This window comes from Sceloporus occidentalis, unplaced genomic scaffold (genome assembly GCF_023333645.1).
Source record: "Sceloporus occidentalis isolate IW3139 unplaced genomic scaffold, rSceOcc1.0.p SCAF_2, whole genome shotgun sequence".
Classification (NCBI taxonomy): Eukaryota; Metazoa; Chordata; class Lepidosauria; order Squamata; family Phrynosomatidae; genus Sceloporus; species Sceloporus occidentalis.
Window position 1 is genome coordinate 106,877,350 of NW_028316982.1, and position 72,089 is coordinate 106,949,438.

General features: G+C 44.3%; 1 protein-coding gene and 1 long non-coding RNA gene across 2 annotated transcripts in view; one reads left to right on the forward strand and one right to left on the reverse strand.

Annotated features, from left to right (window-relative positions):
• Positions 1-7,179: 7,179 nt before the first annotated feature.
• Positions 7,180-39,541, reverse strand: LOC149318839 (maestro heat-like repeat family member 5). The gene is made up of 19 exons (XM_089508363.1): positions 39,518-39,541; positions 39,143-39,325; positions 35,517-35,633; positions 31,236-31,346; positions 28,779-28,901; positions 27,692-27,771; positions 27,104-27,215; positions 22,356-22,475; positions 21,996-22,100; positions 20,126-20,261; positions 19,493-19,590; positions 18,911-19,060; positions 17,560-17,717; positions 17,307-17,442; positions 14,155-14,315; positions 13,495-13,632; positions 13,048-13,165; positions 10,866-11,024; positions 7,180-7,338 (listed from the first exon to the last, which is right to left on the reverse strand). Exons 1-19 carry the CDS (start codon positions 39,539-39,541, stop codon positions 7,180-7,182), a joined length of 2,388 nt encoding a protein of 795 aa, XP_089364489.1.
• A 30,761-nt stretch (positions 39,542-70,302) lies between these two features.
• The window catches only part of LOC149318840 (uncharacterized), a 2,665-nt gene continuing 878 nt past the window's right edge, over positions 70,303-72,089 (forward strand). Inside the window, exons 1-2 of the long non-coding RNA XR_016279829.1 lie at positions 70,303-70,415; positions 71,897-72,084. This is a non-coding gene — a long non-coding RNA (uncharacterized LOC149318840). The remainder of the gene's footprint in view (positions 70,416-71,896; positions 72,085-72,089) is intronic.

Genomic DNA, 72,089 nt, shown 5'->3' on the forward strand with positions numbered 1-72,089 from the left:
ACTAATATAATCCCCCCCTCCATACTTTAGGTACAGATGGTTTTAATATCAAGGCATTAACACACTCTCCCTTTCTAAGTGAAAGGACATTGACCCTTACATCATGCAGAAAATGTCATAAACCTCAAAGCAGTAAAATTCAGCTGAAGCATTTAATTCTTAATATGTATAGTAGTGCTTTGGAAATTGCTTTTAAAAATCCGTAGCATTAGCAAGGCTCATCACTTCCAAGAAGGTTTGAGGATTCTAGTTAAATGATAATAAAGAAGAGTCATCCCAACTCTCCCCTCGCCCCTCTCTTATTCTGCATTCTATGCAGACTACAAAATATTCTGACCAAAGTACTGAGATGAACTTTCAAAGTGTACTAGAGTGTGAGAAAGATGAGAGGCAATGTAAAGTGCTGCTTTGACACAGTAAGCAGGGCCATCATTTAGGAAGGCCAGAGAAGAGAGCGATTTGCCAAAATAGGTTCAGTGCCTTGAATAGCTCCTTGCTGCCCATGACCATTAGACAGGGTGAGATGCTCACAAACCACAAACAGTTGGTTTTGTGTGACATGAAAGGGCAGCAGTTGTTTGATTGATTATTATTGGATTGAAAGTCTCAGAGGGAAGCATTTGAAGAATGTAATTTCCCCCTTAGGAAGCAAAGTGATTTGGCTTGTTTTGGGTGCAGAGTACTGTGGTTTGGTAGGTGTGTGTGTGTTTGTGGAGGGGTTGTTCCAACTCAAGAAGAAAAATCACTTGAGGCAGCTCCGAATGACCCAGCCCTTCCTGCTATCCAACAATCCTTTCCACAAAAGCAGAGGGGGCCTTGAGGAATATCTGTCCTCTGAAGCAGACTCAACAGCACATGTTTAACCCCAAGCAGTGGTATAACAGTGATTTTTTAAGTGCAGGCACTCCTCTTGACAATTCCCATAACTAGGCCCCAAAGGAGAATAGAAAAATCCAGATAGCTACATGTTTCCATCTCTTCCAGGTGTGAGAGAGCTAATAGGCCTGGATTGCCCATCAAGACCAACTAATCCTAAAATACAGAGACATAACCATGTCAGCCTGGAATATCGGTATGCAAAGAAGATACATCTAGGAAAGCTTGTGATACAATTTCTTTTGCGCAGTTAGTCTCAAACGTGCTACAAAATCCCTTTGAATACTGATAATCCTAAAATAATTTGCATAACAAGAGGAGTTTTTCATAATACCCTGTTGCTGTGAAAACGTATTTTTCCTCAACTGTTGAGGCTAAGCTGCCTTTGGAGCAGAGGTGGCAGATGATGCTATCATTCCCAGTTGCCAAGAAAGCCTGATGCTTAGACTCTGTGAGCTCTGATATATCAATGACCCTTGGTTCATCCTTTGTCCCCACTGGAAGAGTCAATTCTTTGGATGTGAAACTCCATTGATCCTAGGCAATGGATTCTTTTCCCATCTAAGAATACACTCTTTGGATCATTTCAGTCTCCTCAAACCATGATGTCTTGGTTTCCTGGCATTCAGGAACCATTCAGAGCAGGTGGATCACAAGAGTCAGCAAAAACAAGAGGCGACCTGGTCATTGGGGACCGATAGTCCACAATAAATTAAAAACTGGAAGAAATGAAGTGTGGCAAAGGTGGAGGAATACATTTAAGTGAGGACGCCAGAATAAACCTAATTTGGCTCCATGCTGTGGTTTGTAATAATTGAACATGTGTTTCCCACACATACACACTGATGGCTACAGATGGCCCATATACTAGACTGTGAAGAAGATATGTTTACTATAGGGTAAGCTGAGTTTATAAAATGTGTCTCTTGGCAGCTGAGACTGAAAAACATGATAAAGCTCTTAGCCAAGGATTTTCTCTGAAGGCTGCAAGGTCACCAATTGCTCTCTTATCCCAGAGCTGATGAGTGGGGATCTTTCTTCCCACAAGGCAGACATAATCACAGTTTGTCTTCCCATGTGATGAGTCATGACCACATCTTCCATCCTTCCTTTAACTCTTGATGAGTCACATTTCTCAGGAAAAGCTTCTGCACTTTGCCCTACTACTCATAGCTGAAATTCTCAATGGAACTTTAGCACTTAGAGATGGGAAAGAATTTTTATTTAGACTATCAAGTTGATAGTCTATTAATCTTTTAACAAAAATGTTCACACATTGTTTGGTCTCTTGTTATCAGAAGAAACATGTGCATGGTTTTTTAAAATTATAAGCAAGTAAAGGCACACAACACAAAAAGTAATATATTTAATAAATGTATGTAAACATACATAGTCAATAAGGAAAATGTGTAAAAATGCATAGATTTTAAAATTGGTATGGTGGGAAGTGTATATTAAAATATAGGTGAATTTCTATGTGGGAAGGGAAGTATTGTAATTCAGTATGAAACTTAGACAGGAGAAGAATGGTCGTGGGGTTTTGAGAAATGCACAAAAAACAACTATCAGACTTTCAGACCTTATCCCAGTCTTCTTTCAGGGGGTGTAAGCAGTGGCATCGCTAGGGTTGGTATCACCCAGTGCATCAACTCATAGTATCACACACACACACACACACCATTGGCCTCCTCCCACTTCACACCAGAGTGTGTGACATGCCCAAGATCACCAAGAGGGTTTCCATGGCTGAGCAGGTATTTGAACCCTGGCCTCCAGAGTCGTAATCCAGTGCTTAAATCATTATGCCACACTGGCTCCTATGTCCAGGCCATTCACAACTATACTGTGCCTACCTGCTGCTCCAATATGGATTCCTCTGATGTGGTGAACAGATAGTCACATCTTCCACTCTGGAATTGTGATCTATTTCATTAAATAATATTCTGTTTCTGTTTCAAACTGGAATCGAATAGATTATATTTATCCATCAGAATTGAGAAAAGGTCTTCTCTCTCTTTTTTTTAGGAAAGTGGCTATATTTAATAATAAAAAAAGAAATTTTTAAAAAAAGAAATGCTGGCTTGGACATTGTAGTCCAAAACTATATTTCCCAAACTCTATCCACACTCTGTCAGGCCACAACACATAACTGGAGGGTTGCATTCTGCTATATCTATCATACATTTCAAGCTGCCGTTATGATGTGCTTTGTTTTAGTCGTATTTGGCAGCATTTGGTTTTAACTTCTATCCCAGTTCTAACATATTCTTATTTCATATATTTTAAATATGGAGAGATGTTATTTCAAATAATTAATTTTGTAGAAAAATTGTTCCAAGAGCCCTTTGGGGCTGCAGAGCAGGGCAGAAATCAGTTACTCAATCAGTTAGTGTCATCGTTCAAATCCGCATTATTAGAATAATCTATTCCTGCCCTGACAGTGAATTTGGTAGTATGGGCATCAGGAATATGATTTTTCTGGACATTGGCTGAGCTGAAAATCTCCATCAAATAATTCCTTTTTGGAGCAGTGATTGTTTCAGTGCCATTAAGTGATGAGATCACAGCCCTATAACTTCTGAGTTACCTCATACATTTCTAAATGAAGAGTGTTAGAAACAAAATGCTGCAAATGTCAATCGCTCAGTGATTCTTTAAGATCCTTATCACACTACACTGTTACAGTGCTGTATTCCACTTTAACTGTCATGGCAACATCCTGTGGGATCCTGGGATATGCAGTTGTTTTTGGTGGTGGTGGTGGTGTGTACCTTGAAGTCATTTCCTACTTATGACAACCTAAGGTGGAACCAATTACGGGGTTTCTGGGCTGTGAGTGTGAAACTTGCCAAAGGCCACCCAATGGGTTTCCTGGGCAAGCTGGGAATTAAAGAGTGATAGTTCAGCATTTATGGAGGGACATTTAGAATTTTCATCCAAAGAACTCTTGGGCCTCACTAAACTACAGAATTGTAGTTGACAGAATTCCACAGAATGTTGCCATGGCACAAAGTGACCAGATGTCATAACTGCAAAGGAGGACTAGATACTACAAAATGTAGAACATTCAAGAAAAATGTAGGACATTAGAAAATAAACAACTAAAAACACTTATATAAATTCAATTTATATGGCTTATTTATACCTATATTACATATACTGTATGATATTATGTACTCAGCTGTATTTTTCTGATGAACTTTGTTAAAATGCCTTGTTGGTTAGCAATACACTTATGGAACTCTGAGCAAAACAAATGCTTAAAATTGTGTTTTACTAGCAACAAGCCCTTTCATTTGTAGTTTTCTGATTTGCTTTCTCATCCCTCCTACTTCTTCCTCAACCCAAACCACACTTTTACTGCCCCCCCCCCTTCCCCTTGGTGTCACTGCTCTCCTTCATAATCCTCAGTGGAGGAAGGAGTAAGAGACAACTAATGTTCTGGAAACCATTTCTGTTCTAAATCATCTGTTTGTGCTTCTAGCTTGCTGAAATGCTTTTACTTTGCTTCGACTTGACCCTTCATGAGCCTCTTCCTCTTCTGTCCTTTGCTTTCATCCATTATCAGTTGCACCACCTACAACCTGGCTGGCTCATGAGCCTTGACACCCTTGGACATTTTCCTCTGGCACCATGCTAGCTTTTTCTTCCGGATTTCAAATCTCTTTGGATTCAGAGTCTTCTCTGCCCTTATCTGGTTTGTGATGCCAAAGTACTGAAGCAAGTCAATTCCCGAGAAGATAAATGACTTGTGTCTCTGTGATCCTCTTCTTGAGTCTGCCAATCTTTCAAAACCATGCTTCATATCACTGTCACATTGACATGTTTTACTTTTATATTTGGCAAGTGGCAAACTATTTTCTCATAGAAATAACAACCTGACAGATCCCTCTAAGATGCCAGCAGTAAATCTTCATGTGGACTCCTGCAGAATGAAAAACTATCATTTTGCCCATTCATCCTTCCACCTTTGCACCAAGTTTATGAAATCTTTTGAAAATGGTGTTGAAAATGTACACTGACGCTGACTGAGTAACAAAGGTGAAGATAAGAAAGAGGTCAGCTCACCACTGATTTTCTTTCTTGAAGAGTCAGACTGGATGACTGAACCCTAATTACTGAAAATGTTTTCATACTTGTGTATTTCATGGCTTGGGGAGGAAAATGCATTTTATATCAAAATATATAGGACGCTCCACTGGTTATTAGGAGCACTATGTGATATTTAAGCACTGTGACCCAGGCGCAGCACATTTTTTTCCACAAAATTATGTTTTGACTACAACTCCCAGAATCGACTAGGGGATCTAGTTGTTGTCCAAAGAACAAACTTTTCCATGATCTCTGGTCTAGTTAGCAAAGGCATGATATCCATGTGTGAATTCAGGGACTCCCCCTGAGATAAGATACAATATCACCTTCTATGTAAACTGGTCATTCCAACACTGAAATTGTATCATGGGAGTCTGTTGTGTGATATTCAGAGATGGCAAATAACTTTGTTTGGTTGGAAAATTGGTACAAATTGGTATTGAGACAATATGCAGATCAGAATGCAGTTCTCCTTTGGTAGTCACAGTTCTTCAAATTTTTCAGTGCATTTCTCTGAACCAGAAATGCCCACAAAATTATGTATCAAGTAGTGAATTACACATATTAGGCAAATTATCATGTTATAGAGGTTTGAGTATGGAACTCTTCTGATTGTCTGCAGCGTCATGTGAAAAGCAGCTGCGAATTTGTCCCTAAGCCCTGGATGGCACTGCCTTGTCCCCACTTTAAACTTCCGTGTGATAATGTGCTAGGATTCTATGATTCTATGACCTTCGAGTCCCTGGGATCAAACTCACACAACTTTGTGGCTGTCAATGGCTGCAGTGCCACTGTGACACCAGGGCTCCCTCGCAAGGCTACAAATGGGCAGCCCAGACTGTGTTGCGTGGCTTTGGCTGGCCACATCGCCATTGAGGGTGAGTAGGCTAGAGGCCAAGCTGAGCCTCCAGGTTCTCGGGGGGTAGGGAGGCATGCCAGGTCTGCCAGCAGTGTTGCCTGCTCTGCATGTGCGAATCTGGGGCAAGAGGGTCCTGTGGCCCTGTGATGTTAGAATCCTAGCATTGGAAGAGACCTCAAGGGCCATCCAACCCACCCCCTTTGTGCTGTGCAAGAACACAGAATCAAAGCACCAGCAAAAGATGGCTATTCAGCCACTGTTTAAAAACCTCCAAAGAAGGGGACTCCGTCGCCCTCCGAGGCTGTGTCCTCCAACGTCAAACAGCTTTGACCATCCTCTATTTAAAAACCTCCAAAGAAGGAGACTCTGTCACCCTCCGAGGCTGTGTCCTCCAACTTCGAACAGCTCTGACCATCAGGAAGTCCCCTGAGATTTCGGTGGAATAATTTCTCCTGTAGTTTGTATCTGTTGCTCCTTGTCCTCTGGAGCTGTGGGAAACAAGCCTCTTCCCTCTTTGACATGACATCCCTTTAGATATTTAAACATGACGATCATGTCCCCTCTAGACCTTCTTGTCATCAGGCTAAACACATGGATGGACTCTAACGAGCATGGCGCAGGGATTTCTGGGAGTCACAGTCTTCCTCTGAGGCATGGATAGCTGGGGCACTCACTTCAGAACAGAATGGAAAGGCACTCAGGGAGGGGGGCATGGAGGAAAAAATGCCCTCTATAATAGTAAATAGTAAAAGGATTTGGGGGGATGAGGTCATTGGAAACAGAAGATCCATCTGGGCAATGACTCCCTCCCTCCTGGTAGGTTATGGGTATGAGCAACATGGCCCCTGAGAGACGTTCCTTCAATGCCATTTGATCCATGGTGGGTTTTCCCCACATCTGTGTGACTCTAGGGCCAGAACACAAACACATGTAGGAATACTCTGAACTTAGTTACTGTGATACACTTATCAATCAGGTAGCCTTGCATTAGAACAAGAACTGTTTTTACTGCAAATTTATTACAATCTTGTCAGAGGATATGCAACAAAACAATAAAATAATAATGTAATTTTAATATTTCCATAAACAAATATTTGAGTATAAATTAGTGGAGGGACACACAGACAAAAGCAAGCCACCCCAAAGCCAATACACATGGATGGTATCTGCCAAACATCAAGATATCTGCCATTCCTGAGAGTCTTTGGCGCACCTGAATGAGGGCCACAGCTATGAGGGAGGGATCTCCAGTGAGTATGGGGCAAAAAGGAGAGTGTAACCAGGTGGGGAGGACAGGGAGGCTTGCTGGAGGAGAGGAAGAAGGACCAGATGAAGAGGAGTGTGTGGACGGGCTAACGAAAAGAGCCAGAAGATGGGAAACAGCCAAAAAGCAACCAGAAGGGGGAGGAAGGGACGAGGCCCGAGGAGGGTGGGGTGAAGAGGTTATAAGGAGAAAGGGAAAGGTGGCCAGGGAGAGGTGTGGCGGACGTCGGGAGCGTGGAGAGGTGGACCTGAGAGGGGCAGCACAGGTGGTTTGAAGGAGGGCTGGGCCACAGCCCTGCAACACGGACACGGCTGGAGCCCAGGAAGTCACGGGCCCATCCACAGAGAGAAAGAAGGCCTTTTGAGCAAGGGCAAGGAGGGTAAATCCTTCCTCCATTCCTCCCCAAAAAGGGGCTCTCAGGGCTCTTCTCCAGGAGGATGTTTGGGAACCTCTCTGGCTGCCACCTTCTTCTGGACCCTCTGGCCACCCAGGGAAAGAGGGCGCCTTCTGCCTCTGGGAGCCCAGACCAGGCCCAGCCTTGAGGAACCTGGAGTCCTTTGGTGGACTGACCCAGCCACACGGGCAGAAGCCGGCCGCCCGGAGCCAGCACACGCGAGCAGGATCCGCTGAAAGTCTCTTTGCTCAGCAATGCCACCTGAACGATGGGCAGCCTCTTCCCCTGGCCATGGCCACATGAGAGGAAACCCCTGGCTGCAATCCAAAGACAAAAGAAAGCAAGCCTTGTGAAGCAGGACAAGGAGGTGCAACCAGCTGTTCCCACTGCTGGGCGTGTTGGCAAATCCTTCTTCGACGCCAGGGAGCCTCCCATGCTTTCAGGGCTCTTCTCCACCAGGATGTTTAGGAATTTCTGTGGCTGCCATCTTCTTCTGGTTTTCTGAGGATGCTCTGGCCATGCAGCGAAGAGGACTTCTCCAGAAGCCAAGGCCATGGCCAGCCTTAGAGTCATTGAATGGGAAGAGACCCAATTCCCTGCCATGTAGGAAGACACAAAAAGCACCCTCAGGAATTTCTCCCTAATGTTTTCCTGGAGTCTAAATCCGTTGTCCTGGGTCCTGTTTTCTGGAGCTATGGAGAATACACTCGGTCCATCTTCAACGTGGCATCCTTTCAAATATTTAAACAGGGCTATCAAATCATATACTCTGCATTCCATCTTCTAAGTCGCAGATAAAGATGTTGAATAGCACTGGGCCCAGGACAGAGCCCTGTGGGATCCCACTGGTCACTTCTCTCCTCGATGAAGAGGAGCCATTGCTGAGCACCCTTTGGATTTGGCCGGTCAACCAATTACGAATCCATGTAACCGTTACCTTGTCTAGCCCACATTTTACTAATTTGTTTCAAAGAATATCGTGGGGAATTGAGATAGGCTACATCCGCAGCATTCCTTTCTTCTACTAAGCTGGTAATTTTATCCAAAAAAGAGAGAGCTAAGACTAGTCTGGCATGACCTGTATGTGAGAAATCCATGTTGACATTCCTTTTGAAATGCTTGCAGGTAGTCTGTTCAATGAGCTGCTCCCAAATCTTTCTTGGTCCTGATGTCATGATAACCGGGCGGCAACTGGATCCTTTTTGAAGATGGGGACAACATCTGCCCTCCTCCATTCTGCTGGGACTTTTCCTGTTCTCCAGAAATTCTCAAAGATTATTGACAGTCGCTCTGAGGTTACTTCTGCCGGTCCTTTAATACTTTTTAAACTAATTCTTTTGATATGAATACTTTTAATGTTAATAACTCGAGTTCATCTAGCCCTGGAGACTTGCATTCATTTTGAGTAGCCAGGTATTCCTCTACTATTTCTCTGCTTCTTCTGTGCTGCATTTCCTCTATTGCGTCCTTTGCTCCATTTTGCGCTTTCGCTTTTCTGACTTTACCCCGACACATGCTAGCTATTTGTCTGAATTCCTCTTTGGTGATTTCCCACCTTTTCTATTTGAAAGTTCAGGTGAAAGTTCTTTAAATAGCCATCCTGGTTACTTTAGATGCCTGTATTTTTTTCCTTCTCGTTGGAACTGTTTGAAATTGTTCCTTCAGTATTTGGTCATCTGTTCCAGAAAGGCATCATTCAGTTCCTCGGTCTGTAGAATTCCACAGTAACAATTCCTGTTGCTTCGCTCTCTAATTTTTTTATCCAGGAGCTCTCCACTTGCCTTCCAGGATTTAAGTCCTGGGTTTCTTCACATCCTTGACATATAATGCTGCTCCTCCTAACATTTAGTTTGGCCTATTTCTTTTTAAAACGTTACACCTCTCTATTACTACATTCCAATCATGGGACTAATTCCATCAGGCTTCAGTGAGGCCTATTATAACGCATTTGCTGTGCTGTACTAGGAGTTCAAGTTCTCCTTATTTATCTCCCATGCTCTGTGCCTTAGTTTAGAGACTAATGCAACATAGAACTTTCTCCTTAGCTGCCTGTGTAAAGATTTTCTCTCCCATTGTTGGATCCTTGCACTATCGCCTTGTTCTCTCTATAACACTTTGACTGTTATCTGTTGATGAACTTGCGTCCTACAGAATACTGTCTCTGTTCCCCTCGTAACTCAGTTTAAAGTCCTCCTAATCACATTTTTGAGACGGTTGGCACAAACAGTTCTGGTAACTGGTGTGAGGTGCAACCCATCCCTTGCCAGAGGTCCCCACATCTGAAACTGCAAGCCATGGTCCAGGGATCAAAATTGTTCTCCGTGGTATCATCTGCGGAGCCAGTTATTCACTTCCCTATTTTGCTTTCCTTTCCTGGATCATGCCCTTCAACGGATTATCTGTGCATCCAACTTTTTCAGCTTCCTACCCAGAGCCTCACAATCCCTTCTGAAGGCTGTGTCTTGCAGTACCATTGGTTCCCACGTGGACCAAAAGGAAGGGGTAATGGTCAGTAGGCTTGACAAGTCTTGTCAGCCTCTCTGTCACATCATGGACCTTTGCCCCATGGAGACAACACACTTCCCGAGACATCTTCTCAGGCCTACAAACCACTGCTTCTGTACCCTTCAGAAAGTCCACCACCACCACTGCCATGCACCACCTTCCATGCTTGGCAATGGTCATTCCTTCTGCCGATTTTATCAAGGTCTCCATATTCCCGGAAGATTGGATCTGCTGCTCTTCTCATTATAAAATCATAGAGTTGAAAGAAACCTCAGTGGCCACCAAGTCCAACTTCTTGCCATGCAGGAATACACACTCAGCGCACCCCTGACAAATGGCCATCCAGCCTATGTTTAAAAAACTCCAAAGTAGAAGACTCCACCACAGTCCCAGACAAAAATTCCACAATTGAATAGCTCTTCTATCAGGGCATTCTTCCTAACGTCAAGGTAGAATCTGCTTTCCTGTAGTTTGTATCCATTGCACCGTGTCCTATTCTCTGGAACAGCAGAAAACAAACGTCTTCAGTATGGCATCCTTTTAAACAGGGCTAGTTTATCTCCAGGATAAACATACCCAGCTACCAGAGTCACTCCTCATAAGGCATGGTTTCCAGACCTTTCACATTTTGGTCATCATCTTCTGGACATCACTGATAAAGGAGAGAGCTTCAAATCAATTCTATAGCTGCAGGCTCACAAGCAGATCCCTGGTCTTGCTAGTTCAGTGTGTCAAATTTCTGAAAGTGTTTACCACCTGTGTATGAAAAATGTCCTCCTCTCCAGAAAATTCTCCGGTGTGTGCCCCATCCAGGACAGTCCATTCCTCTCTGCCCAGGAAACCTCTTACTTCCTAATGTCCCGAAGCATACATACCCAGGCCTCCAGCTGCTGGACCTTCTCTTCCAACAGGGCTACCAACTTCAACTTGAAGCACGCATAGCTAACTGTATCCTCTGACAGGAAGACAAACATGGCACAGCAGTTCCAGCAGGTGTCTGCAGCAACTCTCTCGCTAATCGAAGCAGTAATGGACTATATGAGGAAAAACAAATTAAAACTAAATCCAGACAAAACAGAGGTACCCACAGTAGGGGCCCCTAATCCAGGTATTGTGATACAACCACCGGTCCTGAATAGGGTCACACTCCCCTATAAGCACTGTGTTCACAGTCTGGGGGTCTTCCTTGACTCGTTGCTCCAGATGACAAATCAGGTAAATGCGACGGTCAGGAGTGCTTGTTATCAGCTTCGGCTGATACGCCAGCTGCGTCCGTTTCTGGATACGGGGGACCTGGCAACTGTGGTAAACACTCTGGTAACCTCATGACTCGACTTCTGCAATGTGCTCTACATAGGGCTACCATTGTGCTAACTTCGGAAACTTCAGCTAGTGCAGAATATGGCAGCCAGGCTGGTCACAGGAAAATCTAGAAGTGACCACATTATGCCAGTCTTAAAATCACTCCACTGACTGCCTATTGGTTTCTGGGTGCAATACAAGGTGTTGGTTATGACCTTTAAAACCCTACATGGCTTGGCTCCAACCTATTTAAGGGACCGCCTCCTTCTATACAATCCACCCTGCACCCTTAGGTCCTTGGGGGGAAAGTATTGCAACCTATAAAGACCAGATTGGCTGCAACCACCCAGAGGACCTTTTCTTCTGCCGCTCCCAGACTATGGAATGGCCTGCTGGAGGAGATCCATCTTATTACTAGCTTATACAGCTTTAAAAAGATGGATCTCTTCTGGCAGGCCTTCCCCGAATAGCAATCCTGGCCACACACACACCTAATATGTTTACCCCATCAACTGCCCTGTGCCTAATCCCTCGTTGTTTATTTTAATTGGACTATCTTATGTTGGATTATTTAAATGTCTCATTGTTTAATTTTGTTTTAGGGAAGGGAGAGTAGGGGATACTGGGATTTGTACGGAGTATTAATATGTAAGCCACTTCGATTATCTCTGATAGAGTGGCGGGATACAAATTTAAAATATATATATTATTTATTATTATTTCTCATTTTAATCATGCTCGGTAGTCTTAAGAACGCACTGAAGAGAACTCTGGACCACCCCTACAAGCTCCATGGACTGGGGCTGCAGGTGAAGAGAGATTGAGAGAGAGAGAGAGAGAGAGAGTAGCTGCTGTGTGTGAGCTAGGGGGGCATCAAAAGGGCAGGGGGCTTGCCTGGGAGGGCCATCACCAGGCAAGTGAAAGGAGCATACCCTGGTGCTGAGCTAGAAGCCAGGAACATCACAGCCTCTCTACACCCCAACAGGACCCCAACCTGAGAACCCACAGCAGGGAGCTGCATGAGGCAGCTCTCCTGGCCCCCCAGAAGCAAACAAACAGGATGGAACACCGCCTCTGGGGATGTGGGTGTAATCTCAGTGCCCATCATTATTTTCCCCAATGGCTGGCAATGTGGGATGGGCCCGCTCTCCAGTAAGGGGTCAAAAGGCCCACCCTACAGGGAGTCCCTTTGGCAGTATTCCCAACCATGCACTCTGTGAGGACCTCCCTTCCTTCCCTCTCTGCTAGATGTCCTACCACTCAGCCTCATTGGTGCTCCACATGGCTAGATACTGTGCAGCGTGCTCACTTTTGCAGCACATATACTAAAATTGGAACGATACTGTGCAGCAGGGACAGAATGACACCCATCCCCACATTCTCCATAGCCTACTGAAACAACCCCCAAGCTTGGTGCCTTCTCTTCATCCTGCTTTGAAATCCTTTTGGGTTTTCACCCTTTGCAACCACCCAGGGTCACCTAGCCTCTCTTCTCACTTCAGAGATGGCCCACAGCTGTCAATCCTCCAGAGGGAGAAGGTCCCCCGAAGCCTCCCCTGGCTCTGCTTTCTGTGAGTGCCAGCCTTTGCCCAAGAGGGAGGCCATGCCAACTGCATCCGCAGCCTGGCTGAAGGAGACCCGTGGGGAATCTGTGTGTGGGCCAGCTCCTTTCTGCGCATGGCAGAAGCCCACCTGGGGTCACTGAGGCAGTCTCTGGCTCCCATGGCTCCCTCAGCCCCCTGAAGGGTGTCTTACCTCGGCCATGAGGGGCATGGCCATCCTCTCTTTCTTCTTATCTTTGTCACAGTTGAGGATGAGCACAGCCTGGGAACGGACCCCCAGCATCTGGGGACTATCACATTCTTTCATAGCCCTGAAGGTGGCAGAAAATCACAGGAGGTCCCACTTTGTCATCCTGCTGACCCTTGGCAGCAGAAAGACTGGACAGTGGGGATGACAAGAAGGCCACATAGAGCTCCCTGGGCAGCTGGGATGGAGAGACCCCCCAGCCTCCTTTTCCTTTGAAGGCACAAGGGGCCACCAGCTGCTCTCATTCCAGTCATGGAGGATGAGGGGAAAACACACCCAAAATACAAATGTCTCTCTCCCATGCTCTTGTTTGCTGGCTGCATGCAGAGCTTTCTGGACAAGGGGGCTTATGCCATGCCTGAGGAGCAGGATCCAGGTTGAGGCTATACATACCTGGCCAGCAGGTGAGTGCTCTGGAAGAACTTCCCCAGAGTGCCCAGCATCATCCAGCCTTCCTGCACCTGGACGCGGGCGAAGACGGCCCAATCCTTGGCCACCAAGAAGAGGCCCTTCACAATCTCCACCGATTTGCTGGAGACAGAGAAGGAGGAGACCATCAAGGTTGCATCAGGCCAGCAGATGCCCCACCAGCCTGCTTGACCCTCAAGGCGCTTCCAACCCCAGGGAGATGTGTGTGTCTCTGTGTGTGTGTCAGCAGAGGCAGGACCATCTACAAGGAGCTGTGCACTCTGGGGAAGTGAAGGCGCATGATGAGGCAGAGGGCCCAGAGCCCCAGCCCAGTGTTTGAGCCTGGCACTGCTCCTGAGCATGGGCTCTCCTCCTGGATGAGTGTCTCTCTGCTCTCTCTCTGCTCCTCCCATCTCTTTTTCTGACCCCCCCACCACCACCACCACCATCAACCCAACAAAGGAACCAATTTAAGGTGAGGGGGCGCAGCAGGTGCCTGGCGTCCAGCTGAGCCGCTGCCCTGGCTCTGCTCATGCCTGGGGGACTGTGGCTGTGGCCGTGGCTGGTTTCCAGAAGGGTCCTCAACCTTCCTTCCTTCCACCCCTTGGTTGGCACCTCCAGAAAGTGAAAGCAATGGGGTCCTACCTCATAAACTCTTTCTTCCTTGCTCCTAAGGCTTTAGGCAAAGCCAGCTGTTGTACATACTCCACCTGCCTCAGCACTGGGATGAAGAATTGGTGGTGCATCTCCATCATGGCTGCATCGTAGTTTGAAATCGCAAAGGATTCGTAGATGACATTCATGGCCTGGAGTTGAGGAGGAGGAAAGGAGAGATGTGGCTCTTGTGCAAGGAGCACTTGCACACTCATTCTCAGGCCATTCCACAACTGAGCCACCAGCAACAGTCTGCCAATGAATACAGTCAACTGCATGGATGGCCAGCCATGATTTCCAAAGGAAACCATGAATGGAGAGCACCAACAGAAGAGTGCAGCCAATCTCTGTTGACAGCAGAAAAAGATGCCAGCTCTTCTGCCATAAATATAGAAAAAACAAATGTACTTACAGAAAATACAACAAGAAAGGAGGAAATTGAGATAAAAGAAATGACTGGTTTCAATGAAAAGGGAAATTTTGGTACAAAAAACTAGGAGAAACTTTATGATTTTATGAGAGAAAAATGGCCAAACGTACAAAACAAAATTTAAACGATACTTAAGAAAGTAGGTAATAAATGAATAAAAGGAGGTAATAATTGGATAAATGAATTCGTAGCAGTTAAGAATATATGTAAATAATACTGAAAAGAGGTTGAAGAAGATGGAAAACAGTGAAGAAATCAAAATCAAAAGAAATATTATATCAGATAAGCAGAACGAACTGGAAAATGAAACGGGAAAAGGTTTGATTGAAGGAAGTCATGTTTGTTAAGTGTTAGAAAATGTGAAGAATGAATGAGATATATGAATTTTTAGTTGTCATTGTGTGTTGTGATGTATGTTATCCATCCAGCCTCTGTAATGCTCCTGTTATGACTGCGTGATCATGCAAAGATTTTCACATAATGCCACACTCATCTGGTACTTCTCCTGTGAATAAAGCGGAAGGCTCCTGAACTATCTTATTAATGCTAAACTCCCGTTAATAGCTTGCTAATAGCACAAATGGAACACCATTGCAAAGTATGTAGAATCCCATAACTATTCAATAATGCTTCATTCGCCTTATTTGCGGAGGTGCCATTCACCTTTTTCTTCTTCTTTTGAATCCCAGCTTGCTGTTGGGCAAATTAGCTTCCTATGGGTCACCTGCCCATTTGGAGAGCATTACCTGAGTGTATGTGAGCTGTTCTAATTTTATTTTATTATATTATTATTTATTTTAATTTTTTGTAATAATATGTTTATTTCACCCTTACTCCCTTTACTTTATCCTCATATATTTCTTAAGTGTATTGAACCCCTTATTTAATGGAATCATAAAATCATAGAGTTGGAAGAGACCACAAGGGTCATCCAGTCCAACCCCATTCTGCCAAGCAGGAACTCTCAATCAAAGCATTCCTAACAGATGGCCATCTGTTTAAAGACTTCCAAAGAAGGAAACTGTGCCACACTCCAAGGCAGTATCTTCCACTGTCTAACAGCTCTTACTGTCAGGAATTCGTGTTGAGGAAGAATCACTTTTCAGGTTTGTATTGAGTCTCTGGAGCTGCAGAAAATAAGTTTGCTCCATCCTCAGTATGACATCCCTTCAAATATTTAAAAAGGCTCTCATATCACCTCTTAATCTTCTCTTCCCCAGGCTAAACATCCCCAGCTCCCTAAATGTCCCTTCATAGGGCTTGGTGGTTTCCAGACCTCTCAGCATTTTGGTCGCCCCCCCCCCCCGCCCCCCTCTGGACACAGGTCCAGCTTCTCAACATCCTTCTTAAATTGTGATGCCTAGAACTGGACTCAGGATTTTTCCAGATGAGGCATGACTAAAATAGAATAGAATGGCACTATTACTTCCCTTGATCTAGACCAGTGATTCCCAAACTCTGGCCTTCCAGATATTTTGGACTGCCATTCTCAGAATCCCAAACCATTGGCCAAGATGGCTGAGGCTTCTGGGAGCTGCAGTCCAAAAACACCTGGAGCACCAGAGCTTGGGATCACTGGTCTAGACACTGTCATTCTACTGATGCAACCTAGAATGGCATTGGCTGTTTTTAGGTGCCACTGAGTCACTGCTGACTCAGTTTCAACATGTGTCTACTGAGATGCCTAAATCCCTTTCGCATGTACAGTTGTCAAGACAGGTGTCCCCATGCTGTATCTGTGCATTTCATTTTTACTGCCTAAATGTACTTTGCATTTCTCCCTGTTGAAGTCATTTTCTAGTTCACATCATTTTGAATTGTGATCCTTTCCTCTGGGGTATCAGCTACTCCTAATTTGGTCTCATCTGCAAATATGATTAAGCATGCCTTCTATTCTGTCACCCAAGTCATTGATACAGATGTTGAATAGCAAACTGTGCCCAGGACAGACTCTTGTGTTACCCCACTGGTCACTTCTTTCCCAGATGAAGAAGAGCCACTGCTGAGCAACCTTTGAGTTTGGTCAGTTAACAAACTACAAATCCACCTGAACCATTGCATTGTCTAGCCCACGTTTTACAAGCTTGTTTGCAAGGATATAATGGGGAACCTCGTTGTCGGCCTTATGGAGATCAAGATACACCACATCCACAACATTCCCTACATTAACCAAACTTGTGACCCTATTCAAAAAAGGATTTTGGATTAGATTGGCACATCTTATTTTGAGAAACCTACACTAATTTCTAATAATAATGATAATAATAACAACAACAACAGGATTTTTTTTCTCTGCACGCACAGATGGCCTGTTTAATGATCTGCTCTAGAAGGGTGGCAGATGGGGGAATGATGGGAGTTGGACACTTAAGTTGTGAATCCTCACAATGGAAAATGGCCAAAGGGCACTCCCAACAGATCTGGCCCCCACATGACAGCAATCTGATGGGGCTTGTAGTACCTCAGGACCACCATCCCCTCAATTTGAATGCACCACCATCCTCCTCCAATGTTGCCCCCCTGGCCAGAGACATGGAAGGCATGTGGGAGGTTCCTTTTATCCATATAAAAGGAACCTCCCACATGCCTTTCATGTCTCTGGGCAGTGAGGGAGCACCCCAAGCAGGTTGTGAGCCCCAAACCCCAGAGCCTGGACAATCGGCAAACAGTCGCTCAGGCTCGACCAGAACCAGGCTGATGCCCGGCCACTTACTGCCAGGGATGTGATGATGACATCCTCGTTGCTCTTGCAGGGGTCCTTGACCTGGAGACTCTTCAACAAGATCTGCAAAACTTGCTTGGCCACCTGGGGACCAGAAGCCATCGCTGTCCAGAGTTCCCTGGCCTGCCTACAAAGTCAAAAAAAGGCAGCTAGAAGTCGCCAGGGTTCAGTAGCGAGTCTTACCTCCAGCCACTGCCCCCAAGAGTGGCCTAAAGACCTCAGGAGGACAGTCTGGCACCCATACCTGTTCACAGGTAAGGAGAAGGAGAGGCAGCTGTGCACAATTTTCTCCAAGTGGTGGGGCAGCAGGTATCTCAAGGCCTTCAGCGCCAGCTTCCGGACCCAGTGGGTGTTTGGGTGGACCTGGAGGCAGGTGTAGATGGCAACGACCACCTCCTTAATCTGGGCAGGAGAGAAGGAATGGAGGCAGTGAAGGACCTGGAGATAGAGGGGAGGATGCTGGGGCCTGGGGGGGCGGGCTCTGACTGACTTTACAACACTCACACTTTCTGGCTTGCTCTAACCTGCAGCCATTTACTAGTCCCCTCTCGTTCTTCCATTAAACCATGTACTGAACATGTGCAGTTCATGGCAAGTAAAGCTACACTAATGCTTTACAATAAAAAGCTAGTTTATTTCATTGCTAGACCGTAAGAAAGGGCAGGTGGGCATGGGACAGGCTGTTGTTCAGCACCTCCTTGGCAGAAGGATCATGGTGTCTTCTCTCACCCGAGGGCTGTTTTCAAATCCAGAGGCAATACAGAATCAGTGTGTGGGAAATAAATAGTATAGGACACAGCACACCAAATCAACCAGTCGGGCCAGTGCTGCCGCATGATCTCAGGCCAGGCAAGAGTTGCTGATATTCCCCTGTGTCGAATGGCCACAACCTCTTTGGGCAATGGGAGCTCAGCTGTGTAGAGGGCTAACCCAGTGGCACTTGTCGGCCATAGAGACACTTTGGGAGCCCAAACAGACCTTTCCACACCAGTCTGCCAACCCATCCGAAGCAAACCAAGAGTTGGGCTCATCTCTTCCCTTTCTTCCCTAGGTCGGCTCCAATAGACACCCTCTGGACCAGCCACTCCCACTCTCTCTGCCCCTCAACCCCTTGTCTGCCCAGTATTGTCATTTGGAGTGGGCTGGCACTCTGCCCTCAGGGAAACCTTTGCCAAGCAGACTGGCTGCACTGGCCCCTGTGAGATGGAGAGGAAGCATGGAGGGCAGGCCAGATGGGGCTATGGCTGATTCTCCTGTGGAGGCTCAGGGACCCCCTTGGCTCTCACCACTTGCTCAGTTTGGCAGAGGAGGCCAAGGGTTGGGGCATAAGGACCCTCTGTACCTTTGGCACTCCCTCCTTGGTGGAGGTCCTGTCATTTGAAACATGGCTGGGTGGGTAGAATGGGGTGGGGTGGGGTGGTTGGAAATAAATGTCTCCTCCTGTGCTGAGAGAGCCAAGGTCTTTCTTTGCACCTTTGGCCATGGAGGCTGGCCCAGGAGGCTGAGAAGGAAATCTAGTTCCTCCTCAGAGGGGTCCCAACCCACCAAGGCAGGCAAGAGTTTGGGGCTGAAGGCAGCAGTTGAAAAGCTCTCACCCGTTCGACCTTCCTGGAATGGTTCTGGAGGATGGCCTGGAGGATCTCCTCAAAGTCACCCTGCATGCCTGCATTGGAGCCTAGGAGGCCGTTCAGAATAGCAAGCAAGAGGCTGGTGAGCTGCATGGAGAATAGGGGAGCCTCTGGGCCCTGCAGCAACAAAGATCAGGTGCAATGGTTAGACATGACGGCTGTTTCTGCTGCTCAGAGGGCAGGTCCCGAAAGGGCGAAGCCCCTCAGTCCCAGTGGGAAGGAAGGAGTTGTCCAGGAGCTAATGGAGACAGGAGACCAGTAGGAGAAGGGGAGACCAGAGACACATGGCCCACACAGTGCCAGGAAGGATCCCTTCTCCCTCCTTTGGGGAACCAAGGGAGGAGACCCTGGCTTGTTGGAGAAGGAGGAGGTCTGAGGGTCCAGCGAGGGCCACAGGGCCAGCCCACAATGGCCAGGAAGAGGCTGGACCTTCCCTGCTCCCAGGAACATCCTGCTCCTGCCAACACTCCCAAACCCACCCTACACCCTGACAGTGCTGGTCCTGGCAGGCCTCAGCCACCCTCCCTCCATCCTGGCCAGCCTAAGTACCTCAACGATGCACCAATGGCTGTCCTCCCCCTTGTCTTTCTGGGGTCTCCTCTTGGCAGCCCACCTCAAGCGCTTCCTCTTCCTCTTTGGAGGCTCTGCTGCAAGGAGAGAAATGGAGCAAGGGTCAACGGCAATAGCAGTTTCATTTATATACCGCTTCATATCGCCTAAGCAGACTCTAAGCAGTTTGCAACTGTAAGCTAATTGCCCCCAACAAGCTGGTCCTCATTTGAGTGCCCTCCTCACAAGGATGCAACCCTGAGTCGATCCTGAGTCCCTAGCTGGTACTGAACTTGCAACCTTATGGTTTGTGAGTGGCTGCAATACAGGTATTTAACCACTGCACCACCAGGGCTTCTGCCCATTTTTTGGGATCGGGGAAAGGGACCCCAGCCGTGAAAGGCAGCATGCTGTGCAAAGGGCCTTTGACAGGGGCAGAGGTGTCTGGAGGCAGATGAGGTTAGGCTGGGCTAGTGAGAGGAGCCGTGAAGTAGATGTTCTGATGAGGGGATCATGTCATGGGCACCAGGGCACAGAAAAAGGCAACTCGTGGGAGGGCATGGCTTGGCTGCCCAAAGTCATTATTCTGGCTTCTCTCACAAAAAGAGAGTCCCCTGGTTCCCTTGCACTCACCCTTCTGGCTGAACATGAGTTTGTAGAGGCAGCTGACTGCCTGGGCGGCTGAGGTACAAATGGTCTCTTCTGGATCCATGGCCCGAGCAAGCAGAAGGGCGATGAGGTGAGCCAGCTGGCCAAACTCCAGAGAGAACTGAAGAAATCCAAACGGAAGAGAGGGATTGTTTCTCTCGGCCCCGCATCACCCCCACAGACCCCCATGTGGCCCTTGAACACTCAGCAAACGGCACAGATGGATCTTGTTTGTTATATATTTATACCCTTTTCTAAATGCCATTTTTCTCTCAAAAAAGGAACCAAGGTGGCTGACAAATGTAAACTTGAAAAAAATACAATAATTTTTAAAAAACAATTAAGAGCATCAAATTAAGAAGTACACTCAGCCCTCCACATCCAAGGCATATAAACAGCAAAGTCAAGGTTTGATTTTTCGAATTTACAGATATTTTAAAATGTTTTCAAACTGTGGGTGGTTGAATCCTTATTTGTGGCTTATTCAACCATCCTCAGTTTGAAAACATTTAAATGCAACACACGTACACACATATGAATTCCAAAAATCAAACCTTGATTTTTCCATTTGATATAAAGAATATGCAGATTATCAGGCAGAGGAGAGAGATGGGAGTAAAAGGCATATTCCTGGCATAATTGCGGGGTTACACTGAAGATTTTCAGATGATGTCGTGCTTATCCAGTATAACCGTGAATATCCAGGAGTGCTGCAGCAACAAACCACTCCCGGGACTTCCCCGTGAATGATTTCTTGGTGGAGCATTCCTGGATCTTCACGGGATAAGTCCTGGATGAGCGCGCTATGTCTGAAAAGCTTCAACACAATCGCACAATTATGCCAGGAGTATGCCTTTTACTCCCGGCTTTCCCCCCCATGTCTGTTAATGTCCTATGTCATTCTGTGTAAGGGGATTTCAGCATCCACAGATTATGGTAGCCACAGGAGATTCTGGAACCAAATGCCAACAGATAACCCAGGGCTCACTGTATAAAAATTACTGTCTGAATAAAACCATTTTTGCTTGCTAGTGGAAGGAAAAGCAAAGAAGGAACCAGCCTGGCTTCCCACAGAAGAGTGTTCTCAGGGGTGGGAGCAGTCACCGAGAAAGCCCCATCTCCCCTGTCCTCACCAAGTGAGACTGCAATGGCAGTGGGACTTAGAGGTAGTCTTCCTGTGAAGAACTTAGGGCTCTGCTGAAACTTGGGCATCCAGGCTCAGAGTTGAGTCCAGGAGGAAAACAAGCTGCAAGCCTAAGATTTCAGTGGGAGCGTGACCTCATCCAGCACAAGTGAGTCCTTGTTTCTTCCACAGGGAAGCCTGGGGAAGCCCAGGTGAGGCTGTGAGGGTGGGCAGGGCCAGGACGTGCCAAAGGTCTCCAAGGGGCCAGATCCAGGGAGGAATGGCTCCCAGGGAGATCCCCACATGGCCCTGCGGCCCAGGCCTCCTTGACAGCAGAAACGCCTGAGTCTCAAAAGGTGAGGCAGCCCCTAATGCTCCAGCTCTGCTCCTCCTGCCTCCCCTTGAGTCAGAAAAACCACACCCATGGGCCTGGCTCCCTACGTAATGGGAGAAGAATAAAAGGAGACAACGTTTCTTAAAAAGCCCAACATTTTCCAACCTTGTCACTGACACTGTCACTTCTTCAGGGGCTATCATAAAATGAATAACGGTGAATTTATTATAGTTGTATTATTGGGACAAGACATAAGTAAGCATTATAAAAATATAAAATAAAAATAGTTTTAAGGCTTGGCTGGATGCTCTGATAGTGCTGCTCTGTTGGATTGGGTTCAGTGAGCCAGGGCTGCTCAAGGGAAGAGAAGGCCCATGGGGGCCCCAGGGGCTACTCACCTCCAAGTTGAAGTTGCTGACCAGAAATTTAAGCAGCGTTGTGGCTGACTCAACTGCATTCTCCCGCACATGATTTACCTCTGATTCTATCCATGGTTCCATTAGCTATAAAACAAAGAGCAAATCTGTCTGGACAGTCAGAAACTAGTTGCCCGGGGAGGCCCCAAGCTCACATGTCTCCACATGGATGTGGTTTACATCCAAATGAAAGAGCAGCTGAGACGTTCCTCTGCAAGTCATGGAAGTGGCTGATGAAGCACCCTGGATCAACAAGATAGGGGCTGGCATGCATGGGACCTCTTTCTGCCCCCAGATCCCTTCAACTACCCTTTCCCTTTTGCAGTTTCCAGAAAGGAATACCTTCCGCCCCTTCTTCATGCATACCTCCAACATAAGCACCAGGTCAGACTTGTTTAGATCTTCTAACAACAATCTCTGAAGCATGCATTTGAACGCATCCATAGTCTGGCAGTATAGGGCCTGAAAAAGAAAGAGGCAGCCAGGCTCAGCAACCGTCAGCCAGAAGAGGGGCTGGAGAGTTTGGGCCAGGTGAGGTCAAGAGGAAGGTAGCAGCCAAGGCTCGGCCAGGTCCCACTCACCTGCCCAATCCCCAGCCCTTATGCTAGTGCACAGCACACAGCCCCATAGCCGACATATGGCTGAGTGAGAGTCCAGGAGGAGGAGGAGGAGGAGGAGGGTACATCATCGCTGGAGATCTGAGGGATGATGCCTCCCATTCTCCTGGCTGTGAAATTGGAGCCAGATGATGCCGAGGCATCTCTCCCTCTCTCCACTTCTGGCTACAAATTGTCCTTATGGAGTGTGGAATGGTTGTGAAGTTGAATGGTTGTTTGCATCCTGTCTCAACAAAGGACGCTGTAGCTGATGGCACCAAAAGCCACTGACACCCTCCCTCTCTCCACTTCCTGGTACAGACCATGTGCCAAAGGGGCCAAATACATCTCTGTCCCATAACTGGCCGACAAACCCAAGACCTTTATATCCATAAACATAGCCCAGTGTGATCAAGCCATTGCCCACACAGGGGGGAAAGAAAATCCATGGCCACAAATAGGTATCAATGGTTCCATGATCCAAAAGACTTGAGACCAAGGATAGAAGCAGATATTCATGCATATATTATTTTCCCTATGATAATCATGGATCATTCTGTCTCTACACAGCCACAGCTTTACTTACTAGCAGGTCACATTTGTGGAGCATGCATGCTAAACAGGTCACATACTACCATCTCATAATGCTCCTGTATTCATAGAATCATAGAATCGTAGAGTTGGAAGAGACCACAAGGGCCATCCAGTCCAACCCCCTGCCATGCAGGAAATCCCAGTCAAAGCATCCCCGACAGATGGCCATCCAGCCTCGGCTTAAAGACCTCCAAAGACAGAGACCCCACTACACTCTGAGGAAGGAGTGTTTTCCACTGTCGAACAGCCCTTACTGTCAGGAAGTTCTTCCTAATGTTGAGGTGGAATCTCTATTCCTGTAGCATGCATCCATTGTTCCAAGTCCTGTTCTTTGGAGCAGCAGGAAGCAAGCTTGCTCCATCCTCAATATGACATCCCTTCAAATATTTAAACAGGGCTATCATATCACCTCTTAGCCTTCTTTTCTCCAGACTAAACATCCCCAGCTCCCTAAGTCGTTCCTCATAAGGCATGGTTTCCAGACCCTTCACCATTTTAGTCATCCTCCTTTGGACACGCTCCAGTTTTTCAACATCCTTTTTGAATTGTGGTGCCCAGAACTGGGCACAATGTTCCAGGTGGGACCTGAACAGACCAGAATAGAATGGCACTATTACTTCCCTTGATTTAGACACTATACTTCTATTGATGCAGCCTAAATTGCATTGGCCTTGTTAGCTGCCGCATCGCACTGTTGACTCATGTTCAACTTGTGGTCTATTTGGACTCCTCCATCCCTTTCACATGTAGTTTCATTCAGCCAGGTGTCCTCCATCCTATATCTGTGCATTTTATTTTTCTGCCCTAAGTGCAGTACCTTACTTTTCTCCATGTTGAATTTCATTTTGTTAGCTTTGGCCCAGCTTTCAAGTCTATTCAGATCATTTTGAATTTTGATCCTGTCCTCTGAAGTATTAGCTATTCCTCCTAATTTGATGTCATCTGCCAGTTTGATAAGTATGCCCCCAATTTTGTCCTCCAAGTCATTGATAAAGATGTTGAATAGCACTGGGCCCAGGACAGAGCCCTGTGGGACCCCACTGGTCACTTCTCTCCAGGCTGAAAAAGAGCCATTGTTGAGCACCCTTTGGGTTTGGCCGGTCAACCAATTACAAATCCATGTAACAGTTACTTTGTCTAGCCCACATTTTACAAGCTTGTTTGCAAGAATATTGTGGGAAACCTTGTCAAGGGCCTTACTGAAATCAAGATATACTATATCCACAGCATTCCTTTCATCTACCAAGCTGGTAATTTTATCAAAGAAAGAGATAAGATTTGTCTGGCATGACTTCTTTCTCTGAAACCCATGCTGACTTTTTGTGATTATGGCATTGCTTTCTAGATGTTCACAGACTCTCTGTTTAATGATCTGCTCCAGAATCTTTCCTGGTATTGATGTCAGACTAACTGGACGATAACTGTTGGGATCCTCTTTTTTCCCCTTTTTGAAGATGGGGAGAACGTTTGCCCTCCTCCAGTCTGCTGGGATTTCTCCTGTTTTCCAGGAGTTTTCAAAGATTATTCCCAATGGCTCCGATATTACATTTGCCAGGTCTTTTAATATCCTTAGATGTAGTTCATCTGGTCCTGGAGACTTAAATTTATTTAGATTAACAAGGTATTCCTCTACTATCTCTTTACTTATCCTGTGCTGAAATTCCCCTATTCTGCTCCATTATCTTAAGGTTGAGCACCCTTTGACTTTTCTGAAAAGACTGAGGCAAAGAAGGTGTTGAGTAATTCTGCCTTTTCTCTGTCTTCTGTTAGCATTTTGCCATCTTCTCCACACATTGCCCCTACCATTTCCTTCTTCTTCCTTTTAATGCGGACATATCCAAAAAAGCCCTTTTTATTGTTTTTAACCTCTCTAGCAAGCCTGAGTTCATTCTGCACTTTAGCTTTTCTGACTTTACCCCTACACTTGCTCGCTATTTATTTGAATTCCCCTTTGGTGATTTCCCCCTTTTTTCATTTCTTACACATGTTCCGTTTCAAACTTAGTTCAGTTGAAAGGTCCTTAGTCATCCATCCTGGTTTCTTGAGACATCTCCCGTTTTTCTTTCTCACTGGAACTGTTTGAAATTGTGCCTTCAGTATCTCCCCTTTGAGAAACTTCCATCCATCCTGAACTCCCTTCTCTTTTAGTATTTCTGACCACAGGATCGCCCTCAATACTTCTCTAAGTTTACTAAAATCTGCTTTCCCAAAGTCTAGAATGCATGTCTGACTATACCTGGCTTTTCCTTTCCATTGTATAACAAACTCCAGGAGAACATGGTCACTTCCACCTAAGGATCCCACCACTTGCACCCCATTAACCAATTCATCATTGTTGGTTAGGCTCAGATCTAAAATAGCTGATCCCCTTGTTACCTCTTCCACCTTTTGGACCATGAAATTGTCTTCCAGGCAAGTGAGGAATTTGCTAGGCCTTGAGGATTTTGCTGAGTTTGACTTCCAGCAAATATCAGGATAGTTGAAGTCGCCCATCACTACTACATCTCTCCTTTCTGAGTGTGTGGTCATCTGTATTACCTAGCAACTCAGACATTGTGGAGGGTACCTTTCGGCAGAGAGGTGTGTTTTAGGGCTTAGGGTGCGACAGCTCAGAATTTATTCATTCTGAGAGGAGGGACAATTGCAGAGAGGTGTTTACCATCCCTGTCCAGAGATGTCACACACACACCCAGTGCTGCCTTTTTATTTGGGGTGCTTTTATTAAATAAATAAAAGTGATAAATAAAACAATAGATTTGTCAAGCAACTACTTGTGAAGACAGGTAGTTGCTAAACCGTTCTATTGATTTTTTAAAAAAAATCTCGGGCTCCCTTCCCCAGCTTGTCCCAGCGTCCTCAGTCTCTGCCTTCCTTCCCCAGTCTCTACCCCATGGCTTGCCCTCCTCTCCCTTCTTCAAGACCCAAAGAAGCCCTAATGTCACCATTCCCCTTTATTCAACTTGCTTCAGAATTGATTCTTCTGAAAAGAACCACTTTGAAACTACTGTCAAGAAAACCCGGTTTTTGTGTGTGTTAGTCCCTCTTTATTGCCACTGAAATTGATCAAATAAGGATTGGAATCGATTTCAAGTGGGAATGAGGGTCATATACCCCAATCTGCGATTCAGTGCAAATTGTAGTGGGAATGAGCCCCAAGTAGACCATAAGTTGAACATGAGTCAACAGTGTGATGAGGCAGCTAAAAAGGCCAATGCGATTTAGGCTCTATCAATAAAAGTGTAGTGTCTAGATCAAGAGAAGTAATAGTGCCACAGTATTCTGCTTTGGTCAGGCCCCACCTGGAATATTGTGTCCAGTTCTGGGCGCACCAATTCAAAAAGGACATTGAGAAACTGGAGTGTGTCCAAAGGAGGGTGACTAAAATGGTGAAGGGCCTGGAAACCAGGAGGCCCTATGAAGAACGACTCAGGGAGCTGGGGATGTTTAGTCTGGAGAAGAGATGGTTAAGAGGTGATATTATAGTCCTGTTTAAATATTTGAAGGGATGTCATCTTGAGGATGGAGTAAGCTTGTTTTCTGCTGCTCCAGAGAACAGGACATGGAGCAATGGACGCAAGCTCCAGGAAAAGAGATTCCACCTCAACATTAGGAAGAACTTCCTGACAGTAAGAGCTGTTCGACAGTGGAACATACTCCTTCCTCGGAGTGTAGTGGGGTCTCTTTCCTTGGAGGTCTTTAAACAGAGGCTGGATGGCCATTGTAGGGTATGCTTTGATTGAGAGTTCCTGCATGGCAGAACGGGTTGGACTAGATGACCCTTGTGGCTGCTTCCAACTCTGCGATTCTATAATTCTATGAACTATGAAGATGCTTTTTACAAAACTATGTTGTGAAAGACAACTCTGGCCTTGGTAGGGATGCCTGAGGCGAAGGGCTCACTTTGGCGCTGTCCTCATTCAAGCTGTCAAGCAGGTCCAGATTAAAGATGCTGCGGATGGCGGCATGGAGGAAGCGGGACTTTCTCCCTGGCTCCAGGGGAGGCTTCAGTTTGCTGCCAAAAGAGGAGAAGCCCACCAGGGTGGGGAAGGGGTGACTGGGGGAAGTCAGCCATGGCAGCAGCAGCGAAACCCCTATGTCACCAGCCTGCCACCCGGGCTAGAAGAGACCTTTCCTTCCCTTGCCTCTTCTTACATGTGACACAGGCAAATCCATTCTGGTTCTGCTTTAGGACTTCTCCAGAGTCCCTTCAGAATAAACTGTTCTTGTTCCCCTGGTCATCTGTTCATCTTGCCCTCCTGTGCCTTTGGCCATTTTTGTCCCCTCAGCCCCTCTCAGGGGAGATGGCAAAAGATGGCTGTGCTCCCCACTTTGGGATGCTTGTAGCCCTTGGCTCCGGCTGTTTGTTGTGTGGAGCATGCATGCAGGACTCCAGGAAGCAGCCCCAACTGATCTCTCCCCAAGAGGATCCCACCCATCCGGAGCAGGCCTTTTTGCCTCCCTCCCAGAGACCACCATCATGCGCAGTACCTGAGCTCTGCCATGATGAGCATTGAGTCCTGGCACATCCTGTCATCCAGTGTGCAGGTGGGCTCTTCTTCTAGCACAAACTGTCAGGCAACACAGAAACAGAGGAGACGTGAGCAGGGCCCATGGGTCACCATCTTGTGCCTGCCATGGGCACCCTGGCACCAGGTGAGCCTGGGCAGGTGCTCCCACCAGCCTCTAAGTGGCAGGTGCTGGAAGGTGCTGGAAGGTTCACTCCAAAGGAGGAATGGGCTCCCCCAGCCCCCTCAATGTCCATCTGTATGCACCTCACTGGCAGACTACATGGCCTCCAAGATAGGCATTGCTGCTCCTTCCTTCCTTCCTTCCTTCCTTCCTTCCTTCCTGTATCTTAAGGAGATTCTGTTTCTGAGGACATGCACTTCCTTCCCACCCTCAGACCCAAAAGTGGGCAAGGGGTCTGTAGTTTAGTATTAGCAGCAGAGCTGAGCTTGTGAAAGATAGGTCAAAAGGAATGTTTGGAGGCCAGGTGGGGGGCATCATAGTTGCCCTCTTCACCCCCCAAGATTCATCTGTCTGTCCGTCCATCTTTGCTTTCTTCCTTCCTGTCTGCCACTGCCTCAGGTTGGTCAGGAATTTTCTCAGAGAGAAGACAGAGCCCACCTGGGCCACAGACAGAGGAACGCTGGAGGTGTTTGGAAAAGTAAAGTCCCTTCTCCCGTGGGCACGTTTGTGCTGGAAGGGGTTCCATCGCCCTACTCTGATGGCTCCCAAGGAGGGCTTTCTAGTTCTCTCTTGGCCTAAGAGGTGCTTTACCCTGGAAGGCAGCCTAAGGGGGAGTCAGCCTCACGGGGGCAGCCTTGGAAGCTTTTCCTTCCATAAACTCACCCAGCTGTCTACCCGTCCGCCCTGTGAGGTGGCTCAGAGACCATCCAAGATACTCTGGAAGAGCTGTGGCTGAGCTTGTTGGGCCAAGCGGTGGGAATGGCCAGCTCTTCCCGCCTCCTTGATGCCAACCCTTGGTCACCCAATCCCAGCCGGACAGCCTGCCACTTGAACCTCTCCTCTCCAGTCCCCCCCTGTATGCCCAGCACAAGCAGAGACAACTTACGATCAGGCACTCCACCAGCAGCCCTTTCATGAGTAGCTCAAGGCTTTGCGCTTTGCCTGTGACAACAATAGCCTCCAGAAGCATCAGGACAACCACCAGGAAGGTCCTCTTCAGGTTCTTGTCCTAAACCCAACCCAGAGGAAAGGAGGAGTCGTGAGAACAACCCCTGTGCCCCGGACCCAGCTTGTCCTCAACCGCCTCTTTCCGCGGACCTGCCTTGGGTCAGCTGTCTCTCATTAACAGTAGCCAAGGATAGCTTAAAAAATACTGGCCAGAGTAAATCCCGGTGGGACTGGGGATGGAGGGGCAGTGGGGAGGGAGCCACTCATGCTCAAGGTTCACACCGGGAGGCAAAAGTATTCCAGCCAAGTCTTTTGTCTTTCCAAAGTCTACCCATATACACCCCTCTTGTTCCCGCTGAGAAAGAAATAAACCCTGGCAGCTTTAGGGTATGGGTCCTCTTTGAGAGCAAGGAAGATCTGGGGTTCAACTACAGGGGTCCCTCAGGGCAAAGGCCCAAAGGCTGAACATACCAGTGGACTGGTCCCGAGGATTGTAATCATTTTGGATGCGATTGCATCTGTTACTGGCAGCACCTGTTCTCCGATAGTCATGGCTACATGTCCATAACAAAAGAGTAGCGTGCCCAATAGTAGGCCGTGGGAAATATATAATAATAATAATAATAATAATAATAATAATAATAATAATAATTTTTTATTTATATACCGCCCTGTGGCGAACCAATCCGGGCGGTTTACAACATTAAAATAACATACAGCATAAAAACAATATATTTCCCTCCCCCATTAAAAAGTTATTAAACAACATATCTAATTTAAAACCACAATAACTAGTTAAAATAACAATAAATTAAACAAAATAATACCAACCAAAGACAGACCATGTAGCTGAGAGCCTGCAGGAGCCAACAAAGCACTGAGGCCTATTCCTCTGTTTGTAGCTTGATGCTGCCTACTCATTCCTGTACTAGCTCTTTACTTCTTCTGTGCTGCATTTCCCCTATCTTGTTCTCTGCTCCATTATTTAAAGGTTGAGCACCATTTGCCTTTTCTGAGAAGACTGAGGCAATAAAGGTGTTGAGTAGTTCTGCCTTTTCTCTGTCCCCTATTATTAGCATTTTGCCATCTTCTCTGCGCAGTGGCCCTGCCATTTCATTCTTCTTCCTTTTGCTAAGCCCTTTTTATTGTTCTTAACCTCTCTAGCAAGCCTGAGTTCATGCTGCACTTTAGCTTTTCTGACTTTACCCCTACACGTGCTCGCTATTTATTTGAATTCCCCTTTGGTGATTTCCCCCTTTTTCCATTTCTTATACATGTTCTGTTTCAAACTTAGCTCAGTTGAAAGTTCCTTAGTCATCCATCCTGGTTTCTTGAGACATCTCCCATTTTTCTTCTTCACTGTAACTGTTTGAAATTGTGCCTTCAGTATCTCCCTTTTGAGAAACTCCTATCCATCTTGAACTCACTTCTCCTTTAGTATTCTTGACCATGGGATCACCCTCAAAACTTCTCTAAGTTTACTGAACTCCGGACTCCTAAAGTCTGGAATGCGTGTCTGACTATGCTTGGCTTTTCCTTTCCACTGTATTACAAACTCCAGGAGAACATGGTCACTCCCAGTAAGGATCCCATCACTTGCACCCCATTAACCAAGTCATCCCTGTTGGTTAGGATTAGATCTAAAGTAGCTGACCTCCTTGTTGCCTCTTCCACCTTTTGGACAATGAAATTGTCTTTGAGGCAAGTGAAGAATTTGCTAGACGTTGAGGATTTGGCAAAGTCTGACTTCCAGCAAACAGTATCAGGATAGTTGAATTCGCTCATCACTACTACATCTCTCCTTTCTGAGTGTGTGGTCATGTGTTCCAGAAAGGCATCATCCAATTCCTCCATCTGACTTGGGGGTCTGTAGTAGACTCCCACAATAACATCCCTGTTGTTTCTGTCCCCTTTAATTCAGCTTAACTGGGTCTATAGTTATCTAGAGAGCTCCTGGCTACTAGCTCCTTCCAGAGGCAAGTCTCTGACTCACTTCCTCTGAGCAAAAGTCCCCACAAGCCCTTTAAGGAAAAAAGTGAAAAGAAAAAGTGAAAAATTAAAGGAGAGCCCCTCCAACACTGTTCCCAGGTCACCTTCTCCTCTGCACTCCAAAACCTCCTTGACTATAAAAATTAAAAAGTTTTTTTTTTAAAATCAGTGCGTGCCTCTGCCAGCAATTATACAGAATTAGGTTTTTAGCACTTCCAACTCAATGATTCTATAGATCTTTTTCACTAATACAAAGTTGTGCAAATTAAATCTACAATTTTAATCAAAGGAGAAGAGCAATGGCTAGGAGTTAAGGTGATGGAGGTGAAAAGAGGAGGATCTGAGAAGCAAATCCAGCAAAGTGATTGCTTCAGAGGGAGGGAAGGATGCATTTCCAAAATCATACCTGGTTGTCATCCTCATTGTTTTCCAGTGCTTTCTCATTGAAGTTCTCCAATACTTTGAGAACATCTTGAAGGTGCCGAGTGGCTGCAAGTCCAAGAGCAGACGCTATCCCCTAGGAAGAACCAGGAAAATGAAAGACGTGAGGCTCAACTCTGTTTCCCTCTGGTTAAAGGTTAAGGGCATGATACCCATTTGGAGAAAGGGACCCATATCTTTCACCTAGGGATGGGACAGCCTCTCCCTCCAGTAACATCTCATCTGGATCATCTCATCCTTGAAAAGAAAATAATTGAAGGAACTCCTTTGGACAGAGAAAAAGCAGAACTGAGAAACCGAAGGCTTTCATGGCCGGTGTCTGTAGTTTTCAGTGGGTTTTCTGGGCTGTGTGGTTGTGTTTTGGAAGAATTTATTCCCGATATTTCACCTGCATCTGTGGCTGGCATCTTCAGAGCCAGCTGTGGGCAGGTCTATATAGGGACTACAAAACGCAGCATCCAAACACAAATCAAAGAATATGAGAGACACTGCATACTGAGCCATCAGCAGTAGCAGAACACATAATGAACTAACCTGGGCCCAGAATGCTATTTGGAAACCCTGAAATTCTGGACCATGCCAAGAACTACCAGGTCAGAATGCATAGAGAGGCCATTGAAAACCACAAACACCTGGACAACTTCAACAGGAGAGAAGAAACACTGAAAATAAGCAAAGTCTGGCTACCAGTCCTGAAGAACACCAAAATCAAGACTCAGCCTAGGCAAATGAACACCATCCAGGGCCAAGAGGGTCTCCTTGCAGACAGTGGATTGCTCCTTAAAGAGACGCACATCCATCATGCATATCCTCCCACCGTGAGGCTTGGCCAGTCATAACAAACCAACACACAGATTAACATGGAAATCACTGCCACCCAAACAGGGGGTCACACAAGTATATATACCCCAGACACTTCCATGCCACCCCCCTCTGAAGGTGCCAGCCGCAGATGCAGGCGAAACATCACTAATAAACTTCTCCAGAATGTGGCCACAGAGCCCAGAAAACCCACAGAAAAGAAAAAACAAAACTACTCAACACCTACTTTGCCTCGGTCTCCTCACAAAAGGAAAAGGGGGCGCCACCTGAGGAAAATGGAGAAGAGTACACAATAGGGGGAATACAGCACAAAATAAGTAAAGAGGTAGTACAGCAATAGCTGGTTAATCTAAAGGAATTCAAGCCTCCAGGGCCAGCTGAACTGCCTCCATCTGAACTACCTCCAATGTAGTAGAATCATAGAATCATATGAATTATAAGAACTGGCAGAAGTAATCTCAGAGCCACTGGAAATACTCTTTGAGAACTCCAGGAGAACAGGAGAAGTCGCAGTGAACTGGAGGAAGACAAACGTTTTCAAAATGGGGGATCAAAAGGACCCAAACAATTACTGCCATATTGAGGAATTACATCAATACCAGGAAAGATTCAAGAGCTGATCATTAAAAAGAGAATCTGTGAGCATTTGGAAAGGAATGCCACAAATGCAAAAAGTCAACATTGGTTTCTGAAAAAACAAGCCATCTCAGAGTGATCTGATCCCTTTTAAAAAATAAAATTGCCAGCATGGTAGATGAAGGAAATGATGTGGATGTCTTGATTTCCATATGACTTGTGACAAGGTCTATTATGATATTCTTGCAAACAAGCTAGTAAGATGTGGGCTAGGCTGTACAATGCTAGCTAGATGGATTTATCATTGGCTGACTGGCCGAACCCAAAGGTTGCTCAGCACTGGCTCTTCTTCATCTGGGAGAGGGTTGTGTTCTGGGCCCAGTGCTATTCAACATCTTTCTCAATGACTTGGATGAAGGAATAGAGGGCATGATTATCAAATTTGCAGATGCATCAAATTAGGAGGAGTAGCTAATACCCCAGAGGAGAGGATCAAAATTCAAAATGACCATAACAGATTAGAGAGCTGGGTCAGAACTAACAAAATGAATTTCAACAGGGAGAAATGTAAGGCACTACACTGGGGTGGGAGGATGAAATGCACAGATATAGGATGGGGGAGACCTGACTTGAAATCGTACATGTGAAAGGGATCTAGGATTCCTAGTAGACCACAAGTTAAACATGAGGAAACAGTGTGATGCAGCAGCTGAAAAAGCCAATGCAATTCATGGTTGCATCAATTGGGATATAGTGTCTAAATCAAGGGAAGCAATAGTACCACTCTATCCTGCTTTGGTCAGACCTTACCTGGAATACTATGTCTAGTACTGGGCACCACAATTCAAGAAGAGAATTGACAAGCTGGAATGTGTCCAGAGGAGGGCATGAAAAATGGTAAAAGGTCTGAAAAACATGTCCTGTGAGGAGAGGTTTACAGAGTTGGGTTTGTTTAGCTTAAATAAGGGAAAGATAAGCGAGGGTCATGATAGCCATATTTGAAGGGGTGTGATATCTGCTGCTCTAGAGAATAGGACCTGGAGTAATGGATGCAAGCTACAGGGAAAGAGATTCTGCCTCAACATTAGGAAGAATTTCCCAACAGTAAGAGCTGTTCAACAGTGGAATACACTCCCTTGGAGTAGATGGGAGTCTCCTTCTTTGGAGGTTTTTAAACAGAGGCTGGATGGCCATCTGTAGGGGTGCTTTGATTCTGTGTTCCTGCATGGCAGAATAGGGTTAGACTGGATGGCATTTGGGGTCTCTTCCAACACTTGTAATTCTATTATCCCCATGGATAAATATTCCCTATCAGCAAGTATGGTTTCTCTGTGGCCAAGTACTGGCATTTGTCTTACTACGTCCATCCTTCACGTCTTGTTGGTTTTGTTTCCCAGCCACGGCGGTGGTGGAAGGAGGCGGAGAGAGAAGCAAACTCTCATTTCTGAGGCTCTGGTGCATAGGTCCTGGAGTAATAGATTCAAACAACTGGAAAAGATATTCCACCTAAAACAGTATGAAGAAGCTTCTGAGAATAAGAGCGGTTTGACAGTGGAAGATGCTGCTCCTTTGGAAGTGGAAGACGCTGCTGGCTTGGAGAGTGGTGGTTTCTCCTTCTTTGGAGGTTTTTAAACAAAGGTGGATGGCCAGCTTCCCAGGCAAGGCATGGACTGTCTATCCTGCATGGCAAAATGGAGTTGGACTGAGTAGGGCTCTTTTTGGATTCTTGGGCCTGTTACAGACGGGCCATTTTGTGCATGCGGCGTGCGTCCTAGGGTTAGGAAGGGGCGGTGCTTCCGCAGTCCCCTAACCCTAGTGTGCGCTCTGCGCACACAGAATGGCGGCGGCCATTCCACATGGCCGCCGCCATGACGTCACGACCGCACCGCCTTTATACGGGGCAGCACGGATGTGACGTCGTCGCTCCACGCCAGGGTGCTTAGTGCGCCCTGAGCGCGGAACAGGAAGGAGCCTTCGCACGGCTGCGCCCAGCGGACCAAAGGAGAAAGGGGCCAAGCGGCCCCTTTCTCCTCCTCCCCGCCGTCGCGGGGTGTCCTTGGGGCTTGAAGCCCCAAGGACACCCCTTTCCAGGCTGCAGGGAAGCGGCCTTTTGCCGCTTCCCCGCAGCCCTGAAAGCGGCGGATTGGGGCCTCAGCGGCTGCCAGTCTAGCCACTGAGGCCCCTATACCCCGGGGAAAGGGGCGGGTGCAGACCGCCCCAAACGGGCAGTCTGTAACCCACCTTGGATTCTATGATCTATCATTCTCTGCCAAAGGCATCATGACTTCTTGACTGAAGCAGAGGCAAGCAGGAGAATGTGGGGTTTCCCTGTCTTCTTGAAGATGTCTCCTTCCACACCATGTGCCTGGCAAAGTGATTCTGACCCATGAAGATACCACCGACAGGTGGAGTTGTTGTTCATTTTGATACCACATGACTCCCTGCTGGGTCTCGCGAAGGGGAAAACACAACCCCTCTCGTTCAAGCCTCCTCCATTTCTTGAAAGGTGCTTTGAACATAGTACCGCAAAGTACAGAGGGGGGGGGGGGGGGCAGACAGACAGACAGACATAAAGACATCCCTATCCCTCCCCTTACCATGTACCCCTCCTAGAACCTGGGACTCCCTGGAACATGGCCAGCTCCTCTCCTCTGGATCCTTCCGCTTGTTCCTTTCCCACAGACCCCCTCCCAGGTCATGATTCCAGGCCCCATTATCCCTGAGAGCCCTCTTTCCCCTCCTCCTCTGAACCCCATTCTGAGAGCCCAGATGGGGAAGGGGTGGCTTGGAGATAAAGAGGAACAGCCACACCTCCTCACTCTAGAGAAACATGGCCGTGTTGACGCACCTTTACTTCCCAAGGCCCCTTGTGAGCCAAGGACAGGATGGTATGGAGATGCTCCTGGACCAGCTGAGAATCATTTGAAGCACGGAGGATGGACCCATAGTATTCGTAGAGGGAGACCTGGGGAGAATGAGAGGAAGGACTGCCTGAGGCAAAGAGACAGTGGTGATGTGGACCCAAAGGTTTGACTGGATGCCTGCGGTTGGTTTCCATCCAACAGGTGCTGCTCCAACATGGCAGGCAAGCCAATGGGTGGAGAGACACCCTCCACATTTCCAAGGCCAGGCAGAGGTTCACCACTGGCTGTACCTCCATCTCCCATGCCCCACTGTGCCATACTGTGACGTGACGGGCAAGGTAAGATAGCTCTGGGGCAGAAATACAGAAACAGAACGCTGATCTTTCCAGGGCTATACACAGTATCGCTTCTAAGTGTCCTTTCCGGCCCGCTTCCCATAAGAAAGCCTGGTACACTGAAGATCTTCGGGAAATGAAGCGGGCAACGCAACGACTAGACACCAGCGCTTATCTGACAAGACACTCCATCAGGCTCTTTTGGAATCTTATGGAGTGGCAATAAGTGCAGCAAAGAATTCTTTCTATGCTGCACGTATTGCATCTGCAGAGTCACGTCCAGCAGAGCTGTTCAGGGTGGTGAGGGAGCTGACTCAGCTTCCTTCTACTCTGAACCCTATTTTAGAAGCAACCAAGGCCTGCTGTGACGATTTTAACAACTTTTTCACAGATAAAATCTCTCAGATAAGGGCTGATCTTGACACCGGCATTATAACAGATACAATAGGAGTGGTGTTCAGAGCTTCCGTGGACTCTATTAAACTGGATCACTTTGGTGATCGGTTCATACCGATGAAGTGGACAAGGTAAAGTCGAAGGCTTTCATGGCTGGCATCCATAGTTTTTTGTGGGTTTTTTGGGGCTATGTGGTCATTTTCTAGCAGAGTTTCTTTCTGACGTTTTACCAGCATCTGTGGCTGGCATCTTCAGAGAATATTCTCTGAAGATGCCAGCCACAGATGCTGGCGAAATGTCAGAAAGAAACTCTGCTAGAACATGGCCCCATAGCCCGAAAAACCTACAAGAAGTGGACAAGCTTCTTGGAAGTGTTAAGAAGACGACGTGCTCTCTCGATCCCTGTCCTTCTTGGTTGACCGCCCAGGGTGGTGATGCAGTAACATCATTATTACAACTCATAATTAATGCATCCTTCAGGGAGGGTAAGTTTCCATCGAACTTGAAACTAGCAATAGTTAAACCTTTACTCAAGAAACTCTCCCTGGACCCCCTGGTGAGAAATAACTATAGACCAGTCTCCTTGTTGCCATTCTTAGGTAAGGTGATCGAGAGAGCGGTCGCCTTCCAACTCCAAGCAGTTTTGGATGAAACCAATTATCTGGACCCATTTCAAACTGGCTTCAGAGCGGGGTATGGAGTGGAGACAGCCATGGTCGCCTTAGTCGATGATCTCCATCTGGGCATCGACAGGGGAAGTGTGACCTTGTTGGTGCTTTTGGACATCTCAGCGACTTTCGATACCATTGACCACGGTATCCTTCTGCAACGCCTGAGGGAGTTGGGCATCGTGGGCAGTGCACTCCAGTGGTTCCGTTCCTATCTCTCGGGCAGATTCCAGATGGTGCAATTGGGGGACAGTTGCTCATCTAAGAGGGAACTGACATCTGGTGTCCCTCAGTGAGCTATTTTATCCCCCACTTTGTTTAACATTTACATGAAACCGCTGGGAGAGATCATCCGGAGACACGGGGTGCGGTGTTATCAGTACGCTGATGACACCCAAATATGTTTCTCTATGTCTCTGATTGATGCAGTGACTAAGGATGGCGTCTCTCCTCTGAATGCCTCTCTGGAGTCGGTAATGGGCTGGATGAGGGAAAACAAACTCAGTCTGAATCCAGAGAAAACAGAAGTACTTGTGATAGGTTCCCCAGGCCCGGGAAGGAAATTTATCCACCTGTCCTGAGTGGGGTCACACTTCCCCTAAAGGACGAAGTTCGCAGTTTAGGAGTACTTCTGGACTTGTCCCTGCAGTTGACATCTCAGGTAGATGCGACGGTCAGAAGTGCTTGCTATCAACTTCGGTTGATACGGCAGTTGCTATGTATTTTATATGTATTATCCTACTAGAGAGGCAGGCTAGCTCCAACAGACCTTCCTGGTAGAAGATTAATCATCCATTAGGAAGCCAAGCCCTCACTCCAGTCCATCTCCCTTGGTCCAGACCTCGGAGGTAGAGAAGAACTTCATCCCCTTCCCCGCCACCACTCCCTCCTTCTTTTTTATCATGTCTTTTTAGATTGTAAGCCTGAGGGCAGGAACCGTCTAATTATACAGATTGTATGTACAGCGCTGTGTAAATTTACAGCGCTTTATAAATAAAGGTTAATAATAATAATAATAATAATAATAATAATAATAATAATAATAATAATACCTGGGCCAAAGAGACCTTGAAACAGTGGTACATGCTCTGGTAACCTCTCGTTTAGATTTCTGTAATGTGCTCTACATGGGGCTACCCTTGTATCAAGTCCGGAAACTTCAGTTAATACAAAATATGGCAGCCAGACTGGTCACCGGTGTATCTAGATTTGACCATATAACACCTATGCTGAAAGCCCTTCACTGGCTGCCTATTCATTTCTGGGCACAATACAAGGTGTTGGTTATTACCTATAAAGCCCTACATGGCTTGGGTCCGAGTTACTTGAGGGACCGCATCTCCCCCTATGAGCCGCCCCGCACACTCAGAGCATCTGGTAAGAACTTATTAGAAATACCATTTTCCAAATATGTTTCCTCATCCCAGAAGGCCTTTTCAATAGTGGCCCCATGGATCTGGAATAGTCTTCCTGAGGAGCTCCGTCTCACAACCCCCTTGGAAACATTTAAAAAGAGACTGAAAACTGTTCTCTTTTGCCAAGCTTTTCCCGCTAAAGAGTGAAGATAGACATGCTTGTTGACAACGAAATTCTGCCTTGCCCTTGGATATGGATGTTTGATATGTTTGTTCTATTATTGATGTAACTATTTTTATGTTTTTATAAGTGTTATATGTATTTGTTTTTAACAGTCTGTAACCCCGCTTCGATCCATCAGGCGAGGCGGGGACACATAAATAAATAAATATTATTATTATCATCATCATCATCATCATCATCATCATCATCATCTATGGGGAAGGAATTCCTAGATGAAGAAAGCTGAGGGAAGAGCAGTCCCTCCCAGGATCCTGACAGGCTGGCCTTCATCCCATTGGTCAGTTTCAGTGGACATTGGCCTAACAATGGAGACTCAATGCAGTGATCAATACCATCCATACAATGAGACTACCCTGGCTGGAAGAGCCAGAGTGCCACTATGGGGAGAGTGTGGGACTAGGACTCTGGAGACCAGGGTCTGAATCCCCGCTCGGCCATGGAAATGGCTGACTTTGGGTAAGTTGCACTCTCTCAGTCTCAAGGGAAGGCAAAGGAAAATCTCTTTGAAATAAATTGGGCTAGAATAGGGTCACTATATTAGAAGCAGCATGATGGAGTGGTCCAGATGCTGGACCGGCACTCCCCACTCAGCCATGGAACTCCCTAGCAGACCCCAGGCACGTTGCCCTCTCTCAGCCTCAGAGGAAAGCTGTGCTCGCCCTCCCCAATGAGCATCCAGCCGCTTCCACTGATCACCTTTTCCAGGTCCCGGCTGTTGTTCTCCTCTGCCAGTTCCTCTTGGCCTCCTCTCCTCTGGGTCTCCTCAATGATGCCTATGAGTCGTCTCTTCACAGCCTGTAAGGAAAGACAGGAGGATACTGGTGGGCCAATGGCAGAGACGGCCAGCCCCAGCAGAAGTAAATGAAGCCCAGAGCACCAAGGGGACACATGGCCCTCAGAGGGTGGCTCAGCACAAGGAAAGGCAGCCAGGCTGAATTGGGAAGAGGGACTCCTGGAGCAGAACCACATGTGTGCAGATTCCCTGACTGGACCCCACTCCCTTTCTTTCATGGTGGGGTCAGGCTTTGGTGGGGCATCCAGACCAAGCCCTCCCACCCACCAGACACACTCTGCTGGCAGGACCAAGGCCAGGGTGCCAGAGGCAGAGATCTGACCCTTTTCTCACACCTTGGCCAGGGATCAGGGACACCCCCCACCCCACCCCCAGCAACCTTTGGGGATAGCATGGGGTGATCTAGACCTCCACATCTCCCCTGGAGCATCTCTCTCTCCTGGCAGCAGGACAACACAAGAAGCATGTGGGTGAAAGAGCAGGAAGACATTTGCTGGAACCACATTCTGAGCTGGATGTGAAGTAGTCCTCTCCTTACCTTCACCTGTTTTCGCTCCCAGGTGCCACTCTTTACTGCATCATTCTCAGAAAAGGCTGCGGACGAGAGGAGGTCAAAGCAAACACTCAGTAGCCACCAGGCACCTCAGTGGCCAAAAAGGCCAGCTGCCAGAACAATTCTGGGCTGCATCAACAGGACCACAGTGTCTGGGTTGAAGTGGTGCCACTCTACTCTGTCTGGGGCAGACCTCACCTGGCCCTGTGCCCAATTCTGAACAATTCAAGAAAGATATTGACAAGATGGCACTTGTCTAGAGATGGGTGACCAAAGAGATCAAATTTCCAGAAACTACCAAGCCTTATAGGCAGCTGTGGATGTTTGGTTCTGAGAAAAGAGGTCTGAAAGCGATGAGATGACACCAATCCTCATAAAACATTGCTGCCACCCTCCCTCCACCACCAGAGCCGCTTGCTTCCCCAGAAAAGACTTTGAGGATGGGGGAGGAAGTCTGGCTGCTTTCTGCTCCATTATTCCAAATGTGCCCAACTTCAGCAGCACATGGGGAGGCAGACAACAAGTCCAGGAAGCAACTGCAAGCTTGTGGGCACTTGAGTGATGCCCCTGAACCCACATAGGGGCCCACTCTTGAATCCTAACCCTAACCCTTAGCCTAACCATAACAATAACCCTAACCCTTACTGTAATTCTAGCCCCATCATCAATCATCATCATCAACATCATATTATTATTATACTTGTCCCTCCATATTCGCTAGGGTTAGGGGTACAAGACCCCTGTGAATATGGAAAAACCACAAATAACAAAAACACCATGTCCTCCAGTGCAACTCTGTGGTCAACGTCCAACAGACACTGACCATAGAACTGCCCTGGAGGTGCTACAAATGCCTAGTACAGTATTTTCTCTAGGAATCTCTAGGTCATTCAGTATGATTTTTGGTTAAAGTTGACCATAGAGTTGCACTGGAGGACCTAGATATTCCTAGAGAGAACATATAAATCAAATCCATGAATCCATCCCAACCATTTACTTCCAAAGCTGGGCCCTTTCCCCTTCCCTCCTCTGCCCTAAACCCCAGTACTCCTCTTTCTCCTCCTTTTCCTCACCAGCTGTATTCAGATCTTCTTCCAGCCCTGCTTTCTTCTTTCGCCTTCTATTCCTCTTATCAATGGTTGTTCTCTTGAAGATGGAACCATTCCTGTAACAAAAGTAAAATACAAAATGGGCCTTTTCAAACCAGACTCTCGTGTCACCCATGTAACCTTCTCTTCTAACACATTCAGCTCCTTCGGCCCAGCTTGGTGGTTTCCAGACTCCAACATTTTGATCTGCCTCCTCTGGACACGCTCCATCTTCCCAACATCCTTTTTGAACAGTGGTGCCCAGAACTGGAGACAGCATTATTCAAGGTGAGGCCTGACTAAAGCAGGATGGAGTGGTCTCACGTCCCTTGCAAACCCTTGTTGAGCACCTGCACATGACACTGGAACATGCCCAGAGCTCTCCACCCCAAAACTGTCCTCCACATTGACCCACAAATTACCACCCACAAAAGAAAGCCATCTTCTCTCACGGATGTGGTAAGATAAATGGCAGTTACCCTTTGTAGAATGTTGACTCATGTCGCCTATGGCAGCGATAATAGAATCATGGAATGATAGAATCATCAACCAATGCAGAAATGGCCAGTGGACCACAGGGCAGATGTGGGAATGGAGAGTGGTTACAAAGGAGGAAGGGAGGTCTGGCTGGCAGGAGAACGCCAGTCCTGTCCAGCCAAGACCCTTCTCCATTCGCTGGTTCTGCCATGCAGCCGCACTGGACCCTTCTTCTCCATTTGGGGTTCATTCTTGGGAGGGCATCATCCCGAGAGAAGGTCCACCAACCTCCACTGGCCCTTGAGCCATCCTTTCATAAAGATTGGGTTGCTGTCAGAATATTTTCATCCCATTTATCTCTGCATTATTTTACTCTCTCACACTGTTGGATGATAAGTCTCACAGCATCACCATTTTTTAAAACGTGAGGGCCTTCAGATGCTTCTCCTACTATTGATTCCTGGGACATCTAGGAGTGATCATATCACACCAATATTAAAATCACTCCGCTGCCAGTTGACCAATTTCCAGGCAAGGTACAAAGAGTTGGTTATTACCCTTAAAGCCTTACATGGGTTGAGTCCAGGTTACCTACAGGATCTCTTCCACTTATGCTTAGGTCTTCTGGCAGACATTTATTCCTGTCAGCCAGAGGATTTTTTCTTCAGCCACCCCTAGACTGTGGAGTGACCTGTCGGAAGAGATTCAACATGCGTTGTCTGAATCCAAAACAGCATTAAAAACCAGTCTCTTCCGACAGGCTTGCCCAGATGATTTTTAATTTGTGAATTCTAAATGATGAATTTTAAATATGGATTGTTGCCTTAGAAACCAAGACAGCATGATATATTAAAATATGGACAAGTTTGTAAGGGAGAAGCGGGCCCTTCAAATAACAGTGTCGTGCTGTAGCCAAACCAAGTTAGCAATCTGGATTAAGTTCTTTGGATTTAGGGTTTACAGTGGTTAGCCAACCAAGGATGAAAGCTGGGCCTAAATACCCCAAAGGCACCAGATCCCATCTGATCTTGGATGTTAAGCAGGATCAGCACTAGTTGGTACTTGGACTACCAGGTGCTGGAGGCTCTATTTCAGAGGCAGGAAGTGGCAAAACCGCCTCTGAGTAGTCCTTGTCTAAGAAAATCCCATAAAATTCATAGGCTCGCTATAAGTCAACAGGCAAGTTGAAACCCAACACACACACAGGCCAAGTGCAGAACCTCCACAGTTCCAAAATTTCACATGTCAAGGTTTGTATATTGTTTTTAATATATGTAATTTAAAGCAAAATCTACATTGTGAGATTCTACATGTTGCATGTTTCTCTAAAAAGAAAGGTCTCCCTCTTTCCCTCCTGCGAATGAAACCCAAACACAAATACTCACACACACACACACACACACACCTGAAATCCAAGAATAACCCTACATTGCCTCCTCAGTCCTGCAGGAGCACAAGGTGGGGGGGAGGCATATATGGGATGGACTTTATAAACTTTCTACAAGAATTATAGGACTCTAGAGTTCAAAGGGACTCCAAAGGGCCATCCAATCAAGCCCCCTTCTGTCATGCAGCAATACATAGAACCCTAGAGTTGAAAGAGACCTTAAGGGGCCATCTAATCCAACCCATTTCTGCCATGCAGGAAGGCACCATCTAAGCACCCTTGACAGACGGCCATCCAGCCTCTGCTCCACGGAGGCAGCATCTGTCAAACAGCTTTTACCATCAGGAAAGTCTTCCTAACACTGAGCTAGTATCTCTTTTCTTGTAGTTTGCATCTATTGCTCCATGTCCTATTCTCTGGAGCAGCAGAAAACAAGCTTGCTCCATCCTCAATATAGGATCCCTTCAAATATTTAAGCAGGGTTATCATGTCACCCCTTAACCTCCCCTTCTCCGAGCTAAATATATCCAGCTCCCTAAGTCTCCCCGCATGGTTTCCAGACCTTCCACCATTTTGGCTGCCTTCCTCTGGATACGTTCCAACTGGTTGACATCCTTTTTGAATTGTGCTGTCCAGATCTAGATACAATATTTCAAGTGAGGCCTGATCAAAGCAGAATAGAGTGGCATATCATTTCCCTTGATCTAGATTCTAGATGTTATATCTCTACTGATGTAGACTAGAATCGCATTGGCCTTTTTAGCTGCTACATCATACTGTTGGCTCATGTTCAAATCTGGTCTGCTAGGACTCCTAGATCCCTTTCATGTTTAGTCTTTTTAAGCCCGCTGTTACCCATCCCATATCTATGCATTTCACTATTACTTTTTGCCTGTGCAGTACCTTACATTCCAAATGCTATTTCAGCCTGCATTAAAAGTTACAGAAGGGCAGATTTTGACCGAACATTAGAAGGAACTTCTTGGGGGGTAAGAAGAGTTGGGCAACGAAGCCAATGACCTGGAGATGTGTTGGGGTCTCCTTCTCTGAAAATCTTCCAAAAGAGGCTGTATGGCTCCCTGCTGGGGATCTTGCACCAAGATGGCCGCTGGACTCAATGGCCCATGAGGCTTCTTCCAACCCTATGGTTCCAGCATTCTAGGTCCATTCCACTCTCAAGCAGCTCTGACAGTCAAGGCATTCTTCCCAATGTTTAGGTGGAATCACTATTTTTGTAATGACCAAGGCCCAGAAATCAAAGCATCATGTTGGAAACATTCCTGTTTGGACTACTGCTCCCATTAGCCACACTGGGGTGGATTCTGGGATTGGTTACCCAAAACAGAAGGTTTCCAAACTCTGAGCTCACACTTTGTGGAAAGCTGAACTCTTGTCGCCCAAACGCTGATTTAGGTTTGGGTACACAAGGTGTGAGACTCATGTGGTCAACTCCAGGTGCTGTTGGACAGTCTCTCCCAGCACCCTAGACAGCGTGTTGAGGAATGCTGGGTGTTGCAGTCCAACCATATCTGGACAACCAGCAATGGCCCACCGTCTTCCTTGGATGGTGTTCTCTTTATCTTTCTCTGAACATCTTCCAAAAAAGACTGGACTACGGATGCTCTTTCTGGAGTTCCTGCACGGAGGGAAGCAGCTGGACTGCATGACTGCTGGGGGACCCTTCCCAAACTGGGATCCACTGTTAACACAAGCCACCAGCTAACACCACAAGTTTGCACTAGTAGGAGATGATAGAGTAAATCGGCATTTCGGAGACAAAGTTGAGTTTTCAGCAAATGTGAGAAGGAAAGATCAGAATTTGGAAACCTGTTCTGGGTATGTCTCAGTATCCCCAACCAGTGTGGCTAATGGGAGCAGTAGTCCAAACAGCCATTTCCTGGCCAGCCCCTTCCTAAAAACTGTCAGGGGAAAACCTGCTCAGGAAATCCCTGTCTTCTCCATCATCCCCCCCCCCCTCCGAGCCCTGGGATGAGGAAAACACTCCGTGCATGCTCAGATTCACTCTTGCCTGGCTCTGCTAACTTCTCCCAAGCCCTGTCTCTCTGGGGATGGTGGGATCCTGAAAGGCCCCCAACTTTAATGCAAACAAGACTGCAACACTCATCATCCCCCAGAGCCCTGGGATGACTTGGCCATCATTCCTCCAGAGCCCTGGGAGAGTAAAGCACTCTGTGCAGGTTCAGAGGCACTACTGTCTAGCCCTGCAAATTGCTCCCAAGGCAAACCAAGCCCTGTCTCTCTGGGGACGGTGGGATCCTGACTCATTCGCCCCTAACTTTAATTCAAAAAGACTGCAACACCCATCATCCCCCCAGAGCCCTAGGGTGAGGAAATCACTCTGTGAATGTTCAGAGGCACTCTTGTCTGCCTTTGTAAATTGCTCCCAATTTGCTCCCAAGGCAAACCAAGCCCTGTCTCTCTGGGTACAGTGGGATCCTGACTCATTCGCCCCTAACTTTAATTCAAAAAGACTGCAACACCCATCATCCCCCCAGGGCCCTAGGGTGAGGAAATCACTCTGTGAATGTTCAGAAGCACTCTTGTCTGCCTTTGTAAATTGCTCCCAATTTGCTCCCAAGGCAAACCAAGGCCTGTCTCTCTTGGGACTGTGGTATCCCGTCTATTCCCTTACCTCCAATGCATGAGGACTGCAATGCCCATTATCCTCTCCCCCAGAGACCTGGGGTGAGGAAAGCACTGTGTGCATGCTCAGGTGCACTCTTTTCTGGCTCTGCAAACCTCTCTCAAGCCTTGTCTCTCTGGGGCTGGAGGGATCCTGTCTGGCCCCTCACCTCCAATGCAAAAAGACTGCACCCCCCATCATTCCCCAAGAGCCCTGGGATGACGTCCCCACCTTGCTTTGGAAGTCTTGGCAGCCAAAGGCACTTGCAGAGGAGAGTTTTTGCATTGAAACCCCAGTGCTCCCATTAGGGGCTGGCCTCTTGCCCAGGCTGCTGCTGGATCACCTTTCCTGCAAACAGCCCTGCAAAGGAGGCAGCCAAAAGGAGCCAGCCAACTCAGTGAGCTTGGGCAAGTCATACTCTCTCAGCCTTAAAGGAATGGCAAAGCAATGGCTAACCTCCTCTGAACAAATCTTGCCAAGCAAACCTTTCCCTGGGGTCACTTTAGGGTTGGAAATGACTTGAACACACACAACAGCAACAGAGAAAAATATGCAAAAAAAAAAAAGCAACTTACAAGAGGAAAACACTTTGGGGGGGGGGGGGAACACACCCTGCAAAATATGCAAATCTGCCAAAGGATATTCAAAAATCTATATATTAAGATTAGTATGTACAAAAACCTGATTGAATTTCTGTGTGAGAATTATAGATATATATAGATATCACAAACTGATAGGGAAATTGGAAGAAATCACTGAAGGTAGTCAAAATAATAAATGGAGGGGAACCAGAATTGCCAGATTTGCCAGTCCCTAGTGATTTGGGAAGGTTTCTGAGGGTACTATTTATTTTGACATGGGATCATCCCAGCTTGGCTAGGTAAAAACATTTCAGCAACCTAGAAGCACAAACAGATGATGTAGAACAAAAATGGTCTCCAAAAGTTAGTTGTCTCTTACTGCTTCCTCCTCTAAGGACTGTAGGGGAGGCAAAGTGAGGAAACCTCAAATCAGAATTTATTCATAACAGAAATGACGTATTAGCTAGTTGTTGTTGTTGTTTGTACTTCTTACTTCTTCCAACAAATGTTGGAAGTGGTCCAAAGAAAAAGGATCGCTCTTTCACATGTGGTGGACATGTGAAAGAGCGAAGAAATTTTAAGTACAGATACATTATGAAATAACAAAGATCTTAAAAGAAAATATAAAGCTTAAGCCAAAAATATTTTTGTTAAATATGTTACATGTAAATTTGGAGGGAGCACGGAAGGATATTATTTTATATGGTATCTGCTGCAAGTATTGTTCATGCCCCACAGTGGAAACAAGAAGATATTCCAATGATGGACAAGCGGCTATTAAAAGTTAATGGATATATTTATTGGAAGTGAACAAACTAACAAATGGTCTTTAAAATGTACAATCTGGAAAACACATTGACGGCTGGAAAAAAAAGTTCTTGAGTACTTTACCCAGAAATGGGATGAAATAGCTACTATGGGATTAAACGTGGACTAAAGGATAAATAGAGTAAGAACAAGATTGAAAGGGGATTAAAATGTAGTTTCAACTATATAAAGAAAAATATGTATTTATAGACATTAAAGAAATTTATGGTTTTTTTTTTAAAAAAAGATAGGAAAGTAAACAGGAAAATTTCATTTAGAGATAACCTTTATTATAGAAAATAAATACTGATAAAGACAAGGAAGTAACGAATGTGGAATGAATGTACAGTATATGTCTTCACAAATGTTAGTTTATGGTTTGTGTTCTATGTAACTCAAGTAGTATAAAATGAATGTCGTACGAATGTGTTTTTGTTTGTTTGTTTACTTGTTTTTGTTTCTTCTTTGCTCTGTTTAAATAGTATTACTAAAACAAATAAAATAATATGGGGGGCGGATGCTGACTCTGACGACTGCAAGATCAGGAGGTCAGCAGTTTGAAGCCCAAGTTCCACATGACAGAGTGAGCTCCCATCACTAGTCCCAGCTTCTGCCAACCTAGCAGTTCCAAAGCATGTAAAAGTGCAAGTAGATAAATAGGTACCACTTTGGTGGGAAGGTAACAGTGGCCACATGATCACAGTTATCTTTGACAGTGCTGGCTCTTCAGTTGGACATGACTTGACAACCTTGTCAAAGGAGAAACCTTTCCCTTTACCTTGCCTTAAGGTTGCTTGTTCTTGACCCTTCTGCCCTCTGACACCAGCCAGAGGTTGTGATGAAACTTGGAGCCAGGATAATAGAGCAAGGGGCTTATAGGCTTTTCCTCAGATCATTTCTCCTCACTTGCAGATGCATTAGGAAATGAGGAGAAATGGATGCTCTTAAGTCATTTCCTAGTGATTAACTTAAAATTCACCATGGGGAAAAAATTAAGTCTTCTTAGATGTGTATATTGTGACTATGTGGTTTGGAGTGTGTGTGTGTGTGTGTGTGTGTGTGTGTGTGTGTGTGTGTGTGTGTGTTTAAACTTCTTTCAACTATACTGGAGCTGCAAATGCAAATTTCGACACTCTGAAACATTATGTGGATTTGTCACGCTCCCTGGAGTGCTGAAGATATATAAAGCAATGAGTGAAAAAAAAGAAGAATGTGGAATTAGAATCCCTCTTTATGACATTTTACATGTAGCTGCTTAAAATAAAGTTCTATTCTGTTTTATGATAGTTACTCTCATGGGGTCTAGCAAGAGAAGCATTTTATACATGCGCCCTGGAAAAATGCTTTTTCTGTACAATTTTAATAGATATTCATCTCTCCATGCTGGGCTTTAAAATTTAATTTTACAATCCTGAATTTCCCTAAAGCTCTGTGTTTATAATGCTTCATTCTTTATATCATCCATTTCTCATGACAAACTTCTGATATAGTATATAAGCTCCATTTTGCAGAAGCTAAGACATCATTTAAAAAAAACAATTTCAGATTGGTTTTCATCCTATGGTCCAATTTAGTTTTTGCTGGAGTGTTTGAATATGCTGATATTTCTGATAGTTTCAATGTGCTAGATTCGGTAGGTATATATTTCAGATCAAGTTAGAAAAGATACTTTTAGGATTACTGGAGTTTTGTAGATAACATGTTGGGTGACCACACTGGTTTATGAATAGTAGTCCAGAAAGTAACTTTCCAAAGCTCTCATTTCAGGCTTATTTGAATTCTTGAGGAGAGGCATATATAAGATATTGCAAGTAGGAATTCTTTTTTTCCCCTAACTGTTTCAAAGTGAACCAAACTGTCCTAAATTAACCTGCTAATTGGGCTGCAATTATTCTTCACATTTCACCTTTCTCTAAAAATTACTGTGCTGTTCTCAGTTTGAAAATCTTCCAAAGCACACACATATAATGGTTCTTTTGGATAAAATTTGTTTGTATTTTTATTCCCATGCGCTCCAATTATCCCAGAGTCCTGATTAATCTCTGTCACCTCACCTTTTCAGGTGCTTTTAAAAATTCTCTCTCCTTCCCCCCCCCCCTTCTTTTTTTCTCAGCTACCTCCAATTGCTGGAAACCGAGTTCAAAGTGCAAAAATTGTTTGCACTCAATTTATTGTGGGAAAGAAGAAAAGGGGCGAAATCTTGCCCTTTGCTGTAAACCCAAGCAAAAGCAATCTGCTGCAGCCTCTCCCAACTTGTGCGTTTTTTCCTCATTAATCCCATTTGCTGTCTTGACCACATTCTGATGTTGCTTGACCCCATGTGCCCCCATTCTCATCTGTTAAATGTTGCAGGATATTATTACCCCAATCAGTTTTGGGATTCCCCTGCATCTGGCATGGTTGGGATCATGGTATTTGTAGTTGCAAACGTTGGCTTGGGAGAGCATATATCGATGTTAAACAGCATGGAGACTAAAACAGAGCCCCATGGAATCCCAGAGCATAACTTTCAAAGGAGTTAAGTGGTAATTCACCAAGACTGCCACTTAAAATTTATGATCAAAATAGGAGTGGAAGCACTACAACATGGTACCGCCAGCCCACAACCCAGGCCACCTCTCCAGAAGAACACTATCTTAGATGTTACATAAAACGGTCAAAAAGTCTGAGACTTTTGTCCCTTTGCCAGCTAAGGTCTTCCTACTTAAGAAGTTTTTGTTCCAAAGCCAAGCCTGAAACCTGATTGAAATGTGTCTAGAGGATCAGTTTTGCACAAGGGTGTCTGACAGAGATCAGCTCTCTTTACCAAGCATCTGTACAGAATTAATTGATTTGGCTTGTTCTTCCTAACAGATTATTCCTCTCTCTGGCACATCTTATGCCTACATTATATAATGAGAACTCTTTATATTTTGAAATTATATTCAGGAGACTCTGTTCTGAATTCACTGCCATGTTCATCGTGTCAAACTAAGTATACTTGCACAGTGTTCTTCTAATCTTGTTCTAGGAAATGTTCCCAGAGCTGATTTTGAACACTCAAAGACAAGGGCATCTTTACAAAGAAAACAAAGCACTTCTAGGTTTATTTATAATTTAGAAAAGCAATCTTAAAGGTTATCAGGAAAATCAATCTGTGTGTTGTTGTGCTATAACAGTGAAGCCTCCCAACTGTCTGAGTAACAAATTTATTAGGAAGAAAATGTTTTTTAAAATGTAAACCTTGGGAAGGTTACTTTTGTGAACTACAATTCCCAGAATTCACTAGCTAGCACTGCCAGTGACCATGGTGATAGGGAGATTCTAAATTTGTCATGAATAAGAATAAGAATAATATAGATATAAGAATAATATAGGTGCCTCAGTTAACAAAGTAGGGCTCTTCACAGACAGAAAATTTGGTACCAGAGGCATAATTATTATGTCAGGAATAGGGATACTCTATGCTGCCAAAAAGAAAAGCAGATCAACATGTTTCAGTAGACTTTGTATTCAAAAGTAACAATATGCACATATGAATTAAAACAACCAGTTAAGACTTGCAATATCTATCTATCTATCTATCTATCTCCTGCCTTTTCCTTCAGTTCAGAATTCAAAGCAGTTTACAACAGATTAAAAATCACATTGCTAAAAGTTCACCAGATATAGAAGTTAAAACAAGATTAAATAATCAAACAATTAAAACCAGATTTAAAAACATATATCATTAAAAACACACACACACAATTATCAAGATCTAGCACATTATTTTGGTGGGACGGGCCTTATATAGTCAACCATCAAATCCCTGTCTCTGTGAAAATAAAGTAGGGAGGGTGCCCATCTAACTTCTCTAAGAAGGGAGTTCCTGAGCTTGGGTGCAGCCACTGAGGAGGTCCTCTCCTGTGTTCCCCCCAAAGGAACCTGTGATACTGGTGGGACAGAACAAAAACATTTTGAACGTGCTAGAGACCATGTTGAAGGTTCTTCCAAAATGCACCCAAGGATAATTTTTTCCTGTCATTAGCCTCCATGTTGTTGTTGTGGTTGTTATTTCTTACCTGCCTGTTCATATCGATCAAGGTGGGGAATAACAACAAACCAACAAATGCACCTCAGTTAAAAACACATATCAGTTTAAAAGAGCAAACAAGACACGAAGGCCCGGTACAGACTGCGGGAAGTGCAGTCCTGGTGCCAATTCAAGGGTTCAGGAGCATGCAGTGTCCGCACACTCTCGAATCCTAAAGTGACGGTGGCGCCATAATGGTGGCCTCCCATCCACATGGGGGGTGCCATGATGACACAAGCGCGGCATAGCATCCGCATGTTGCAGCGCCACACTTGCATCATGGACACACGCCAGTGCACCAATGGCACAGCCATGACACCCGGTGCGTGCTTTTATCAGGTTCTTTTTTGTGCGGAGGGACACGGCATGGTTTGGTTGCTACAATGTTCCTCAAGAGAAAAAACTTTTGGGGTGGTCTATTGAGCCCCATACATATTAAAACAATCCATATTTAAAAACTCATAATTTCAAATTTACAATGTAAAAATCATCTGGATAGGTCTGCTAGAAGAGACTCGTCTTTAAGGCTGGTTTAGATTTGAATAGCATATTCAGCTGTCAAATCTCTTCTTAAGATTTTCAATTTGATGGTCAAACATCTAGATCTATACTTTTTAAACATGCTTGAGGCAGGGCTTATCTGCTTTCCCTTTGTCTCTTGCTGCTCATGCCTGTTCAGTAAGGTATCCTGGAAGCAGCTGATGCTTAACTTGCCTGTTGTGGGGAAGCAGCCATTGCCTAGAGCAGCATCCCATCCTTTCCCAACAAGGTTTTATTGCATTGTTTACTGCAGACACATTGCTACAACTTGACACCAAATGTTTGTGTTCCTACAGCCTATCTCCATCCTCCCAATACTGATGTTGCTATTTTTTTCAAAAAATCTCCCAGCTATACAGAAGGAAAGAAGACTTATTTTTCATTAGACTCTTATAAGAACATAAGAACCATATTGGATCAAACCGACATCTGATCTAATCTAGAATTCTTTCCCATAGGGTCAAAAGCAGGTGCCTCTGAGATTACTATAAGGAGAGTATGATTGCAGTTGGACCCTTTTGCTTGCTTTCCCCATCATTTGTTATACAAAGGCATAATGCTATGTTACTCAAGAGAAAAGCTATCCATCATGGCTAGTAGCTACTGATATCCCCATCCTCCATCATGGTCAGCATAGTCCATGTATATTTACAGAAGTAGATGGTTTTTTGAGACCTGCCATTCACATATACAGAACCCCCACGCATCAACTCTTCACCTGCATGGGAACTGTAGATTGGAGAACAGGGTTCCACAGCAGCATAGGAAGTACAGCATAAAAAGGTTTTTTGGTATTTATTTTTTTATTTCATGTGTATCTAGCCATTCTTACAATTAGCTCAAGGAAATACAGGTGGCTCTCTTTCTCTTTACATTATCCCCATAACAGAACTTTGAGGCAGGTGAGATTGAGAGGATGTGACTTGTTGAAAGTCCATCACTGGAGCAGACTAGAACCTGGATCTCCCAAGTCCTGGTGCAACGTTCTTAAATCCACTGTAGTATACTGTCTCTTAACCACACTTTGTTACATTTGTAGCCCCATATTTTTGCCATAGTGTGGTGTGTGGACTTACCAACCATTTCCCCATTTAGCTATTGAGAAGATTTAGAAACTGATTATAAAAATATCAGTGCCTTTAGATCTGTGATATCTCAAGCTTCCTCTCTTCTAGTAACATTTTCAATGCTGTTGCATGTGTTAATTCCATCACCTCTGGGTGTCATGGGGTTATTGCAATTTGCAAAGGACTTTGGAGCATACTCAAGTCCTAGAATCTAGGACAGTGATACCCAAATTTTGGTCCTCCCAATATTTTGGACATCAGCATCCAGAATTCCTCACTGTTGACCAAACTGGCTGGAGCTTCTGGGAGACAGAGTCAAAACATTTGGAAGGCCAAACTTTGTAATGCATTTCAGTCTTGCAAGTGACCATTTATAAGTCTGTTCTGTCCCATTTCTACATCTGTATATTTTTTTTGAAAGAAAAAGAAAAACCATACCACATAATTCTCCTAAATTAAGAATTTCTAGTACACCATTAACCTAACATATATATATATATATATATATATGGATTTCATTTCATTTTTAATTAACATCCTGCCTTTCTCCTCACATGGGACCAAAGACAGTTTACACCTAGGTTAAAGCAAGACAGTGCTTAAACCAAAATACACATTTGATCATGCATCTTTAATTATTATTTTATACAGCTAAGTACTAGGTCACAAAATTGTGAGACATGTGCATATTAAAAAATAAAGCTGCATTCATATCAATGTATTAGTCCAGGAGAGTCACAGGAACCATCAGATTGGTTCAGTGAAAAAATATAAACAAAATAAAAATTTTAGGCATTTCTACCTTAGAAAAGTATCTAAGGTGCTTCAAACTTCTCTGCAACACATGATTTGCTTCTGAACATTCCCTGAATTAAATTGTGACTGTCCTTCAGTGGCTTTACTGCTGGATCACAAATCTTAACCATTGCCATCTTTTTGTTTTCTCTTTAACTCTGTGATCCTTTACATTAAATCTAGCAAAAGAGCTTTTCAAGATAAGAAGCAAGCACAACAGTGCCCCCAGACTGTCAAAAGACACTGCAGCAAGTACTCATAACTAAACTCTGTTCCAGTTCATTTCTATTTGTTTAAATTTTGTTTAGGGTTAGTAAACTGGTATAAAACAGTGACCTGTGCCAGTCTGGAAAAAATCAATTTAAAATGCCACTCCTGAAGGCACATGTTATTCAGGGGTCTAAATTTATCAAAGACACAATCTACTTCTCTTGATAATAATGACCCCTGATGGAAAGTTAGTGTGAAGTGGAATGCAAAAGCATTTCTTGGAATTAAACTACAGTTTTGACGCGTCTCTTAAAGTTACTTCCTTCTAACTAGAAAGCTAAAATGTTGCACAGGGGCAGAGCAGTCAGCCGTCACTCTACATCAGTAGGTAACTCTTTCCTAAAATTTTTATATTTCAATCAGCGAGGACACAAGCATCAGCTAGTAGGATCTAGGCAGAAAAGTGGAAGATGGAGGTGTGTCATTGACAGGATCGCCATGAGTCGAGGTCGATTCAAGGGCAGATAACAACAAAAAGGTAGATACAATATTTGTATAGCAGTGGGACTGCATTGTAAAGCCTGAGCTTGGCTAAATTCCTTTTTTGGAGCAGGCCAACATTTATTCCCTCAGTGATAAAATACAGCATAGTGTATCAATGTACAACTTTTGCTTTTCTGTAGATCAAAATCTGCCCTTCCCATTCATAAATGTAGTTCAGATGGGACCTGGCACTGCCATTTAAATCAAACTGGTTGAAAGTGGTTCTATCCTCTGTGAAGGATCCCAGGCAGATGTTTTGCTTGGCCCATTCTCAGACTCTCAAAGTTTGCAATGCTGACAAGTGAAATGGTGTTGTGAAATTTACTTTTGCTTGGGAGAGAAAGAGTCCGTTCAGCATGGCTGAGTGGGATGAACTCTCAGGCCGAAGTGAAATGGTTATTCTTAATTCCTTTCATTTGTAAACTCTAGGAGTAAGCATTTCTGAGTCTGAAAAGGGGAACTGTGCTCAGTCTCATTGGCTACAGCCAGAACATGTTTCAAGCCAAGTCACATGCCTGGTTTAAAGATGAATGCCCATTTAACGCTGACACACAGATAATGACAGCCATTTCCTAGGGTCATGTGGCCACTCCAAAAGTACCATTATTACTGAGTCACAAGACATAGGCACTTGACTGTGACGGTATAAACAACTAAGAGACTCTTGCAACACATCCATCTCATGGCCAAATTTTGTTTTCTTGTGCCAGTCACATTTCCTTTCTCTCTTTTTTACCTTGCTTCCCAATTAAAACTAGAATTTGTTATACTTCCACCACCACCTTCTATAGATAGCAATATTGCCCTCTGTTCCTAAAATATGGTGAATTACAGAATCTTTCCATAGAAGTAAATAAATTGTGCACTGCCAAATAGGAGGAGGGACATTGCAAATCACAGTATATTAGTTCATTAAATCCTTGCAACAATTTCTGTTTAAGAATGGACCATAGAGTGTCAAGCCCTTTTCAAATATGTATAAAGTTCTTTCACCCTGCAAACATTTTTGGGAGAAGAAATCTGCATTCTCATTATTACCTCTGTATTTGAAGTTTGTTCATTTTAGAGCTAAGAAACAATTTCAATAAATTCTTTCCAGCACAAGAATTATCTGTGTTAAAAAGATTACTTGTTTGACTTTCAGCTGAATTACAGCTCTTAAAACAAGACCCCCTGGGGATAACAGACAGCTGATTTAATTTTTAATCAGCATTTAAAAGCCTTTTTATTCTTGTAAGTTGAGCCCATTTTCATTAATTTAAATAAGGAGCGCAGCCAAAAAAGCAAAAGGTCTTTAAACCTTTGAAAGCGTCTACCAGTCGCACAGCATCAATGAGGCACTGAAGTCCTTTTTACTGTTTGTCAGGGGACTTATTAAACATAATGTGAACTGCTTGTTCCTGTGGTCAATTGAAATGTCACACACTGCATATTACCACACGGGGTGCACACAGATACTTTATTTTGAGTCTATTTAAAAGTAGTCATTCAGTAGCTTCCTTTTTCTGGCCTATTGTCTCCATCTAGTTATAGTACAACATATGCCCAAAATCAGGCAGAAGGTTGATCATCATGCATGAATATCAAAAGCCCCAGGGAAATTACCTTAAAAATGGTTTTCCCACCTTTTTGCATGGGTGATGTATCGGATAGCCTATGACATTTAAATGCCTAAGATGGAACAGCAAATGACAAAAACCCCTCTCCCAAACTGAAGTGCACAGTTGACAAAGCCAGCCAAGTTATTTTGTCACATGAACCAACAAGACCTGCACAACTCTCTCTCCACTGTCTCTGGCAGTAAAAACATTCATACTAAACTAATATGATATCCTTTTATGCTGTCCAGAACTAGCTCTCTCTACCTGATGGTAGGGCTGGTCTTGAGGAGTGATCAGGGTGAGCAAGATTGTATAAATCCCAGAAGCAGTGCATTCAGGACTAGTATGCCAGCTCCATATTATGTATCCAGCAACACATGAGTAAGTCTCATTTCATTTCATTAGGAAGCCTAAGCCTATCAGTTATGCATGTATAGGGTCTGCTCAAACCAGTACCAAACATGCAGCCATCAGGTTGGGGACACATCAGGGATGTGAGCACCAGCCATGACTGCTCTCCCTGATATCAATGGGATGGTGGTATTTATTGTCTATAGGACCATCACAAATTACATCCATAACTGTCATCTTCCGGCCTATGAGGGAGTTGACCAGCCAGGCCCAGCTCCATCAGGGCTAGCCTGGAAGAAGAGACTCCTCCCTTCATAACTGTCATCTTTTGGCCTATGAGGGAGTTGACCAGCCAGGCCCAGCTCCACCAGGGCTAGCTTGAAGAAGAGGAGCCCTCCCTCCAGTCCATCTGCTTTGGTCCAGGCCTCAGAGGGAGAGAATAACCACTGGACCTCATCCCCTTTCCCACCACTATTCCCTTCTCCTTTTGTGTCGTGTCTTTTTAGATTGTAAGCCTGAGGGCAGGGAACCGTCTATTATCCTCTCTGTTGTAAGCCGCCCGTATTCCCAGTGATTGGGCGGCATATAAATAAATCCTATTATTATTATTATTATTAAATGCAGTTGCCATGGCAGGAATATGTTGTTAAGTTTTGTTAGCATTTTCAGCTTAGAAATATGCAGACATTCATTCCTTACAGTTCAATGGACACAGTCTAACCAAGGTTATGGATGGATGGGTGAGATCTGACTTGCAATGTTTATAATATTAACAGATTTATAATGCATTTCTATATACATCCACCAAAAAATGTCCCACTGAGTTCAATAGAGCTTACTTCTATGGAAGGGTGAATAAGGTTACAGCCTTTGATGTTTAATTTTAGCCTATTGTCTTATGTATTATTACATTTGGGAGATTCTTCCCAAATTTATATTTATTCAGTACATTGCAATAAAATGACTGAATAAGTTATATATACCAGTTTTCAGAGATCTTTTATCTTTTCTAAAATATATTCAGGAACTGAGCCACTATTCTATACACTACATTGTGTGTTGCTTTAAAATGAAGAGAAATTTTTATCCCCTCATAAACAAGAAGGAAAAAGAACTCATGTTTTAAATTAAAATGTGAATTAATTTTCCCAGGACATGTGATCTTTCCATTATTAAGGCTCTGACTTTCTTATCAGGTGACATTAATGGAATCACTGACCTGTATCAAAAGGGGTGGAAAGAATCCCACACATGCTTGTATTCTTTGGAGCCAACAATTTTTTGGTGTTTCTTACCCCAAAGATGACACTATCTTGGTTTAGCCTTCATAATATCTAAAGGCAGCCTGATAAAAGGAAGTGTTTGATGTTGCTCCCAGAATGGAATGATGTTTCAATTAGAGTAATAATGGCTTTAAGCATTATAAGCTAGTCTTGAAGCTTTTAATTTAAAAAACAAAACAAAAAGCATTTTATAGGCTCTAGCCAGGAGGCACTGACCCTGCCAAGTGCTGAATCCTCTTTCCCAGGCTCTTCAGAAATAGTTGGGTAATTCATATGGTCTATCTATGGCATCTTCATTACTGCTGTGGTGCATTCGCATTGCTGCTGTTACTTTGAATCCCATCCTAGATACTTCTTGGTAATCAAAGGTGGGCAAAACTGCAGATAGGAGATGATCGCACGAGGGCAGAAAAGTGCATTTGAAACAAGATAGTAGTGTCTATGGTGGAACTTTATCAGATGATAGTGTGACTGACATGTGGCTGGTCTGTAGTCCACTCATGGCTGTGGCACATATTTTAACTGTCAGGCAAAGCACATCAGTAGCTGCCAATCATGCTGTTGTTGCATTAGCCCTCCCGTGCAATAAGTTTCAAGCTGCAGTTCTGGGATGGACAGTCATATATTCTCAGTCTACTCCTCTTTCCCTCTCCTCCCTCCTCCTTGCTAGTCCCAATCTAGGCTGGTTTTCTCCTTTTTACACTTTTTTTTCTTTTTCTTTTCCCCACCCACTAAATCACATTGCCATAGTTGCTAAATTGTGTTAAAAAGAGAAATAAAAAAGTGAAAGGCATGCTCGGTAGAGCATAATAAATAAATAAATAAATAAATAAATAAATAAATAAAACTTTTATTTATATCCCGCTCGTCTACCATAAGGCCATCAGAATGGCTTACAGTATAAAAACATCCTATACACAATACAATATATCATAACCCCCCCTTAAAAAAGAATTAAACATATTACTATTAAAATCACTCTATTAAATAAACTATTAAAACCAAAAACAACAGGCGAGAGTAGCATAATATAAAATATGCAGCATGCTGGGTGGAAACTATTCCGTAAAGGCCTGCCGGAAGAGATCCATCTTAATAGCTTTTTTGAAGCTATCCAGGTTGGTGATTTGACGGATCTCTTCTGGCAAGTCGTTCCACAATCTGGGAGCAGTTGTGGAGAATGTCCTCTGGGAGGTTGCAGCCAATATGGTCTTTTTTGGCTGCAATAAATTCCTCCCAGAGGACCTGAGAGGGTTAGAGTAGAATTCTGGTCTATTGGTAGTGGGATTTCTATAGGATCCTAGTCTAGGATTTTCAATAACAAAACATGTCAGAAACAGAGTCGGCACAAATGAGCCTTTACAGCTGTCTTTCTGCATGGACCCAGAGCTTGGGAAAGTTCCTCTTTTCAACTATGTCTCCCAGAATTTCCCATGACCACTGGCCCTGCCACCTGGGGGATTCTAGGGATTGTAGTTTTTCCAAGATGTGGGAGAAACTATAATCTTACCATTGCAATTTTGGAAGACTTGTGTTTTGCCTTCACTTTTTCTGTGTGTCCCCTCACTGGAGGAACCTGTAAAAGTCGGGTACTTCGTAAATGATTAATTACATGCCATCATATTTCTTTTTCTAACTGAATTTGGAAAATAGCTACAGTCTGTGCTTTGAAGAAGAGCACAGAAAGAGATGGTAGGCTAGGTTCTAATAACCAAGGGGTGGAATTTTGTAACTGTTGGCCATATTCATGCCATCCTGGACTGCCTGGAAAAACTCCTCCTTCCCCCCCCCCCAAAAAAAAACAGAGAAAAGAACTCAGCTAGAAAAATCACTTTGGGGGCTGAAAATTAATTCCAGTTAATTTCAGGGGGGGGGGCATTTTTGCTCACTGAATGTTGTTGGAGTACCTACCGTTAGACAGACAAAAAAAGGACAACCCATCTTGCTGGAAGTGCCTTCTGCTTTCCTGAAATGCCACTTGTGGATGGTACCAGGGGCACAACTGCAGAGAATGAAGGAGTGAAAAGATTTTTTGGGAAATCCAACATAGCTATATTTTGAAGTTGTTTCTTCTTAGTCCATCATGTCTCCAAAAATTAGTGCCAGAAACCAATGTTCTCCGCTTCACTGCACATTGTAAACTGATCTGATGGCAAAATATGGTTGTCTTCTTGATCACACAGCCAGCCCCAATTCCTTTTGTTTTTCACGTGCCGAGGGCCAGCTTAATTCAGGTGAATTGACCCTTAAAGAACTAGGGAGATTTCTGCAAGTGTGTTCCACACCAGTAAGGTCATTCAGCAGAGCCATTCCTGGAACCACAAGAGGCTTGGTGACAAACTGTAGAACAGCATTTCTGAGGGGAAGAAGGAGCAGCAGCAAATGAAAGTGACATAACTTTTAGCACTATAATGCTCTACTAATTCTTAGGAACCATGAAGGACTAATTCATGATCCGAGAACTTGATGCTAAAGGGAGGCATGCAAAGGCCAGATAGCAGGTAAAGAATCTCGCAGCAGAGAGGAGAGATAGGAAAGAAGCGCAGCAAGATCAAAGTCGTGTGTGTATGGAGTTTGTATTTAGATGGTGTGATGTCTCTGGGTCTCTTTAAAACATGGGTGGCCAACATGTGGCCCTTGGGATATTTTTGATCCCAGCATTATTCAATATTGGCTAGGATGTCTTGGGCTGATAGAGACCTGCATTTGCTCACTCCTTGGTTTGGAGGGACTTTACTCATTTCCAGGGAGATCAGCGGGTAGGCCAATGTTGTCAATGTCTAGTTGCTTCAGCTTTGCTGCTGTTTGTGCCTTCAAATTGTTTCTGACTTGTAGCAACCCTATGGCAACCCTATCATGGGGTTTTCTTTACAAGATTTGTTCGGATTGGATTTATCATTGCTTATTCTTAGACTGAGAGATTGATACTTTCTCTTGGTCACCCAGTTGGGTTTCCATGTGTGAGCAGGGATTCAAACCCTAATTTCCTAGAGTCCCAGTCTAATGCTTAAATCACTATACCACACTGGCTCTCACCTCAGCTTTTACCTCATCCCAAAAATAATGAATTCCAAAAATTCTGGAAAGGAATAGGGCACTACTGGATGGCAATTGCATCTGGTATTCATTGACGCTTCTGAACCAGTTTCACTGGCAGCTCATGAAACATCACAATACAGTAATCCATCTGGGAAGATGGTAGCTCAGAGTTCTGGGAGCTGCAATCCAGCCTTTCATATTACACAATTGTAGCCCTGTGTTCCACTTTAACTGCCATGGCAACATCCCATGTAATTTTAGGATTTGCATTTTAGGGAAGAGGATGTAGAATTCTCAACCAGGGGGCTCTCTGATGCCTCGCCATAGGATGCTGCTATGGCAGTTCTAGTACTGTAGTACTGTAATTGTTCAGGGTGAATAGGCTCCTGGGGTGTACAAGGATGGAAAAGATTGGCCTAGAAGACATGGTGTAGTGGATGGTGCTAGAAACTGGAAGCAATTCTAAAGAGCAAGGAACTGAAGGTTGAAAGGGGAGAAAGTACTTCTCTATTCTCCAAGCACAAGAAGAAGGGTAAGCTGCTTGTTACAAGAACTGGTATCATAAACCCATATTCTTTGCTGTGCCTGAAGAAGCTTTTGATTTTTGAGCAGCCCAAAGTCACAGATTGCTCTCTAGGTTTGATCTCAGCTTGTGACCATATTGAGGACCTTTAGGGAAGGAATCGAAAACAAAACTGCCAATAGTGTATACCATTGGCAGTTTTGTTTGCGATTCCATCCCTAAAGGTCCTCAATATGGTCACAAGCTGAGATCAAACCTAGAGAGCAATCTGTGATTTTGGGCTGCTCAAAAATTCAGACTTGGAGAGGATACTGTAGAGCTAGAAAACATACAGAAGATAAATAATAAAGTGCCATGGGGGGACTCCCTTATGAGGAAAGGTTACTGTATTGGGGAATAGGCTTTTACTGTAGGAAAATGGCAAATGATGTGGGACATGACAGATGTGTATAAAATAATGTTTGATATTGTGTGCCTTCAAGTGATTTCTAACTTATATTGACCTAGGGCAAACCTATCATGGATTTGGAGGGTTATTTTGGCAAGATTTGTTCAGAAAGAATTTGGCTTTGCCATCTTCAGAGACTGAGAGTTTGACATGCCCAAGGTCATGCAGTGGTTTTCCATGGCTGAGGTGGGATTCAAACTCTTATCTTCAGAGTCATAGGATTTTCTCACACAGGGAAAATCAGGGGTTTAAACAGCAATTATCCAATGAAAATTGTAGTCCCAATCATGATTAAAGAGCCATTATCTCAGGAATAAATATGCGATAAACAGCCAATAAATAGCAACAAATCATTCATGGGATTTCCCTGTGAATTATTTGTTGCTGTTTATTACCTGTTTATTTCTGGGATAATGGCACTTTAATCGTGATATGTGAAAATGTTAATTGTGATTGTGTGATTTTCATGGGATAATTGCTGTTTACACCCCCAATTTTCCTGGTGTGATAAAGTCCATAGCCCAATGTTCAAACTACTACACAATGCTGGCTCTTACAAAATAATATACAGTCTGGGAAAAGCAAGGGCCAGCATGGTGTAGTCATTTGAGAGTTGGACTTTGACTCTGGAGACCAGTATTCAAATCCACGCTCATCTATGGAAACCCACTGAGTAACCTTAGACAAATCTCACTCTCTTGGTCTCAGAGAAAGGTAAAGACAAATCCCCTCTGAACAAATCATGCCAAGAAAACCTTATGATAATTCACCATAAGACAGAAATGACTTGAAGGCACACAACAAACAGCATGGCAAAAGGAGAGGGAGAGGCATTTTTATTCCTTTCTCTTAATTCTAGAACCAGGGTCATCCAAAAGAGCTGAACGAATTGGGACAGTCAGGAAAGATAGTTTTAAAATGACTTCTTCACATAGCATATAGTTACATTGTAGAATTCTTTGTCACAAAATATGGTGATGTCCTTAAAAGGGGACTGGAGAAATTCATGGCGGATGGACCAATCACTGGCTGCTTGTCATAATGGATATATATTCCCTCCATGATCTGCATTAATACTGTATTCTTCTCTATACCAATTGCTGGAGAACATGAGTGGGAGGGTGCTACTGCCCTCTTGTCTTGCTTAAAGGCACTCCATTCCCATCTGGTTTCCTACTGTGGGGAGAGAATGCTGCGCTAGAGAAGTATGGGATCTGATCCAACAGAGCTCTTCTTTTGTACTTATGAAGTTTCAGGCTAAGGCCACACATCTCTGACATCACATGCTGTTACATCCCTAACACTTCTGAGTAATTTCTGAAGGAAAAGAAACTGCTGGCACTGTGCAGACACAAGATCTCCTGCTGGTGCTTGCACCTTCTCTGTGCTGTGTGGGAAGGTGCCACCTCCAGAGCACACCTGAGGAAGCATCCCACCGAAAGGAACATTCAGAATATCACAGCTCATTGAAAATAATTTGCACTGCCTTGGTGGCTTTGTCCCACATATTTCCCATTCTTTCACTGAAGGTCTTCCAATGTCTGTGAATGCATATATAACAAGTTCTACATATACATGGTGCTCCTTTTAAATAAATAAATAATCACGTGGTCATTTGCAATATCTTTAAATCTTGTGATGAAATCTTTCAAAACTCCAAAGCATGAGATGAGGTCTTTGGGGTGGTTGTCATTTTGGTTCTGAGAGAAAGAAATGCACCATTTCATGATATTAAAAGAGCAGGCAATTGTCTTCCTTGCTCCCCTCCCTGAAAAGAGCAAAGTACAGATGGCCCTGTTCTGTTATTTTTATCACAGCAGGAAAGTCTTGGTGTTCTTACAGTTTAGGCAGTTATTTTTGGCAGAGTAGTGTTGTGAAAAGGACTGAATGACATCATTGTTTCACCTGCATTTATTCTAGTCAGATTCATCTGTCGCTACAAATCTAGATGACTGGTAAAATAACCTCATTTCTCTTTAGACCTACCTTGCCTTCATGTAGTTTTCAGGGCAAGATTGAAGGGGCACTGCTTGTTTTCTGCTTCTTTTATATTTGATTGTAAAAAGGTGGTTTATTAGATAAAAATACTATACTGCAACATATAGCATTCTGTCTTCAAACCACTGAACAACAAAATTACAGGTGTGCCAAATGAAAAATGTGAGAGTAATCAAAAGACCATGACTTTGGAATGACAGCCACTCTACATATGCAGCAGCATGCAGCACACCTGAGGAACCTTCTCCACTTGATATGTTTTGGCCTTCCACTCCTATCAGTTCACTCACAGTGGCCAAGGATATGGGATAATGGAGGTTATCTCCTAAACCTAAACCATATAGAGACCCTGAGATATAACTTTTCCTAGACTGTACCATATCATCCTGCATTAGAGATAGTGTGTCTGAATAATCCACAAGCAAAAGACTCCTGCATGTAGAATGTAAACATATCATGAAGATTAATAAAGAGTTCTTCCCTCATGCATGCTGATTTTCTAAATGCAGGAGGATGTTGTTTAAGAAAATGTTCATATATCTGAGATTCCCTCACCTATAGTTCAAAATGGCATAATCTAGGCCCTAGACTGTACAAAAGTGGGAGGAGTGACTATCTAACTATCAGAATTCTGCAGCATAAAGAGATTTAGCTGTTTATTAGGATGGGCTTTGACATTTGAAAGTTGCAAATGGTTGAGATCAGGGACAACCCTATCATTAGGGAGATTGAAACAACTGGTGTCACCATTCCCCCAATGCGTTTAATTCCCTTTGACAGTCCCAATTAATCCACCTTTCCAGCTACTTTTAAATGTCCCAGTTTCTCTCTCCTCCTCCCACTTTCCCCCTTTGTCCTCAATTGCTCAAACTCAGTTCAAAGTGCAAAAGTATTTTGACACTCAGTTAACTCAACAGGAGGGAGAAAAGTGGAGGAAAAAGAATCTTGCCTTTCCCAATAGACTGCCTCTTCTAACTTCTTCTTGACCATACTCTGATGTTGCTTGGCCACATATGTCCCAGTTTTCATCTGTGAAATGTAAGCAGTTATGGTGTTCCTGTATGAGGGTAAAAAGAGAATCCATATTCATTAACACACTAAAGTCACTTCACATGGGATGTAAGATGGACTATCAAGTGAAGAACATCTGCTGTTTGTAAGGGAGCAGAAGGGTGAAAGGAAATTCTTTATAAAGTTTTTACACAACATAAAAATAGGCAATTGCTTCACCTTCTTAGGTAATTTGAGCTCCAGCTTCTGTTTCATTAAGTATGACTATTTAAAGTTGATAAGGCACCTTCCAAGAACTGAGAGATTTTACTGGTATATTGTTTCTGTAACTCAAAAATGCTTGTGGATGTTAATGGTAAGATGGCTAATAGGTGATGTGCTCCAAGTCACCCTTGATCAATATGTAGACTATGAGTACAGGGAGGACATAACATTTCACCCCTCCTGTCATTGGCTATAGCCACAGCAATTTGTAAGAAATGTTTACAACTGCAGTGTCACTTTTTTCAAGCCACTGTGGTTTGAAACAAATCACAACAAACAAATTAGGTCACAAGGCATGTATCTGAGAATAGCTGTGATGCATGAGGTGGAGATGCACCGTACCAGCTAAGTGTAAGGGTCCAGAATACTCAGAAGTCAAATCAGTACTGGGTATTCTGGACCACTTAGTTGGTATGGTGTATCTCCACCTTATGCATCACAGCTATTCTCAGATACATGCCATCAGTACATGTTTGAACTTGGACCAGGTGCAGAGAAATGCAAGTACACAGCCACATGGATATGGTATACTGTTTTTGCCAAAGCTCTTCATCATTTTGGATAATGATGGTGATGAAATTCACGGTAAGAAAGACAAGAGGTATCAGGAGAGCATTCTGTACCTGGAGCAGCATGTACAGGGAAATGGAGTAGTTTAAGTGGCATTCCAAATAATGCCTTAGCAGTGTGATCCTATATATGGCTACCAGTCCTGACATTCTATTACTGACATATGTCTCTCACTAAGTTTCATATGTAACATTTTAGGTTATGGTGGTTGGAGGCATCCAACACCACCTTCTGCTAAGACACCCTTCCCAAAGCACTTAGCTGTTTTCTGGCTAGGCCTTCTATGCCAAATGTTTCTGCAGGTCCTCTGGAAGTCCAGATATTTGACATTATCTTCTCCCAGTCAGTTGCAGGAATACAACTGGCTGGCTGCTTGTCTGCCCTGTTCTCTCCTCTCTATTGAATGGTTGTGGAAGGGATATTTAGACAGAGCACAGGTACAGGGAAGGGAGAGAAGTTTAAACTTTATTTTCTGACAGTGTAGTGCAGGATCTTGAGTGTTATGTCAACATCCAAATAAATCTGGGATGAAAATCTCAACAAATTCCTCTTCCTCTTCTTTCTTCTTACTGTTCATTGGGTGTCAAATGAATGCTATTTCTTGCAAAAGAGAGAGAGAGAGAGATTGTAGAAAGGGAAAAAAAATGTGGTTGCCACTTAATTCATTTATCAGTTTTATCACGTAGCTGAAATTTCTACTGTTTCTTCTTTGCTTTTTAAACCTGACCACTGCTAAAAATTAAGCCCAGTAGTTAGCAAACACGCTCACCTGCACCAAAAAAATCAGCAGAACATCTAACTTCAAAAGCAAAAAACAGGAGGAAACTGGCCCTTTTTTCCACAAGGGGTCATGGGAAGGGGGAAAATGAGCATAAAAGTGAAGAGATTATTTGGGCTCAATCATACTCAGATGTAAGCTCCACTGAGTTCAGTACAATTTACTTCTAGGTAGATGTGAACAGGATTGGTTTTTAAGTGCCAATAAAAACAGGTATTCTGTAGTAGATAAAAGTTTGCAATATTCTTGAAAAATGGATGGCTGTAAGCATTAAATGTCTTTGTCAAGGGTAATAGGTTTCACAAAGCCTACCACAAACCTTCTTTTGAAAGCAATATGCTACCAAATTGTATTTGAAGAACTTTATTGTGACAGGAAAGATTTTAAAACCCCAGAATTGAAATCTAAAACCTGAATAGATTGTGAATCAACAATAAAAATTTGACAAGATACAAACACTGCTCAAGTACCTTCTGTTCTGATATACTTCTACTAGTCACTACAGCAGATTGCCCCCAGATTGTACAGTACAGTACTATAAATGAATGAATGAATGAATTGTTAACAACTACATTGGCTCTTCATAATATTCTTCAGCACAGCAACCTTAGGCCAGATCCCAAGTTATCATTGTCATGGGGATAGCAGGAGAAAAGGCCTCCCTGTAGGAAATGATACCCAACATCACAACTCCCCCCTCCCTGAAAAAACACCACTCTCTATTGTTTCAAAGCATTTGCTGTGAGACTAGTTTCTTTCCCATCACCATGTATGGATGTGAGAGCTGGTCAGTGAAGAAAGGAGATAAGGAAAAAAACCTAATTTGACATGTGGTGCTGGAGAAGAGTGCTGAGAATACCGTAGACAGCCAAAAAAACCAAACACATATGTTCTTGAACAGATCAAGCCTGAACTCTCCCTGGAAGCCAAAATGACAAGACTATTGTACTTTGGACATATCATCAGAACAGACAATAATGCTAGGAAAAGTAGAAGGTAGGAGAAAGCGAGGAAGACCTCACACCAGATGGCTAGACTCAATCAGGAAGGCCACAGGCATGAATTTGCAAGATCTAAGCAAAGCAGTGGAAGATAGGGGGTCTTTGGAATATCTTACTCACAGGGTCACCACAGGTTCAGGTTGACTTGAGACTAGTTAACAACAACAATAACACTTCTTCCCAACTAGTGGTGCCTTTCCTTGCATCTTCAATGGGCCCAGTGGCCAGCTGGGGTTGCTATGTTAGCAGGTTCCTGATGTTGCAGCATTCTGATGATTATAAGGTGGAGCTTTGTGATGTCATCATCATCATCACAATTGAGGAGCTGAAGATGTTGTGCAGTTGCTCCCAAATCAAGTACTGGGTCAGAGCTCAGGAGGTCTAGAAAAAAATGGAGTGGAACTGTTCAGAAGAACAATGGAAGTTTGCAGGGGACTATCTGAAATAATATAATTACTGCCAGTGTTACTACTGCAAAAGTCTTGGAATCAAGATTCAGAGGTGAGATTATTATTGATGATAACATTACTCTTGTATTTGGTCAGGAACCAATTGGGTCACAGGAGGAGAATACATTTCTGCACACATAAATGTGCCAGTGATGGGGGAAATGCCCTTTCTTCCCTGGGTAAACAAGGGCAGCTTCTAGGCTGTGCACAGGCAAGAGGCCAAAGAACTGCTTTCATGTTTGTTTTAAAGCTCATAGGAAGGTCACCAGTTGAAAAAAAAACTACATGGAATGATAAAGCTGAAACCCGTGCTTACAAAATTATAATAAAAGACATGCATAGCAGTAATTCAGGCTATAGCACCATCTCTTCTAAAATTTAATTTTTAAAAAATTAAAATGGTTTAGAAACCACTAGAAGATATAGAACAAGGAAGCCATGTCTGCCTCAGGGCAGGTTCCAGAGCCTGTGAGCAGTAACAACTACATTTAGCTCCATGTATTCACTCATAGCGATGGAAACAGCGCACAGAAATAGTTACTTTTTGGGACTGGTGGCCATGCTGGTTATGGGATTCTAGGTATTGTGGTCCATGAATGTAACTTTTTCCAAGCTTTGACTGCAACACATTAGAAGAAGATAAAAATAAAACAGATTTATATAGGAGAAAGAAGTCCCTTTATTTTTTTAAAAAATCATCCCTTATGCCAGGCTATTTCTGGCTCTTAATGGGTGAATCAACACCTTTATTTGGGCCTGGAAGAGTGGTGAAAATGAAAGCCAACATGAAATTGGAAAAGGACTTATGCTCTATTGTAGCAAACTGAGGGGTCGCCGAAACCCACAAGCCCTAAGGCTGGTGGCCCGCCGCTGGAAGAAGGAGTCAGGAAACCGAAAATCAAGAGAAACAAAACACCATTTATTACTGCAGGGCTGCAGCACACTCAGAGAGTGTTACCAAGACTGCAGCGCCCCCTATCGGGCTTATCTATCTTTTATACCTTCTCCCTACATCACCCCATGTAATGCAAGCCAATCGCAGAAGCCAAAGAACATTTTTACCTTATATGGTAACATCACCTCATGTAATGCAAGCCAATCACAGAAGCCAAAGAACCTTGTTACCTTATATGGTAACATCACCTCATGTAATGCAAGCCAATCGCAGAAGCCAAAGAACCTTATTACCTTATATGGTAACATCTTTCTAAATACCAACTCATCTGATTCTGCTAGCATCTTGACTGCCCCTATTCACCCAAACTAAACCAGAGCCAGCGCCATTTTTAGGGTGTGGTCCTCTCATTTCCCCCCTTTTTCTTGTTACTGCAAATATCTATTTTGCAGTGACATCATCATACTTCTCACAATCCTCTAAGGAAATTTTCTGATATGCTTGGAGCATCATAACTTTTTCACCCAACATTCCATCTATCATTTTATGCATCATTCTCTGCAAGCATTGCATTATACAAGGTAAACACATACATAGAACCAATCCTATTATCACAATTAAAAATATTGTATAAACTATGCCTCTCATCCATCCTAAATTTGATAGCCAAGATGTCAGCCACGACCACCAATCTCCAGTTGGTTGATATGTTTTCCTTACATTCTCAGCTATTTTATGCAATTTCTCCACATTTGTTTCAATTATTCCACTTTCGTTAATATAATGACAGCAGGTAGTATTCAGCCACATACACAATCCTCCCTCTCGGCTTAACAGATAGTCTAATGCGATTTTATGTTGTACTAAAACCTCTGCCAAAGAGTTTACCTCTCTTTGTAGGGTCTCTAACCCCTCTGCCGATTGATTGGCTAAACTTTCCATTTGATATGATAAGATCCTAATCTGTTTTACATTCCATGCCACTCCTGTTCTGGGGCTAAGGATGGTCCAGAATCTCTCTCCTTTTGTCAAATATGTGTTATCAGGGTCATATCCGTATTTTTCATCGTACACTCGTTTTTTTTTTAATCTGTGCCTATGCCAGCCAAATTGCCGATCCCAGGCCGCTGGGGGTTGATCCTGTGGGTGAAATCTTAATTCACCTGCCATAAGAGTCCCAACTGTACAGGTACCATTCCATGCATGAGGTAATATCTTTCCTGCCCATTGTCCACAGATCCAATACATCCCCGGGGGTAACCCTCCTATCCAATTGCCTGGGCCAGCCAACGGTCTTGTCTGTCTATTTAAGGCCCCTAAAAGTGTACGACTTCCTATTTGTCCAAATAAAGTTGGTCTACTTTGGTTATCACAGCCTAAGGGATAGAATAATTCTGAACACTTTTTACTATCGTTCAAATGTACAGTGAAATTGCAATTATTATAATCCCCTACATTCATACACTTTACCATCTCACTGTGACCATATCCCTGGCTTGCATTTCCCTTCCATGCTGTTTTCTCTATCAATTCCAATCTCTGAAAGTAATGAACACATAATACTGCCAGGGGCCTTTTGCTTTGTTCTAATAAAAATTGGGCCTTATCGGGGATTGCAGGGTCTCCCACCCCGAAATATACCCTGGTCATATCCCATCCTGTCAAGCTCAAAGTTGCGGAAACTGTAATTGGCCAACCCTGGCCATGGTGTGAAGGGCCATGGGAGCATATCCAGCAACTGCTTTGATTAAATTCCTTGGAAATATTATTTACCATTTGGTGAAACCTATTTTGTCCCCATTCTCCATCACACCCCATGGGAAATATAAACATCATCACTATACATCCTAACAATAACATGTATCCCATAAGGTTCAATGTAACACCTCGCAAATGCGAGCTAAGAGGGCAAATTGAAGGGTCTAAGGAAAAGGGGTTGTCAGGGATCTCTATTTCCAAACAATCCCTTTCAAATGTCTCTGTGTTTTTATTAACCAAATGTCCCTTCTTTCTTTCAGAACTGCTCTCGGGTAGCAGTCCCTCCTGTTCTTCAGGGTGGAGCTTGGTCTCCTGACCCTGGAGAGGGGGCTCCTGTTGCGACGCTGCCCTCTCCTCCATCTGGAACCCTTTTCCTGGTAAGTTTTACCTTAAGCGGATTATCCTTGTTTGGTTGTGCTATCCACTTGTCAGGGGAGCTGGTGTGGTCTTTCTTTATGCGTGTGTAGTGGATCCAGGACTTCACACCTGCCAATTTCACTGCAGTTGGCGTTGTCAACAATACAATGTACGGTCCTTTCCACTTTGGTCCCAATGGTGTTATTTTCCAATCTTTTAGCCACACCGAATCCCCTGGAGAGAAAGAATGTAGAGCAGTAAAGGGGAACGGATACCTCACAATGCTCACATATTTGTGCAGTTTGTCCAATACTGAGCCAAGAGCTATAACTTCTTTGGCCAATCCTTTTGTTCCCAAAGCTCCTGGATTTTGGGAATTGTAGGTAGTGATTGGACTGACCATAGGTGGTCGTCCAAACACCAACTCGTATGGAGACAATTTTAAATGTTTAATGGGTGTACATCTTATCTTTAACAAAGCCATAGGTAACAATTGGACCCAATTCATTTCCGTTTCTTGATGCAATTTTCCCAAAATGTCTTTCAGAGTTCTATTCATCCTTTCAGTAACTCCTGATGATTGGGGGCGGTATGCACAGTGCAATTTCCATTTTATTCCCAAAAGGTCAGCCAGTGTTTGAATCACTTTGTGTACAAAGGCCGGCCCATTATCACTTCCAATTGTAAAGGGTATCCCTCCTCTAGGGATAACATCCCTCATCAGAATTTTAGATACTTGTTCAGCTTTTTCATTTGCTGTGGGCCATGCATCGACCCAACCAGAATAAGTGCATACAGACACCAGCATGTATTTAAACTTTCCCACCCTTGGCATTTCAGTGAAATCCACCACAATGTTTTCCCAAGGGCTCCTTCCCACATATTGTACTCCTGGGGGTAAGAGGGGTCCAGTACGGGGGTTGTTCATGGCACATACCTGACACTTCATAGTTACTCTCCTAACTATAGCTGTAACCCCATTTATGTAAAACTGTCTATTTAATAATTCTAACATAGCTATGGCACCACTGTGTGTCTGTTCGTGTACCCTCTGTATGAAAGCCTCAGCTAGGAAACTAGGTATAAAGACTCTATTTCCTGGAAATATGAAAAGCCCATTTAATCTTTTTGCTCCCTCTATTCTAGCCCATTGTTTTTCTTCTGGGGTGTAAATAATTTCTTTCGGTAATTCAGTGACTGTATTCAAAGTAAGAATCTGTGTATTTCCATTCCTGGCTGCCTCCTTTGCTGTTTGATCAGCTAAGCGGTTTCCTTTTTCAATTAGTCCATCTCCTGTTTGATGACCTCTGCAATGCATCACAGATACCGTCTTAGGCTTCCACACTGCTTCCAATAGCCTTAAAATTTCTTCCCGATTTCTAATCATTTGTCCTGCGGAATTTAAAAGTCCTCTTTCCTTGTACAATGCTCCATGGGCTTGTAAAGTGAGGAAGGCATATTTTGAATCTGTGTAAATGTTCACCTTCTTTCCCTTTGACAGTTCTAGGGCTCGATATAACGCAATCAATTCTGCCTTCTGGGCTGAAGTCCCTGCTGGTAGAGGTTCAGCTTCCCAAACTTCTCCTTCTTCAGTGACCACAGCGTAGCCTGCATATCGGATCCCATTTTCTACAAAGCTGCTTCCATCTGTGAAGAGGGTTGCGTCTACTTTGGACCTCGGTGTATCACGTAAG

Coding starts and splice junctions, on each gene's coding strand:
- LOC149318839 (XM_089508363.1), bottom strand. CDS start 39,541: ATGAAAGAAAGGGAGTGGGGTCCA. Junction 22,476..27,103: donor TGAATGAGGACAGCGCCAAA/GTGAGCCCTTCG, acceptor TTTCTTTTTCAG/GCCCTATACTGCCAGACTAT. Junction 7,339..10,865: donor TCCAGCAGCTGGAGGCCTGG/GTATGTATGCTT, acceptor TGCCCCTCTCAG/GTCCACCTCTCCACGCTCCC.